Here is a 69,977-nt window from a genome sequence, read left to right as displayed (position 1 = left end):
TCAGTGCCCAGGGCACCCCACTGCACGCACACACACACCTGGTGTGTGTGCACTGCTCACATGTTCGCTGGCTGAATGATACAATAACCAAGTCTTGCAAGTCTAACAGCTATTACCTCCTGTATTAATCTGTCCAGGCTGCCGTTAACAAAATATCACAGACTGGGTGACTTAAATAACAGGAATTTATTGTCTCACTATTATGGGAGGCTGGAAGTACAAGATCAAGGTGTTGGCAGGGTTGGTGTCTCCTGAGGCCTCTCTCCTTGGCTTGTAGATGGCTGTCCTCTCCCTGTGTCCTCATGTGGCCTTTCCTCTGAGGGCATGCATGTCCCTGCCTCTTCTTATAAAGATACCAGTCCTATCGGATTAAGGGTGCACTCTTATGCCCTCATTTAACCTGAATCACCTCTGTTTTATTTTTAATATTTATTTATGTGGCTGTGCCGGGTCTTAGTTGCAGCATGTGGGATCTTTGTTGCCGTGGGCAGGATCTTTAGTTGCAGCATGTGGGATCCAGTTCCCTGACCAGAGACCGAACCCGGGCCCCCTGCATCGGGAGCGCAGAGTCTTAGCCTCTGGACCACCAGGGAAGTCCCCTGAATCACCTCTTTAAAGACCCTGTCTCCACATAGTCACATTAGGGGTTAGGGCTTCAACATATGAAATTTGGGGAGACACAATGCAGTGCAGACACCTCTCCTCACCTGCAGGTCCCTCACCCTCCTTCTCCTTACATACGTAATTCCTTCTCTTCTCTCTCCATGGACCCACTTTCTCTTTTTCTGTGGTTTTGCTTGATTCGCTCTTTTAAGCGTTCACTCAAGAGAGTGGAATGTGCTGAGTTCACAGTCCTGGGGCCCGTGGTTTCGCCTCAGACCTGTTTTGCTTGGCTTGACGATCAGGGCCCTCCTGCGGGTCACCCCCTTCTGGGTTTGCTACAGTCCACACTACCTCTGTGCCCTTGCCCCGACCCCCTTGGCTCCTCCTCAGGCTGGTCTGGCCCCCATGGGCATTCATGAGTGGAACCCCCAAACTAGACCCTCTCAGTCCCAAATTGTAAGAAGAATCTGACCTGCACAGTTGGGCTCACTTGGTGGCTGCTGACCCCCCCCAGCCAGAGAAGTTCAGAGAAGAGGCCAAGGACAGGAGTCCCTGTAAGAAGGAGCTTTGGGGGTTCAGAGGCAAAGACTGGCAAAGAAATAATTGGCATCCCTGGTCCACATCTTAAAGGAGATTCCCAGCCTTTCTCTCTCTGCGTCTGTCTCTCTCACCCAGGAATGTTTTAACCCGGTAAAGGAACCATTTCTTTCTCACGTTGTTCTTATTCGGTCACCACACACACAGTGTTAACACTACAGCACGACACACACACACACCCCATTAGTCATACCCCACACCACCTACGCACCCCACTACACACAAGCCCACTACACAGATACCCCACTAGGCAAACGCATACTCACTACTCACACCCCCACCTGCAACCTCTCTCCTCACACAACCCCAAAACATACACACCCCAGCACTCACATGATTCCACCAAGCACCTCCCACTACACGTACCTCACTACTCACACACCCCACTGATAAGCACTCCACTGCACGTACGACTCACACACATATACTGCAGTACTTAGCACACACAGTACTCACACACACTCCTACCCCAGTTACCAATGCTTACACACAGCCTACTACATACACACACAAAACCCCCTGCACACACACCCCACTACTCACATATACACATGAACACAGCCCACTGCACCCATACACCTCAGACACACACCCATGCACACTCACCCACACAACACTCTGTATTCACTCCCCACCACTCACACACCCCCCACTACACACAGACCTCACTATGCACACGTATCTACACCCCTTCTACATATATGTATACACTATATATATGCAACCCACTTCACGTGTATGCACCTCTACACACAGACACGTACACTTTCACTCCACTAGTCATACCCCCATATCCACACACACTCATCTGTCCCATTACACACATGCACACAAACCCATAAGCTCATACACACAACTTTTACCCCTCCTTTTCTAAAATGTTGGTGACAATGCTCTCCCCACCCCTGAGCCTCATAGCCAGGACTGTCCTTCCTACCTGTCCAAATTTCATTTGTAACCATTCCCTGCCGAGATCCCTTTCTTCAGCCAGGCTGATCACTTCCCTTCTTTGGAGACTGTGAACTCCTCCTGATTGCTTAGCGTTCAGTGCCTGGCACTCAGGAGGGGTCCAATAACTTTGTGTTGAACTGAATTCTCTCTGTAAATGTTCTCTCCTTTCTTTGCCCCAATCAAATATTTACATCCTTCAAGGGGACTTCCCTGGCGGTCCAGTGGTTAAGACTCCATGCTTCCAATGCAGGGGGTGCGGGTTCGATCCTTGGTCAGGGAACTAAGATCCCACATGCTGCGCAGCACGGCCAAATATTTTACATCTGTCAATACCCAGCTCACATCTCAATGAAGCCACCTTACGGTAGCTCCCTTATTTGATATTCTGTTAGGAAGTGCTCATCTGGGAATTCCCTGGTGGTTAGGATGCTGCGCTTTCACTGCTGAGGGCCCGGGTTCAATTCCTGGTCAGGGAAATAAGATCCCGCAAGCTGCTCGGCCAAAAATATAAAAAACAAAGGAAGTGTTCGTCTATTTTGCACTATACTCCTTCTTCCTTATGTACCAGGATATTAAAATTGAAACTGTGATCTAAGTCAGTAGATATTAGACACCAAAGTGAGTGTGAGACTCTCTTAAGAGTTTTCAAGGTAATTAGTCAAGAACTTGTTTCCTGATTTTTGGGCTCCCTCACCCATTTCACAAACATAAGAGTTGAGAAAGTAGAGATGGAGGTGGAAGGGAATTTATGGGGTTTCTTTGGAGAGAGCTACTGCAGCCCGTCCCATCACCTTGGGGAGTGGCAGAGGAACTATCTCCTTGACCTCAAACTTAAAGAGTGGGATCCAACGATAAAACTCAGAGAGGCAGGTTGACATACATGCACTTGCTGCAGAAAGCATGCAAGTTCAAGGGTCCTAGCAGGGTCGTCAGCACAGTGGAGGGATGTGGGTGGGAGTATAACTCCATTCTCATGAATGGTGGGGCAAGGACATAGGAAAGAGGCTGATCTGGACCCACGCAGAGTCCTTCTCATCCCAGGAGGGCTGCCTGAGAGAGAAAGGGGATCCCACTGGTGAGGGTCAGTGGTGAAAAGGCCTACCAGATAACCAGGGCCGGGGGGGGCAGCCCGCTGGAGAAGGGGCCCAGGAGCAGCAGCTGGAGACCAGCGGGGGCCTCCAGAGGCCCTGGCAGTGCCCACAAGGTAGTCACGTGAGAAAATCTGTTGGGCCTGCAGGCCTCGGAGCCAACTCAGGACGGTGGCAGGCTCCAGCTAAGCGACAACCACGCTGTCCACACACCATCCTCCCCCCCAACCCCGCAGCCCCCAGCCTGCTCTTGACCAAATACGGCAGTGTGGACTAATCTGTGAGGCTGGACATTCTTCATGTCTGAGTTTCCATCTGGTCTTTGTCCACTGGCAGGGAGAAAGCTTCGCCCCTGAGTCCATGTTAAAGGAACGATAGGTGACAGGGAAGTTTCATTTTGATTATATCCCAATGTCATCCTTGCTCAGCATGCTGGTTACATGCATGTTTCTTTTTTTTTTTTTAAATACTTGTGAGGTGCTGCATTTTAATTAATTTATTATTTATTTATTTTTGGCTGTGTTGGGTCTTCGTTTCTGTGCGAGGGCTTTCTCTAGTTGTGGCGAGCGGGGGCCACTCTTCGTCGCGGTGCGCGAGCCTCTCGCTATCGCGGCCTCTCTTGTTGCAGAGCACAGGCTCCAGACGCGCAGGCTCAGTAGTTGTGGCTCACGGGCCTAGTTGCTCCGCGGCATGTGGGATCTTCCCAGACCAGGGCTCGAACCCGTGTCCCCTGCATTGGCAGGCAGACTCTCAACCACTGCGCCACCAGGGAAGCCCTACATGCATGTTTCTTAAGTTCTTTAGTTTTTATGTCTGACTACCTGGTGTTTCAAACGTGGCGCCTGCATTTTCTTTCATCTGCCACACTATCTGACACTTGACTGGGGAGTTAGCACTGGGCAAGCAGGGACTCTGGCAGAGCTGGGGGAGGGGGACTGGATGTGGCCCCCCTCTCATGCTGTGGTAGACGGGCTGTCTCACCAGCTGCGGTGTGTACCCAGTGTACCGACTGTTCTTACTTTGGCTCCATGTTGTTTATCATTCTTTAAGGGAGGAGTCAACCCACTGAATTTCCACAAACTTTGCTCATTCCAAGGAGTTAAATGTAACAACAGCGCTGTTTTCAGAGGAGCACTGTAAATATCTTATTTCAATGACATCTGCTGGACACTCAGTGAAGCACCATATGTGTGATTTTCAAAGTGTATTTTGCCAACTATTATTTTATTTACTTTATTATGTTTTCAAGCACAGATTTCAAACTTGGGAGATGTACAAAAAGATAAAACACACATCTCTAATTATTAGGAACTCAGCAAGTATAATATGGGTGATATAAATGAACAAATAAACCGTCATAAAATTTAACTTTTAAGTCATTTAAAATTGTACAATTTAGGGGCATTAGTACATTCACAATGCTGTGAAACCATCACCACTATCTAGTTCTAGAAAATTTTCATCACCCCAGAAAGAAACTCTGTATCCATAATGCCGTTGCTCTTCATTCCCGTTTCAGTAAATTAAGTCATTTATCATCTGTCACTTTAAAAAAGCTTGGGTTGAGGATCTTTTCCATAGGTCAGGCGGAGGCCCAGAAAAAAAAAATCATGACATCTTCCAAGAAATCCATGGAAATAACTGTATTGTCAATGTCGCATGTGTGAAGACTGGTTAAAAAAATATGCTTTGACCCATCAAGGTCACGTGACTTTTCTGTACTTTTTTTTTTTTGGCCACATTGCGAGGCTTGCAGGATCTTTGTTCCCTGACCAGGGACTGAACCCAGGCCCCAGCACTGAAAGCACCAAGTCCTAACCACAGGACCGCCAGGGAATCCCCTGTACTCTTAAACTTCATGGTAAAAGTATAAATTGAATGTACTGCACTCAGAAGGATTTTATTATAAAGAAATCTGAGTTTACGTCTTAGAAGTGATCATAGGAACAGAGTTGCCAATCAAAATAAATACCTATGTACAAGCAATGTTGAAAATTCAGAAACACAGAACATAAGGAGACCCACCATCATGATGAAAGTCAGAGAAGGAATGCTGTATACAAGAATATAGAGAATAAGGAAGTTGGGGAAAAGATCTTAAGAAATAAGCTGCATATATAATTTTTAAAAAAAAGCTGTGGGCATGCTGTAAATCTCCACTTCAAATGAGCAGCCTTTCTCCAGCTGTGGGTAGTGACCATGAGGCACAGGCACTTGACCTACATTGAACACAGACTAGCAAAGAACAGCTTCCACAATAAAGGCGAAAGAAGGAAGTACCCATCTAATATTGCTTCTACCCCAAACCCAATGGAAACTATCATAAGGGAATTTAAACACACACACCAGGCAAACAGGCACTGACAACAAAACTGTGGAAGGCAGAAAGCATGTGGACAAGTGGCAAAGGAGTTAGTAGATTCAAGAAAGCTGAGTCTAGACCAGGTTTTCTAAACGCTGAGAAATCATGAGGTGCACAGTGACTCCTCCAAAGATTCAGGCACTGATACCACCAGATACCTCAGTCCTGAAGGAGAAGAGGGAGCTGAGTTAAGGAGGATGGGGTAAAAGGTGTTCCAAATACAAATGGAGGGAATTCCCTGGCAGTCCAGCGGTTAGGACTCGGCACTCTCACTGCCGGGGCCCCGGGTTCGATCCCTGGTTGGGGAACTAAGATCCCGAAAGCCGCACGGCGTGGCCAAAAGAAAAAAGAAAGAAAGAAAGAAAACATGCAAATACAAATAGATCCCTAGACCCCTGCCCCCTCCAACCTGAAGTCCTCATTCAACAGAAGTCACAATGCTTCTATGGAAAGAGTAAAACAGAGGGTCTCTAGACCGGGAGAGAGCACACACAACTGGGCTCAGGTACAACCAGGAACAGGGATTAAGTGACCATATGCCTCTACCCCCACCACACACCTCCTTCCCACTCAGCTCCCAGGTGCTGACATCACACCTCTACCCTCAGTCAGGAGTCAGAGATTCTGTGCTAGGGAGCCAGACCAAGAGGAAAGACCTTCAGACACTGACCCCAGGGGTTCTTCATATAACTGCCTACCCAGATACCCTATAGAAAAGGAACCTCTGAGTTTACAAGACCCAGCCACTCGTGCAGAGCTTCCAATCAGCATTTCCATCCTTTCTCTTGTGATAAACACGGTTCACTGGGCATTTAAGGAAAGCCTCTAAGGTGAACAAATAGACCCAAATAAACAGATCAGAGCAACACGGAAGATACAGTGGATTCCGTGGATTCTTCAAAAACTTTAAAAAAATTTTTGAGAGGTAATATTCCACTCAAAACAAAAATGTCAATCAGGGCCTGCATGCCACAGCTACTGAGCCCACGTGCTGCAACTACTGAAGCCCTTGCGCCTAGAGCCCGTGCTCCGCAACAAGAAGCTGCCGCAATGAGAAGCCTGCGCACTGCAATGAAGAGTAGCCCCCGCTCACCACAACTAGAGAAAGCCCATGCGCAACGAAGACCCAACACAGCCAAAAAAAAAAAAAAAAAAAAATTAAGAAGGAACATTTATGTAAATCAACTATACTACTCCAATAAAAATTTTTTTTAAAAAAGGGAAGGAACATTTAGAAAATCGAAGAAACTTGGATATTGAAATACATGATGCCAGGCAGGAAAAAAAATTCAATAGGATTGAAAGGTAAAGTTGAAGAAACTTTCCAAAAAGCATTATAGAACAAAATAAGAAATGGAAAAATAGGAGAGAAAAGAAAAGAAAGTGGAAGGTCAGTAGAAGAGGTCCAACATCCGAATAGTAGGAGTTCCAGGAAAAGGAAGCGGGAAACACAGTGGCGAAGCAATTATCAATTAAGTAATTACATTTTTCCAGGACTAAGAACATAAGGTTTTGTTTGGAAAGGTTCAAGAGTGCCAAGAGCAGAGGATGAAAGCATAACAAGATACATCATTATGGACCACAGGGGAAAAACCAAAGTTCTAAGAGCTTCAAGAGAAAAAGAAAATTGTCACTTAAAGTGGCTGCTAGGCCACAGAGCAATGCCTTTGAAATTCTGAATGATATCCAACTACATGCTGTTAAACTATCAATGATGGGAGAAGAGAATAAAGGCATTTTCAGACACTTAAGATCTGAATATTTTTACCTCTCACATTTATAGGGAAACTACTCAAGGATGCATGCCATCAAAGGGGGAACAAATCAAAAAAGGGAATACACAGGGCACAGGACATCCAACCTAAGAGGCAAAGGGAATCTCCAGGATGGTGATAGGTACCAGAAGAGGGCAATTAGACTGGGGCAGGAGCAAGGGTTTCACAGCTGTACTGACCTCAAAGTGAACAACTGGCCCAGTAAAAGCCAATGGAACCATCACCTTTATCAACAACAGTGGATGGCTGAGATCAAAGATGTATGCTCCTAACATGAACGACTCACAGAAGCTTCATGACTTTTTAAATCAGTTTCTTAGCAAGATCATTGCCTCCTAAAACTGAAAAGCAGGAATAAAAACCTGCCTGAATCAGAGGAATTCTATATACTCATACCTACCTATATACGCAGATACACAGGAAACTGCTGACAGCAGAGGCCTTTAGGGCAGGCGGGTTGCTGGAAAAGAGATGAGACGGACTTTTTGCTATTCACGTTTTCACTCTTTGACTTGTGTACCACAAATACTTGTACTTGTACAAGTACCACAAGTACTTGTTCAAAAATGAAAAAAATACATTCCCCAATTTAAAAAATGATGGAATGAAAAAAACCTGAGCATCGTGCACAGCAAGGAAGTAGTTTTGTTTGTTAAATATATATTTAACATACACACACTGATAATAACTATATGTTCACTATAAATGTGTTTAATGGGTTGTGACAGAAAATGTTTCCTATTGTGGGTTGCAAAGAAATCTGAAAGTGCTAAACCAAGTACCTCTGTAACTACGAAACCTGTCTTTCCCACAGTATTCACACTTGCTGGGTCCTGGGCACCACCATACCTAAGATGTTCATGCACCAGTGGGTGGACATGTGTATGGAACCAGAAAACATCCATCATTGTGTCAGTGTTCCAGGGGCAGTGTCCACTCGTGTCTACTCTAGGCCTTCCTCTGTAATGAGTGTTTGGGAAAGCCTCTGGACAACTGAGAATTTATGGCTTTCTAGGAATATGGGAAACTATGAAAAACAAAATATTATTCTAAAACAAAAACATTATTAATAAAATAGATCTATTCCAAGATTTCTTAATATCTTCTGTAACATTCCACTCAGAAGGCAGAAAACCACAAAGTTCTTCCCTAAGGAAAAGTGCAAATGGAATGTAATATTACATTACAAAAAACTCAATTATTTCATTCCCCGCCAGATCACTTTTGCTGACGAACTGCTCACATAACATCCTAGGAGATCTGCTGCCATGATCTGGGAGCAATGAGCCTTCTCAGTGAGCACAGTGAACGCGCTGTGTCTAGACCCATCCTGTGGGTGAGCTGAAAGGACAAGCTCTCAGCATCACGCTCAGCCCACTGGAGAAATCATGCACGCAACTATTTTTCCTGTCAACATCCTCCAACTTAACAATTTTCAAATAGCTACAATATAATTGAGGTCACGTGGACACCGTACCTGGAAGAGCTATACACAAACATTCCCTGTCCACAAATGTTCAGCTTCAGAGCGAACAGTCAAGGGCACAATCACATTTTTAAAAATTAAGAGTGAGAAGTGCAACAGGCACATGCACAACGGCAGAGAATCCTGTTCTTCGTAGAATACTTGAAGGAGCCCTAGCTAAATACACCCCAACTACCGAACATCTTACACTAGTAGTTTCCTATACAAAAGTTAAAAAAAAACACCCTACCAAAAAACAACCCTAATCATTATTTCTTTTTTCCTTAATTAACCATTTTACTCTAAGTTTGGCTGGTGAAATCATGAGACTTTCTGGCCTAATGGTCTTGAGAAATTTTTCTAGTTGTAAGATGCCTCCCTATGGAGTTTTAATTACTAAGCTCAAAGCAAACTCTGAAATGGATATAGAAATTTGTGAAACAATGACATAGTTCCCAAAATTTGAAAAACAGGAGACTTAAGGCAGATGGTAACACCAAAAAGAGCCAGTCAACTATTAAAATGGCACTCCGGAAATGGTTCATAGCAAAACCTAATTTTCTATTAGTTTTCATCATATGGGTGAAACTATCCAGTCAGCAGACAACAGATGGGGGGCAGCATGATTAGGCCACACCAAGGCAACTCCCAGGAAAGTGACTTCTGGGGCCATGTGGCTTGCACTCATCCACAGCAAGACAGACTGGTCCCTCAACCTCACTGCGTACCTGGGAAAAGATTAGTAAAAGTACTTCCATAAGAGGCAAAGACTAACAGGAACCTATAAGCTCACCCTGGAAAGATGTGAAAATGTAATGGAAAAGGAGCACCATATGCTGATTTTAACAGCTTTTTTACTGGAGGAATTTATTGGTCATGTACACACCATAGGAAAATTATCCCCCCCACGCCCCAAAGGTAATGCAGAAAAATTAGATTCATAAGAGAAGTATACATTCAAAGTAGGCAAAAATATGGTGCATGTTTTTGAAACAGAAAATATGAAAATAATTTCACTGTGAAATGCCTTGATTTGCAAGTGAGTTGGTACTTATAATAACCAGATCCAACTGCTCTAACAAATCTCTAGTATATATGTTTTAGAACATCTATTTTTTAAAAAATACCTATTTTTAAGCCAAAACATAAAATCTGTATTTGTGCATCAATGTATAAGTTATCCTCCTTGGTATCTTCATAGATCCAAGATGCTAAGAGATTAACAAAATAATTTTTTTAAAAAATCTCAAGCCACAGATTAACAAATATACTTCCTCAAGTCTTCTGGGTTACACGACTAAAAATAACTTGTAATAATGTAATCTGGATTTTCAGATATAAATACCAGTCAACGGTTGGTTGGCCATTACATGACAAGTATAATTATCCTTAGAACTGGGTCATAGTATATAGAATGCCTTAACTTTTCTTAGTTCAAACCCTGTAATTTGACCCTAAAACTCGTAAGCATACCCTTTTTTGTGCTTTAAGCAGACACACTGACTTTGCAGTCTATACTTTGTAAGACAGCAGGTAACTCTAGCACAGAAGAAACTATATAATGCGGCCTGGGGGATGACTTCAATGGCACCATTCCATTTTTATTTATCCAGACTGTTGCCTTCAGCCCTGCATTGAGGCCTCCTTGTATATCGGTTTCTAGTGTGTCACCAACCATCACACAGTCCCCAGGCTGTACTCCAAGGAGATCACAGGAGTAATAAAATATGGAAGGTGCCGGTTTCTCCTCTTTCTGCTCTCCACCTACAACAATAGCGTCAAAATAGGACTGACAGGCACAAGCCTTGATCTTCTCCCTCTGGGTCTGTTGTTCTCCATTTGTTAATAAAAGTAGGCGGACCTCCTTTCGAAGTTCAGTGAGCATGGCTTTGACATCTTCTGCTAGTGTCATATGCTGTAAACGTGTAGATTTCCATAGGAAATAACATTCTTCAGCTAATTTCCTATTGGCCACACCACCTTTTGTTTCCTGGATTGCTTCTTCCCAGTGTGAAGTCCTGAGGTCAGTAATGCAGCTTTTAGAAGGATGAAAACATTCCTTGCTGAGTTTAACTTGAACTTTGTTACAGATGATTTCAGCCTCTTCTTTGTAATGGTATTTTGATTGTAAGAGCTTTATCACCTAAATAAAGGAAAATAACTCCATCAACATACTTCATGTCTTTAATACTCATGCTGTGAGCCTATAAACCCAGAGCACAGAAAGATTCTAACTCCACTCCTCTGTCTTAGGGAAGCTCTATTACCACACCATTCCTGTTGGGAATTGGTCTTATTTTTAAAGAACACAAGAGTGAAGGTTTCCCAACCTTTCTAGACAACTCATTCATATTTTTTTACCAATTTTTTCTAAGAAGATTCTTTATATATATGTATAGCTAATAAAAATCCCTCATTTGTCAGTTTAAGTCTACCACCTTTCATTCTGGTCAGGAAGACATGAAAATAAAACTGTGCTTATATTTAGTAAAACATAAAATTTCTAACAACCGATATTTAGACTCTTCCCAGAAATAACGCTAGTTCACCTAACCTTTCCTCATCTATATCCATTTTACGTTCTGAAGGCCTAAATTAACCAACATATAAAAGGGGACCTAATTCTATACTTTTAAAAACAGGTATATGTAGCTCTAATGGAATCAAGCATGTTCTGTGACCTCAGCAGTTTAATGACAGTGCTTCTTCCAAACTTAGGATTCCAGATAAAAAACTTCAAGTAGCTCTGAGTCTCCCTCTTTGTCACACTGGTTCTGAATCCCTTATCATAATCCTTCTTATGTTCCCACAGCTCTTTATCTTGACTTTTTATTAGATTAGGTTCTTATCCCTTTGGCCTATCTTCTAACACCAAGACGCTAATGCGGCAAAGCATTGTGCCCAGTACTCACATACATTATTTCTAATCTTTCCTACAACTCTGCAAGGGAATTTCCTTTCTGAGATGAGGGAATGGAAGTTTAGAACTGATAAATAACTTGCCCCAGCTGAGATTTAAGCCCATACTTGCCTAACTCCACAGGCCACATGCTTGCCTTTATACTATGTATTTGGCACTGGAGACTGGACCCTTTGTCCTCATGAACTTATCTGGTGGGGAAAATAACCACCACAAATGCTAGGTTGAGTGCCTTGACAGTCACACAAAAAACTGGAAATAAAATGTAAGGAGCAGCCCCAGAGTTGTTGGGTAAGGAGGGCAGAGGAAGGAACATTTAAACCAAGGCGTTACCAAGCCCAAAGGTGGGGATGGGAGGAGGATAAAATCATTCTAGACAGAAGGAACAGCACAAAGACACAGTACTTGGAATTCTGTGAACTGGGAAAGGCAAGAAGCTGAGTTCAGCCACAATGGAAGGCAAATGAGGGCGAGTGCTAGAGATGAGGCTGGGTAGGCTGAAGCTACCGAAATTCCCTTGGCACACCTTATGCCCATACATGCCAAAGGCTCCATACTGCAAGTGCTTGGGCTTCTCTGCCTGGGAGCTTTATCTCGCCATAGGGGCACCCATGCACACAGGCTGGAGCCAGAGTATAGCCCAAGGAGCAGGTCTCAACCAATAAGAAGCAGATATTGGTGGGTTTCCCCTTGGAAGGGACAAGTAAAGTATGTCTACATGTGTCTCCCAGAGTCCCCAACCGTTCACACAGTTTCCTGCTCATGAACACAGCCTGTATTAGATTCCTCCCCTTCCCTGTCTGACTCCACCACCCGCTACAGTGCTTCCTAGGGTCACCTTCCAAGTGAACTGCTTGCACTTGAAGCCGCCTGTCCCAGGGACATCTGGGAAAGTCGATCATGCCAAGGCAATTTTGGATCTTTGAGGAAGAGGGCAATGCACACAGCTGGGGCTAAAGATTTTCTGTTGTTGAAGTGAACCAGTCAAAGTCAAGTTAAATTGTGTTACCCTAAACTCTATAGGGAATAAATGATCTGCTACTCACACCAGACACTCAATTCACCTACTGAAAAGGGGAAACAGCTGAATAGACACATTCTTCCTCCAGAGTATAAAAACCACACCAAAGGTAAAGGAAATATTTTTCAGGCTATTTGTGTTAATCACAAAACATAATAGTTAAGAAAAGTCTTACTAGTCGGAGAAAAATAAACCAGCCCTAAGAATTTTAGGTGAAGGGAAAACTTTTAAATTTCTTGCTTTATAAAGTTAAATTTCAATGAACAAATCAAGCCTTTTCAATCTCCATAGTTATGTCACCATCTTTTCTAGCAATGTCAACTGAATTACTCCTGAGCTATGATTGAAGGTCACTATACAGTTTTAGCAACGCTACTGCTACACAATAAAAGGACACAGGCCTCTAGGACTCCACAGTACTTGCGATTCAACAGGAACTGGCTCACAGTTCATAAATGAAAGCTTCCAATAAAGATCCAGTTTCCTATAAACTGCAATTGGCAGTTTGTTAAGCACATTCTTGGGATCTGAAAAAGCAGATTAGCTCACCTTAAAGGGGAGATTCTTGTAGAGGTATGTTGCTCCCAAGTTTCAAAACTGCTTCCCATTACATTCCCTGAATTAACTTTGCCATTTTGTCACACAGAAACTAATTACATATTCATTTGGAACAACAAGTGGCATTTTAATAATATAAACAGCTTTGGGAAAGATGTTTATCAGTCATTCACATATTAATATTAGTTCAAACAGAAATAATACCTAAGGTGAATTAGTCCACATTACTGGTGCAAACTCTCCTAACACCTGCACTGAGAGAATGGGAGTCTAAATTTAATTGGGGATGGAAGGAAAAGATCTCTAATTTAGAGGTGTGATGACATTTTGCGTAAGGGTAAGTCAGGCCTGAAAAGGCTTCTGAGTAGAATGAGCCCACTAGGCACGTACAGGCCTGAAGAAGGGAGAGCTAAGATAGTGAGAGAGGGGAGATCAATTTCTAGACACAATATAAACTCAAATTCCATCTACTTCAAAACTCTATTTAAGGCTCTATCTCAACACATACAAAAAGGAAACTCTGTTCTACCTCCTACTTTCTGGACCCAGACTTAAAATACCGTTAGTACTAGTGTTTAGCTGTGATTTAAAAAGACTTTTTGAGGGCCAGTGTGGGAACCATATAACACATACGATAAAGATATGAAGTGGCTGAATTCTAAATAAAACTGTTTTAAAAAATACATGCTCACAAAACATGATGGCTGCATACAGACTAACAATTCAAGCAGCCCTCCTGTTATTTTTAGTTCAAGTCTTTGTTCAAACATCATCTACTCTATGTGGCCTAATCTGACCAACCTATTTTAAAAATGCAATTCTTTCTCCCCTCCAGTTTTTCTGACACACTTATAAATAAAAGCACATTTATTATGTTCACCGTCATACCCATTAGAAAGCAAACTCAAAAATGCAGAAATCTTTTTGCTTTGTTCTCTGAGAAACCCCAATTTTCTGGAGAAGGCTTCCTCTTGAGTAGTGACACTGAAAGGCCTGAAGAGGGTGGAAATAGCTTTCCCAGATGATTTAAAAATAAATTAAAGCTGATAGCCAATATTTTGTAATAACTGTAAATGGAAAGTAACCTTTAAAAATTGTATATAAAAAAAAAGAGGCTGAAAAAAGAAAAAATAATTAAAGCTGATATATAGTCAGTATATGACTCCTTCTCCTCAAGCCCAAGGCAATGGCTGGACCTTTCCCCCTTCCTCCTTTCACAAATCATTCAGAGTGATTCAGAAAGCTGGCATGTTAGTTCTGAATAGGCTAACATTTGTGGGTGTTGTATTATTATGTGATAAAGCGATACTAGATCCTCGTATAGTTAATTCTGCACATTTCATAGAATATTTATAAAGCAAATGGTAAGAACCAAGTCTGGAGAACTGGACTTTTATCCATCCATTCAACACTCACCCTGTGTCAAACACAGGGTGATGAATAAGACAGTTTGTTCTCTCTTAAGAAGCTCACTATTTAGCTGTGGGCATGTGAGTTGGAATGTGGAGGATGAACTGGACATGGTAAGCCTGGCATCAAGACCATAGTAACAGTCTAGATGAGAGACAAGTCCAGCTTTAACTAAGACAAGGGCAGGGGGGATGTGCAGGAGAGGACAGACTTGGTGACAGAGTGGACGGTGGTATAATTCTGGAACACTGGACTGTAGGTACTTCCCATGCATTACATTAAACCTAGCTGATAGGGTTTTTGAGAACTAATTTCACTATTCAAATATCACTATTTAAAGATTTGAGGCTTAGAGCAGTTAACTAACTTGTTCGGGTGCTTTCAGCTAGGTATTGGGAGAGCTGTGATTCAAACTCAACTGTCTTAATTTTAAAGCCTAAACTCTTGGCCTATAGCAAGGATTGGAATAAAACAAGAACTTAATGACAACACACTGGACTTGGCCTGCCAAAAACACACAGGTAAATATGTACAGTTTTCAGCTAGAGATACTGGAGACAGTATAGCAGGGGATGGTGCCCCTGAGGTCAAGATCAAAGGCATGAAGATGGAAGGGACAGTCAACAGTGTATAATGCTTCGGTAAAGTCATTAAGACAGACTTAAAATGTCCAGGATTCTGGCAATTTGGGAGGTGCCTATAGATGGTAAGTTTACTTCATTCTAGTGGCAAAAAAAAAAACAAAACCACTACAGTGGTTTTGGGAATACACAGGAAGTAGAAACATGGAGATAATGATATAGATTTCTCTTGAAAAACATGGCTGTCAAGAGAGGTAATATCTTGTGGAGAAAGAAGGGTCCAAGGGAAGCGTTCTTTTTAAAGTACTGGACATTTTAAAAGATTCTGCATGAATTATTCACATTTGCTTATTTTTTTTTAAGCTGAAAAATGGACATAGGTTTGTTGCCCTTTTTTTATTTTTTGCAATAATTGTATAAAATAATCGTTAACATTTTTCCAATGCATATTTTGGAGAATTATTCTGCTAAATTGTTATACACATTATCTCAATTAATTCCCCAAAACAGTCTTTTAAAGTTGGCCCTAGTGTCGTACTATAATACAGATGAGAAACTGAGGCACTGAGTTGAATTATTTGCCCGAGATCTCAGAGAAAACTGTGGAGCCAAGATTCAAACCCAAGAAATGTGCAAGCTGACTATATAGAATTAAACATTATTATATTGCTTATGGAGTATCATAAGAGAGTGGAAAGACATCTTTATCAAATAAACAAATAAAAATAGAGCATTGGACAGATCCGAAAACGCAGCAGGAGTGGAATGCACCAAGAAAGAGGATGAAGAGGCTGAAGATCCAGGGAGACACAACCTAACTAATGAAGCATGAAGAGGACGGGGCACTCAGGGCTGTAAGAATTAGCTTCTGAAAGTGGGTTTTTCAGATATGGCAATCCTTAGTTTTCTCTTTAAAGCTGAATGCAGACGAAAAAAAGCAGGGGTGGCTTCGGGTCTTGAACAGCACGGGAAAGGTCTGAAAGAGCATCAGTAGGTACAGAAAGGGGAGGATGCGGCGGAGCAAGGCCTCGTGAAAGTAAACCTACTGAGGATCACACCCACAGCAGGAACACCTGCGGAGAAAACTCCCTCGAGTCGATAAAGTCCAGGATCAAAGGTCCAATGAAGAGCACGCGGTGGGAGACCATCCTCCCGCGGTCAGTCCCGGAGAGCCGGGTGCCCGCTCGTCCCGGCAGGTCCAAACCTGTCCCGGCAGAAAGCCAGGCGCCTGGCGCGCGGCCGCCTTTCTGTGCGGAGGCGACTCTGCCCTCGTGGCAGTTTGGCGACATCCTTCCGGGAGCCCGAGCGCTGGGAGCGCCCTCAGGTCGCAGCCTCCCCGCTCTCTGAGCGGGGCCGCCGCCGCGGGCCGGCACGAGGGGCCTCCGGGACCAGGAGCGCCGGCGCGGAGGGAGCCGACAGGGCAGTGGGCCGGTGGCCCAAGGGGGCGAGAGAGCGCGCGGGGCGGAGCGCCGGGCTCGCCGGAGGGAAGCGGTAGCCGGAACGTTACCTCCAACATGCCCTTCCGACTCGCCCCGGCCGTGTCGATGAGCGTGTTGTCCAAGTCGAAGAAGACTGCCCGCACCCGGCTCAGCCCCATGCCGCCGCCGCCTGCGCGACGCGCCAACTCGCAGCCGCGCGGGCGGCTGCGCGAAACGGGCCGGCGGACGGGAAATACCGGGGCGGAGCCGCGAGGCCACCGGACCCTTGCGCACCGACGGGGAACTCCCGCGAGATGTCCCCATACCTGAGCGCCGCGGAATAGCGAGGTCCCGCGAGACTCCGGAATCGTGGTCCTAGGGAGGGCTTGGGACTCGTCCCCGTCACGGTGCGAGGGGTTGTCTGAGTCGCTGACGTGTAGGGGGTGGTCGGAAGCGCGGCTTCCTTCTTGGTGCCTCTCTGTGCTTACTTCTTTTCTCATTTTGCCCTCCTTGCGTGAGGAGAACGTCGTGACTGTCCGCGGGAGGTTTTCTGCGCCTTGTGGCGACCGGGAGGAGACGGAACAAGGGGCTTTAACGGTCGGACCGGGTGTCCTGGCCCGCGCAGCGCCGGCGGCTTCCGAGCGTGGCCGGGTCGGGGGTGTGTGTGTGGGGTTACGAGTCTGCGGCCCCGCTGGATGGCAGGAGACGACTCAGAGCTGGGGGACGTGTTGGAAAGGTGTAACCTGGATTTTGAAGCCGTTGTTTGACGGCTCTGCCTGAAGACCGAGGGCTCCGTAGTGTTTGCCCGATGTTTTGTCCACCTTGATTTGATGGCTTTTCCTGAAGCCTTGCATTTTCCGGTCGCTGGGTGTCTTTTTTACCTGGATGATTTTCAGGTATAGCCAGAGGCTGAGGTACCTAGAGAGTCTGTTAAACCTGCAGAAGGTCAGGAACAATTCTGTGTTTGCTTTCTGCTGTTAGCAGAATAAGGATCGTGGAACTAATCTCTAATCTTCTGTCTAAATTGTCTCTGTTGGGTAACGTTACTGAAATTTGGACATGTAGTCATCATCAGTGACCAGAAATTGTCTATCAGGTAGAACAGGGCCACCGGTCGAATCTGGCCTGCCACCAGATTTTGTTGGATCTGTGAGCAGGGTGGTTGTTACATTTTTTAAAATAATTGAGAAAATAATCAAAAGAAGTGTATTCATGACACGTGAACATTATATGAAATTCAAATTTTAGTGTACATAAATAGTATTCATGTATTGTCTTTTGCTGCTTTTGCCATACAATAGCAGAGTTGCATGGTTATAAGTGAGACCATATGGCCTGCAAAGCCTAAAATATTTACTATCTGGCACTTCATAGAAAAAAATCTGCCCACCCCTGAGATACATGATTAACAGTTGGGCTGCTGATGTTCAGTACCATCAGATCAGTTGTCTTTTTGTTAATAGGTTTTTCTTCTGCAGTGGCAGACTACAGTTTCCATGTTTTGGAGCAGAATCACTGGTGACCTCTCTTTGCTACTGTAGAAAATAAATGAATAGCCATTCCTCAAAAACATGACTCTGTTGATGTGCAGGGCTAGTCTATCAATTTTGGTCATTTAGATTAGCAATCGGCCGAAATTATGAGTGCATTAATTAGAGTTACTTTTTTTAATTGCCTGAATTGTAAGAATAAATTTAGCATAAAACTGCATATGGGCACATGAAGTCTATAGGTTTGGTGTTTTTTTTTTTTTTTTTTTTTTTGACCACACCGTGAGGCATGTGGGATCTTACTTCCCCGACCAGGGACTGAACCTGTGCCCCCTGCATTGGGAGCGTGGAGTCTTAACCGGTGGACCGCCAGGGAAGTCCGTATCCTTTTTCTGATGTGCATTTAGTTTATTGACTTAGGCACAAATCCAAAGTCAGAGAAGGTGCAGCAGTCTGCATGTATAATCAATCCTCTTGACTTAATGGGTTGGGTGTTTGACAGGTTTCTTTTTGTGACAAGTACTCTAATGGCATTCCATGACCTGTCCAACTTGGCTGCTTGAAGGGAGGTGGTGGCCAGGTACAGTACACTGACAACTTTAGTTCCTTCTAATTAAATGTCTCCAGGCTTTAGGTTGTTGCAGTTGATGTTTGTGAACCAGTGAATTTTCCTGTATGCTTTTAAGGTGGTGAAATGTATAGGCTCCTCATTATAAATGAGCCTCAGGTTATTAGTACATTACTTAACTGGTCAGCTTGACAGATTTAACACTACTACCTAGATGTTTTCCTATTTCCAGGAAGCAAGGTCTAAATAAAAGATTGGTAATTGTGAGACTTGATCAAGGAACACAAAGTGAAAACTAAACTGTAACACTTGTCTCTCCTGCATCCTGCAGCATGGCACCATTGCTGTGCAACTGCTGCTACCCAACATTGATCCTGTCTTGTCCTACCCTAGGAAAGTCTTTCCCAGACCCTTCTTCCCAGCCACCTCTCCTGTACAAGTTCGTTACAACTCCATGACCTCAAAAGAGAGGCTTGCCCTGTGGCTTAAACTTTAAAGGTTTTCTCAGAATGGGGCATTGCTCAGTTGAGGGGCAAGATAGAAACAACCAGAAGAGAATCTCACAGGCTCCCACTACATCTACCCAGCTATCATCAGCTATACCCACCTACGCTGCCTGATGACCTTAAATGAGCCACCTCTGCTGCCTTCTGTGGCTAGCCCTTTCAGCTGTTTACTAGATTCCTGCCGCTACTTAAGGACATCTTTTCAGCAATTCTTTCCTCCTCTCTTTCACATCAAAATTTTCCCGGGCTTCCCTGGTGGTGCAGTGGTTGAGAATCTGCCTGCCAATGCAGGGGACACGGGTTCGAGCCCTGGTCTGGGAAGATCCCACATGCCGCGGAGCAACTGGGCCCGTGAGCCACAACTACTGAGCCTGCGCTTCTGGAGCCTGTGCTCCGCAACAAGAGAGGCCGCGACAGTGAGAGGCCCGCGCGCCGCGATGAAGAGTGGCTCCCGCTCGCCACAACTAGAGAAAGCCCTCGCACAGAAACGAAGACCCAACACAGCCAAAAAAAAAAAAAAAAAAGGCAGATGCTTGCTTTAAAAAAAAACAAAACTAGATTTGTCTTCAATATTCTGTGCATCTCCACAGAAAATATTAGAAATATATTTGTGTTGTGTTAAAAAAAAAAAGTTAATGTCTAAGTTATACCTCAATATTATTAAAACAAAACAAAAACCAAAAACAGCTTGCTGTACAACCTGGTCCATCTGATCCCATATATGTTACATAAAGTAAAAATTATTCTAGGAATTCCCTGGTGGCACAATGGTTAAGAATCCGCCTGCCAATGCTGGGGACATGGGTTCAATCCCTGGTCTAGGAAGATCCCACGTGCTGTGGAACAACTAAGCCCGTGCGCCACAACTACTGAGCCCACATGCCACAACTACTGAAGCCCACGCGCCTAGAGCCTCGTGCTCTGCAACAAGAGAAGCCAATGCAATGAGAAGCCCGCGCACCACAATGAAGAGTAGCCCCTCCTCACCCCAACTAGAGAAAGCCTGCACACAGCAACAAAGACCCAACGCAGCCAAAAATAAATAAATAAATTTATTTTAAAAAATTATTCTAACTCATTAACACACGATTTTTTCCTCTGCAAAATGGAGATTCCAATCCTAACTTGCAGGTTGGTTGAGAGGGTAAAATATGGCAATGATTACCTGGACAGGACAGTTGCTCCGTAAATGCTAACTGAATCATTTTCCACAAGACCCTGTCTATACCAGGAGTGCATCAGCCTGAATAAAGTGCTGAGAGAAGGAGTGCTGGGACAATGTTGGAAGTGTCCTGAATGAGAGCATAAGATCTGGGGAATATTCCTTGTGAAGAGGCCTGGTTGACTGAGAACCAGCTGAGGCTCTGAGCCCCAGATGGGACAGTGCAGGTCATGAGATGTCAGATATGAGCAAAGGACACCCACCATTGTTTTGAGCAGAGAAGGCACTGCTGGAAGGCAACAGGTTAGGAGTACCCACCGGAGGTTGGGCTGTCCTCCCTTTCCCTAGCAGAGAGTCCTCTCTTGGGTGGGCAAGGCATTGGAGGAAGTAGAGCTAGAGGCTAAAAAAGGGTGTGATCCTGAGAATGTCCTTGGAAATTCCCAAGCCTGGGGAATGGCCTCCTCTTGTTTAAAAAAAAAAGTATTAGTCCTGTCAGAGAAGAATAGAACTATGGGCAGCTTCCTAAGAATAGACCCAGGGTGTAGGTATCAGAACACAGCCTATCCTGACATGATACTGACTCTGAGCAGAAAGTTTGTCCTCTTTGTGCCTCTGGAATAATGAGGTTTTACTATTAGTAATATTTAACACTTATTGAGCATTTAATATACACCATAGATGGTTCCCAGTGTTGTACAAGATTTCCTCATTCAATCCTCACAACGATCCTATTAAGTGGTTATTTTTTTACCCATCTTTTTCAGATGAGGAAACTGAGAGTTTAAATACGTTTCTCAAAGTGATGGAGCCTAGATCTGAAGTCTCACTGTAAAGGCCATGCTCTTAACCAGTTGGGCCAGAGTTTCTGCTCAGCCCAATCTTTGAACTTTGGCAACTTGCCTCCCAGACTGGGGGCTTGAGAGCAGTTCTCGCTTCCACCTGTTGGGAAGGTGTTTCCAGCCTGGCACCTGTCGACTTAAAAAATATTCACAACATAAAAGTTGAGAGTTATGTTTTATTCGGCAGGAATTTTTAGGACTTCAAGCCTGGAGGCAGCATCTCAAATAACCCTGAGAGAACTGCTCTGAGGAGGTGAGGTGGTGGTGGGGGAGCCAGGTTATACAGAAATTTGCAACAAAGGGCAGATAGTCCAGACGTCAAAAGATTATTGTTGGGACTTCCCTGTTGCCGCAGTGGTTAAGACTCTGCGCTCCCACATGCATGCTGCAACTAAGAGTTCACATGCCACAATAAGGAGCCGGCGAGCCGCAACTAAGGAGCCTGCCTGCCGCAACTAAGACCCGGCACAGCCAAATAAATAAATTAAATAAAATAAAAAATAAAATTTCTAAAAATAAAAAAGATTATTGTTAATTAAAGAAAACCAGGTATCCCAAGTTAAGGAATTTAGTGCTTTTCTATATATGGGAAGATGCAAGAATCTGGGCTCACTGAAATCATTCCTTTGATGTGCACCTCAGCTATCTGGGTATCCTGTGTTTTCACATCCTGAGTTTCCTCAGGGCTCACAGCAGGGAGTGATGAGTCTGATGGCTGCTAGATGGCAGGTATTCTTTCCTTCCTGAGTTTCCTCAGGGCTCACTGACTAACGTTGGAGGGCTGCAATCTCTGATGACTGACTGATATGGCAGGAAATATTCCATTTCTCAGATCCTCCTCTTGGTCAGGAATTCAACCAATATTTGGGAAACATTTCATGACCAAATTTTGTCCCATGGCGCTGGGAGGCTCATCCTAGATCAGGCGAAAATTCCTGTTGATATGCTACTCCAGGAGCTAATTTCCGGATTAGGCCCTGTTGATAATTAAAGATTCTCTGGATCCTCTGTCTTCCTAGTCTATTATGATCCAGGAAATGTTTTCCCTTATTGCTTCTTCCCATATCTAGAATCACACTATTACAATTATTCTATAAGAGTCATAAATGTGATCTATTTTCTCAAGATGTTTAGCCATCATCAGTTTTGTTGGAGGCCACATTGAGTACTATAAAAGACAACAATCTTATAAAATAGACAGGATATAAGTAATGTAGGTAGTAACATTACAAAGTCATAGTACAGCAGGAAGACAAATCATAAGCAATTTGGAAACAAAGAACAAATTAAAACAATCATTAGTTTAACTAGTTGTAATCCAGTTGCATCAAATCCACAGGAGAGCCAGCTGGAGAAACCAAATTCTGGAAGGATCAGGTGGAGAGAAAAAGATAAATGTTTCCTCTTTGTTTACAAAGGTATACTTTATCAACTTGTTGTAGGTCATAGCATAAGAGAAAAGGTTTTTCTGGAAAACAAAGCTTTAGCTAGTGTATTTTCAAAAAGTCATAAACTTATAAATCATACTCATCAGTTCATTCAGTCTCATGTAATTAATTCCTGTTGATCTGGATGAAGTCATCAGGTTTTCCGTTAGAGTTCTGTCGTTTGTTACCCAGTTCAGTGGTATTATCTAAAGCTATCAGAAACTTATATTTGTTTAAAAAGTTCTTTTTTTGAGTCTTCTTGAAAATCTTCATTTTGTAAAAGCATCAGTGTAAAATAATGATTGTCTATAAAAGCTAAAACTTAAAATAGCATGGTAAAGATTTGAGTACAATGCAATTAGCAGGAAACTTGGCTATTTCTGTGACATATAACATTTTTGGATAATAACTAGAATTATGACTGATAACATTATATCAGGACATATCAGATGTTAGGGATTCCATATAAATTTTGGAATATCTGTATTAATAACATTTATCCATAAACTATAATCTGAGGTTCATCTCCAATCACTTGACAATGTTTCTGAAGTAATTAAACATACCAAATAAACTTAGTTTAACATTCCTCTCTGAGATGTCTCAGAGATGTTCCTTTGAAGCATCCCAGAGTCAGCTGGAGGCTAAAAGAGCTTTAGTTTGATTTTGATATTTGGGAAGTTTGTTAAAAAATATCAAAAAGGTTTTTAAAACACAACAGGATCATAGGTCTCTATGAAACAATATGTATTCATTTAACCAAACTCACAAATAGATTACCTAAGGGCACAGAAACTCACACAATCTGTTATCAAAAAGGAGCACTCTAAGAAACTTTGTTCAAATTCCAGTCATGTACTACCTTACTTAACAACAAAATCCATTTACTTAATTAACTTCAATCTAAATTTAGTTAATCCTGACCATGTATACAATTTTTTCCTCAATAAAATGTAATTCCATTCATCATACCTTCTCTACTGAAAACACACATTCTACTTTTGTACTGTATACTGAAATGCTTCCTATTAGCTTTAATTACATGTTTAAATTAGAATCCTCAAGTCTTAAAGACCTTAATTTCTAGTGAAAACTAAGAAGTAAGCCATAATGAATTTTCTTTTACATTAGCATTCTGTAGATTGGTGAACATAAATACCAGTGGTAATTTCTAAATACATTCATTTTCTTATAGAGGACATCTCAAGGTGGCACCAAACATTTTCATTAATAGTCCTAAATACCTTTAGTTTCTCTATTTAGTAATTGACGTATCAGTATCTTATTTTTTTTGAAATTATATAGCTATTCAATAAACCTCCATCACTTAAATTAGCACAACTCTAGAACTTTAAGTTACCAAATATCTGTAAAGATCAGTTTAAGTAGACATTTCTAAAATATAGTTTTAAAGAGTTTACCCAAAAGTTCTTACCTCATTTACATATAAAGTCTCATCATATCAAGTTATTTTCCTTGCAACAGATATAATAAGGTCTTATTTGACATCTGTTAAACCTAGGTACAATAAAGTATTATACTTAATGACTCTAAAGACATGTCTATAATAAATAGATCAACAAACAAACTTTAATACCAAGTATCAAATTAATATTGAATATTTCCCAGTTCATGTGAACCTGAAAGTCATTTTGGCTGGTTTCTTTAATTTGTAAGCGCTTTCTTTTAAATTAAATAGACCTCTTTATAAATTCAATTTTGATAATAACTTCCAGAGGTAGAGATATCTCGTATGTATAATGTGCACACAGACATATAAACAGACAAAACTAGAGATCTCATGGCTTCACTTAAAAAAAAAAAACTTAGTTATGAATCAGGTATTAAAATATAAACTTACTAGTTTACAAAGAACAGTTGGAATACATTAAAGTTGCTTGCTCAGATGACCAAGGCTTTACTATTTGTAAAGTTTGGCTGAGGTAGCATTCCCAGCGGTTTGAATTTTAAAACTACCACTTTGTCATTTTTTTTTCTCTTGGTTTCAGGTCTTGCCTGACTGAGCTAATGAGGCTCAGTCTCAGGTCCTCGGGCCTGTATTTACATTTCTGGTTTGTAGAGATTTGCAAGAGAAAGACAGTTGCTTTTAGTTCCCCAAAGAACAGGTCTGTCACCGAAAGGATACTAAAAGATTGATTTGTCCAACTATATATTATATCAGTGAGAAGATTTCTAACTAAACTGAAGTTTACAATGTCAACTACAAATTGGCACTTGCCACCTACTTCTACAAGGATTAAATCATGTGCTGCTGCAGCTGCTGACTTTCAACACCCCCTGAAAGGAGTTCAGGGTGGAGAGCAGAAATGAGGCCCTCTGTGCTCTGGGAAAAACTGGCAGAACAGGTCTTCAGATAGTTAGATACTTTAAGGAGCTGATTTTATGAGTCCAATTCTTATATCTCCTCATATGTAGAAAAGCACTAAAATCTTTCTTGGTGACGTCTGCTCCTCGTGACTAGCAGTAACCCTCAAGAGACTAGCAGAAACCTTCGGCAAAAAATAATGTGCTTGATTGCATGTACTCCCCCTTCACCAAAATCACATATATACTGACCTTTCCCCCACCTCTTTGGAGCAGTTTCTCAGAGCTATCTGAGATACTGTCTCCTGAGCTATAGTCCTCATTTTGCCCCAAATAAAACTTAACTCACAACTCTCACGTTGTGCATTTTTTTAAGACCACAACGAGTTCTATGTTCTAGAACTTCAGAGTTTAATTTATCATGCCTTCAAAGGCTTGTATAAGGCAATCAGGAAAGACCTTCTTTCTGAGTTTACAAGTTAAACCCAGAGCAAAATCACTATTTTTTTTTATTAGCCCTTGAATGTTAGTTCCCGGTTTTTACTTATTTGTGTGGCTCAGGTAACCCAATTCGTTAGGGGAAACACTGACTGAAACCGCCCACCCTGGCCAGGCCCAATAGTAACCACTTGCATGAGTTATCTTAAGCAGGAGGTCCTGGTAAGAAATGCAGAACTAACAAGATACCATCAACCGGAAGAATTCGGGAAAGGTCAAAAGGAGAGGAGACGCCAGTCCATATGTCCTCCCAACCTCCCAGAATCCTTCTGGCTGGAATCCATCTTGGCTGAACCATGCATGAGCCACCAGGAAGGACCCTGAGTCAGAATGATTGGCCAGAGACAACCTGGAAACTAATCCCATCACCATAAAACCCGAGACTGTGAGCCACGTGGCAGAGCAATCCTTCTGGGTTCCCTTACCCTCCTGCTCTCTGCCCGGGCGCCCCTTCCCAATAAAGTCTCTTGCTTTGTCAGCACGTGTGTCTCCTCGGACAATTCATTTCCGAGTGTTAGACAAGAGCCCACTCTCGGGCCCTGGAAGGGGTCCCCCTTCCTGCAACAGTTGGAAGAATGTTTCTAGTTCACTATCCACTCATTCATCTCCATCACTGTTTGGCTGCTTCCTCCTTGTCCTCTCATCACCCACCATCTCTCTCCAGTTCCTTTTTCCTGCTCAGATCGGCCCAGGGAAGAGCAGCAGATCTGAAGCACGTCCAAACAAATAATGGGGAAAAAAAGATCAATGAGGCAACAGAGTGGGGGAATGTAACAGCATTCTCCATGTAGGCTGAGAACCCCCTACTCTAGCTATTTTTCCTCCACCAATTCCTGTAGACCAATGCTGTCCAATAGAACTTTACATGATGCTGGAAATAATTCTACGTCTATGCTGTCCAATGCAATAGTGCTAACTCCATGTGGCTATTGAGTACACGCAATATAGTTAGTGCAACTGAGGAGCTGATATTTTTTAATTGTATTTAATTTTAATTAATTTACATTTAAGTAGCTGCATGTGGCTGGTAGCTACCAGATTGTATAGCACAGTCGCCCGGTAGGGGTGGGATGACCACTATCACATCAAGCTGGTTTAGCCACCTCTTATGTTCCTTTGAGGTGTTTCTGGTGGCCCTTGTTAAATGGTCTTCAGACTTAGGGTTTGCATTTGTTTTATTTCATTTTTTTTTTGGCGGCCCCAAGCAGCTTGAAGGGTCTTAGTTCCCTTACCAGGGATCAAACCCGGGCCCTCGGCAGCAAAATTGTGGAGTCCCAACCACTGGACAGCCAAGGAATTTCCTGTTTTATTTCAGAGACAAGGAAAAAAAACTTCCAGTTACCATTCTGATATTTAACAGATGAACTGTCTATTCTTCAATCTCGGGCAATTCTCAACTTGCATACTGGTCTCCTTCCGCCTTTCAATGAATAAATACTCCTGAACTTCCCTCTTCCAATTATGCCCTCTTTTGTTCCTTCTTTGCTGAGTTACCTTTAGCATGCCAATGCTGCATTATCTTTCATCCTTTAAAACATCTTCTGGACTTCCTTGGCGGTCCAGGGGTTAACACTCCATGCTTCCAATGCAGGGGGTGTGGGATCAAACCCGCACACCCTTCATTCGAAGGCGAAGTCTTAACCACTGGACTGCCAGGGAAGTCCCAAATCACCTTTTTCAAAAAAAAATTAATTTTTATTGGAGTATAGTTACTTTACAATGTTGTGTTAATTTCTACTGTACAGCAAAGTGAATCAGCTATACCTCTACATATATCCCCTCTTTTATGGATTTCCTTCCCATAGAAAACACTTTTTAAAAATTCATGAAAAAACTATTTGAGCTAATAAATGAGTTTGGCAAGGTTGCAGGATACAAGATCAATATACAAAATCAACTGTATTTTTACTTATTTGCAATGAGCAAACCAAAATAAAATTATGAGAATAATTCCATTTATAATAACATCAAAAAGAACAAGATACTTAGGAATAAATTTAACCAAGGAATTGCAGGACTTTTACACTGAAATTACAAAATATTGTCTAAAGAAATTAAAGAAAAACTACATAAATGGGAAAAACTCATGGTCACAAATTGGAAAATTTAATATTCTTAAATGGCAATTCTCCCAAAACTGATCTATAGATTCAATTTAATTCCTATCAAAATTCCAACTGCTTTTTTTTTGCAAAAATAGACAAGCTAATCCTAAATTTTATATGAAATTGTAAGGCAACCCAAATAGCTAAAATAATCTTGAAAAAAGAAGAACAAAATTGGAGGATTCACACTTCCTGATTTAAAAATTCACTGTAAAGACACTAATCAAAACTGTGTTACTGGCATAAATGTAGACATACAGATCAATGGAATAAAATAGGGAGTTCAGAAGTAAAACTCATACATCTATGGCCAATTGATTTCCAACAAAGGTGCCAAGATTATTCAATGGGGAAGGAATATTATTTTCAACAAATATTCCCGGGGCAACTGAATACCCACATGCAAAAGAATGCATTTGGGCTCCTACCTCACACTAAAACTTGTGGAAGGAAATTGTGTTGGGGAGCCCATAGCTGGTGTATTAAATTCAGAATACACAGATCGGGACTCCCCTGGCAGTCCAGGGGTTAAGACTTGCCTTCCAGTGCAGGGGGTGAGGGTTCGATCCCTGGTCGGGGGGCTAAGATCCCACATGCTTTGCAGTGGAAAAAACCAAAACATAAAACAGAAGCAATATTGTAACAAATTCAGTAAAGACTTAAAAAAAAAAAAAAGAAAAGAATACACAGATCATGACCTGCTGAATGAGGAGGCACAAGCCACCCATGGGGGTTGGCAAGTAGCTCCCTCAGCATCCAGGCTCCCACTTTGGGGCAATGAAACCCCAGGGTCATTTTCATTGAAGGCACAGTTTCAATACACTCACATAAAGGAAGTAAAGTTACAAGATTTATTACTTACAAATCCCAGAAATGGGGGTCGGGGGTGGGGAGGACACAATGAGCTGGGGGAAGGGCCGTCCTCCACTTCAGGTTACAAGTGAGGCGGAGATAGAGAGCAGGGTAGTAAGCATTTGTTGGTTGGGGCAGACTTTTCTTGGGTTCAACTCTAAGTGGTCATTTTTAGTTTTTCCTGGGAAAAGCAAAGTGGGAAATTGGGGTGGGTATCCTAAGCTCAGATTTTTATCTAAATGTCCAGGCTCTGGGTGTGAGCAGGATTGTCATACTGTAAAACACCTCAAAATATCTGTTTTCTCATCACAGAAAAATGGGTATAGTGCTTCCCTGGTGGCGCAGTGGTTGAGAATCCGCCTGCCAATGCAGGGGACACGGGTTCGAGCCCTGGTCCGGGAAGATCCCACATGCTGCGGAGCAACTAAGCCTGTGCACCACAGCTACTGAGCCTGTACGAGTCACAACTACTGAAGCCCGCGCACCTAGAGCCTGTGCTCCGCAACAAGAGAAGCCACCACAATGAGAAGCCTGTGCACCGCAACAAAGAGTAGTCCCCGCTTGCCACAGCTAGAAAAAGCCACGCACAGCAACGAAGACCTAACGCAGACAAAAATAAATACATAAATAATAAATTTTTTAAAAAAAGGGTATAAATCTTCATGACCTTGGATGAGGCCACGGTTTCTCAAGTATGACACCAAAGCACAAGCAGTAACAAAGAAAAGAGATAAATTTGACTCATTAAAATTGAAAACTTTTGTGCATCAAAAGACACTCCTACAACATTTTAAAGACATCGCACGTAATGGGAGGAAATATTTGCAAATCATATATCTGATTAGAGTCCAGAAACCAGAATATAGAAAGAACCCCTCCAAAAAGACAAACAATTCAATGAAAAACCAAGTACAGCACTTGAACAGTCATTTCTCAAAAAAGGATATACAAACGGCCAATAAGCACATGAAAAGATGCTAAATATTGTTAGTTATAAGGGAAATGCATATCAAAACTACAGTGAAGTATCACTTCATATACAAATACAAAAATAAAGTCACCAACAGGGAGACTAAACCCAGGACCACTAAAAGGCTGGCGCCAGCATTTCTGCCAATCATCCCCATAAGGAAAGATCTCGTGCTAGGTTGAGGCTTTGTTAAGACCCAGAACTTTGCCTTCATGCATCCACTTGGACCAGCTCATGCATTTGGTAGACGCTGTCTCTTCAGGTACATTCTCTGTCATGAATGCGATCTGAGCGACTCTTGCTAGCATTACACCCAGAGGCAGGGAAGGAGGGCTCGCTTTTGCTGTATAACAAACCACTCTTAAACTTAATGGTTCAAAACAACATTTTGTTGCCCATAAGCCTGCAGTTTGGGAAGTTCTTGGTGGGGACAGCACATCTCTGCTCCACATTGCTCCCCTGGAGCAGCTCAAAGGTTGGGGGTTGGAATCTTCTGAATCCTCACTCATCAACATGGTGGTTGCTGCTGCTGCTGATATTGATGATTGGTGGTCAAGGCTGACTGTCAGCTGGGCTTGTGGCCAGAACATCTACAGTGGCCTTTCCATGTGGCTGGTGACAGGATTCCCAGGTCAAGGATCCCAAAAGGGCCAGCAAAAGCAATGCAGCCCTTTATGACCTTGGAAGTCACATAGCATCACTTCCACCACCTGGATGCAAAGTGAAGGAGGAACAGAGACCCTCCTCTTGATGGAAGAGAGTCTATGCCCAATGAAAGAAGAGTATGGGGGAGGGTGGGACATGATGATGGGACCATCTTTAGAAAATACAGTCCTTCACTGAGGGCATGAGATTTAGATAGATTCCTACCGACTGCCCATATTGTGGTGTGTGTGTGTGTGTGTGTGTGTGTTGTGTTTCTCCTTTAACCTACTCATATCCATGGGCTCCCTGCTGCCTGGAGCCTGACCTTGGAAAAAGCCCCTTATCTCTCCATATCCCAGGCTATGGAACACCTTGGAAGATGTCAGGCTTTATTTAGCACTTTTTAATGAAATCTGCAGAGCTCTCAGGGTTATAAATCATGTGCCGAAAATTTTGGCTTTGTGCTTAATGACAAAGCTAAGACGAAATGCCTTCCTCTTGGGTTCCCAGCACATCGTTAATTTGCGCTAGAAATATTACCACTCAGCAGTTTCCAAAGTTTTCTCTTTAATAACCCTTTCATCCCATTAGTACACTTTATGGATCTCTTCTCTCTCTCTCTCTCTCTCTTTTTTTTCCAGAATGAAGAAATCCAAATTATCTTCCTCTGATTACCCTGAAGTACTTACTTATTCCAAGATTCTGCTTTTTATGGTTCTCTCCTCCAATCAGGCAGCCTGCTGAGTCTCCTTCCTTTAGCCCACATGCCAAAGATGTCACAAAGATCAAATGAGCTTGGATCACACACATGGCAGGGTCCTAGCAATAACAAGCTTATCAGTTAGGAATTCATTGGGCTGCAAGTAACCAAACTCTCAGTAGCTTATCAAATAGTGACTAATCTGTTTCACATAAAAAGTCCACAGATGGCTTTTGCTTCTAGTAGTGATAGACTAGCTTATTGCCCACCAACACTCTCACCAAGAACAACCAGAAAAGCTGGAGAAAACATATGAAATATGTTTGAATCATCAGAGAGCTACCGAGGCAATGAGGACTTGAAGAGCCAGATCCCGGAGAGAAAGGAAGTGCAGAGAGGGGAGTCCCACTAAATTAGTACAACTGAGGTTGTGTGGACACTAGCCTATCAGAATGGAACAGAGTCCTGAGGACAGGTGCGGTTCTGGGCATGAAACTTGGAACTGTTAGAGGTCTTGGTGATCCCAGGGGAGGAGTTGTGAGGCGGGGGTGGCAGTGAAAGGACATTTGAAGAGCTTAAGGACAGTGACTATTTACCAACCAGTAAAGCATTGTTTCAAAAATTTAACTAGTACCAGTGAATCTAGGAAAAGTTAATTACCTACCATAAATCTCTGAGAGGCACAACCATTTGTTAAATACAGGTGTATCAGAACGTCATTTTTATACCAGGGAACAAGTCCAACAAATTTCTGAGTGGCTTTGATTAAACCAGGTGAAGATGAGAAAAGGTACTGGAACTTCTTATGGGAGAGTGTGGCCAAAGGCTTAGGAAAGCACCAAAGAGCAACCCCGCCTCTTCATTCATTTGGTCGTGGGACAAATGTGCATTGCCTGGAGCCTGCTCCAAGTATTGGTGACCTATTACACTTGAGACTAGGAAAACTGAGGAGCTTCCCAAACCTGGGTATCGTCCCCAGCAACCTGCCAGCCTCTGCCACTCCTTCCTCTGGCAGAAAAGCACCTGTGCTAGTTGTACCTGTGAAACGTCAAGTTTCTGGACCATAACAGGTTAAAGAATGGCTGCTCTAGTCCCCAGTCCATCTGTCCCCTGGGGAAATGGGATCCAGGTCTGGCAATCTGGAACACGGGAGCAGGTGCCATGAAGGAGCAGGGCACTTAGCTGGGTTGTGCTAGGAAAGGGGTTGGTTGGGAGCTTTTCTCCTGTTTAAATTTGAGGTGGTGCTGAGGACCAACTTAACTGCACAAGGAGCAATTACACATTTGTCTTTGAGAATAATTGTATTTCTAAAACGGATGCATGGGACTTCCCTGGTGGCACAGTGGTTAAGAATCTGCCTGCCAATGCAGGGGACATGGGTTCGAGCCCTGGTCTGGGAAGATCCCACATGCTGCGGAGCAACTAAGCCCGTGTGCCACAACTACTGAAGCCACATGCCTAGAGCCCATACTCCGCAACAAGAGAAGCCACCGCAATGAGAAGCCTGCACACTGCAATGAAGAGTAGCCCCCGCTCACTGCAACTAGAGAAAGCCCGTGTGCAGCAACGAAGACCCAACACAGCCAAAAATAAATAAATAATTAATTAAAAAAAAATAAAATAAAACTGATGCATGAAGTTTTGAAACTTTGAAAGAATAAATCTCCACCTAGAACAAGTTTCCCCCCTTTTTTTTTCTTAAAAAAAATCCTATTTCAAACTGTTTTTATCTTTCCCATTATATTTTGGTTTGACCTTTAAGTAAAGACCTTTCTTAACCTAGCAGCTGTTTTATTCAGCTTCCTGACTTGAGAAAATATTCCCTGCCTGTTGAGTACTAAGGCATTAAACCAATGTTTGCCTAAACTTTGCTTCAAGCATAATCTTACCTTTTAATAAAACACACTCAAAAGACTGCAGTAGAAGTTTTTCATAGCTCAGAATCCTGTTCATACCAGGAAGGGGAGGAATTGAAGAACTATCTTGTTTGAATAGTAAGTCCCACTGCAATGAATCTGAAAGCGATAGGTGTCTGGAAGTCAAATATTATTCTATCCTCCTGCAGGGATAGGAGCTTGCAGGGGATTCTGACCATAGACAGCTTGGAATGTTTGCCACTCTGAAGTGGGAGTAGCCTGGGACAAACCTGAGCTGTTGGGAGGGGAATCTTTTTGTTTTGGCTTTTTTCTATTTTTGGAGGGTGGTCTGGGATGGGGGCCTGAGGGGAAAATCCCAACATTTCTACCATTCTGCCTTCCACCATCTCTTCCCTGACTGGAGAAGGAATTGCAAATCTTATTGGTCAGAAGCTGAGATGCTCACTAAGCCAAGTTCTACTAGTGCGTGGGGACCACTGGGCTTGGAAGACATACAGCTCTGCCCGACCTTCTTTTTCGCCTCCTGCATCTTTGCACACCAGGCCTTCTTCCTACGTTCAGTTTTGCTTCCAGTTTCTCTGGAGAGGGCCTGCCTGTTAAAGATGGAACCAGTCATCCTTTTTGTCTTGGTTTAGGTTTCCTGAGAAACAGACCCTGAAACAAGGATAGGAGCGGAAGTAATTTCTTTGGGATGGTGATTCCAGGGTTCAAGATAGGGAAGTGGGAAAGTGAGGCAGGGAGGAGAAGACAGTCACAAGGGGTGTGTTATCAAGGAAATCATCCCTATGGGCACTTGGACCTCAGTTTCACTTGGGACATCTAGTGTAGACTATACATCTAGGAGTTATCCCCTCCAAGGGTGGAGTGCTGATAAATGACACACCAACCCCCATCCATCACTTGTTAAGGTATCCTTCTAGGGGGTGTCAATCCTCTGGTACTTCCAGACCACCCTGAAAGTGTAGAGCAAACTCCAGTGACCAAAAAGGCCATCTGGCAGAGATGCAGTTGTCATGGGCCAGGTGTCAGGAGCATCTGCTCTGCTTCCTCTGTCTATTGCGTGACTTCTCCATTTGTCGTTGAGTGGGATCCGCCATTTGTCCACACGGTCAGTGTAATCCTGTGCCACAGACCCAGGTGACCGAGACTCAAGGAAGCAGGAATGCAGAAACCTTACTTCCCATCTGAGCCACACTCTTCAATCCAGCCTGTGCCTCAGAAGCCCTGTACCAGAGATGGGGGCATCTTTGGATGCTTGCCTAGTGGTTAATTAAGCTGATATTTTGCAACTCACTTGGTTCTTTCACCTTGTGGTTGCCCCTCCCTTGTCAGGAGTCTCGGGAGGGGAGAAGGCGTGGAGTGTAGGATTTGCAGGACCCAAACCCAAATTCCAGCCCGTAGTGTGTATGTTAGCCATCTTTTTCTGTCCTGTTTTTCAGATTGTCCATTTTGAAAATTATAGTATTCTGTTACATGAAGGCAGGAGATTTTACAGAGAAGGGCAGGAATGTTTTCTTTCTTTTAAACTTAAATTCAATAGCAGCTTCAAAAAACAAAAGAAAAATCACAGCAACCCCATTCAAGCTCGTGAGCCATGACAAGCAGAGGTTAAGTTTGGATTTCATTCAAAAGTCTACATTCATTTATGCTTCCTCTGTGAGATAAAGTAACCAATTTCAAATTCGGCTGTAGGTCTCCAATTACATATCTTTTTTAAACAAACCCACAATTCTAACAGATGAGAGCTGTGTGATATCTTTCTCCCCTTCTCAGAATTGAAGTGGGCACTGAAAAGTCCATCACACATTTAGCTATCAATGTTTAAGTAAATTCTTCCTCTATGGAATGAGAAATGTCAACCTTAGGCTAAATGTGCTGTGTTTAAATTTTAATTGTAGCCACAGATGTACAAAGACTCTATAACTGTGTGCCTAGGTAGCTCTCCCAACAAAGGTTAAACAGGATGACAATAGCAAAGGAGGAGAAGTAAAGGGGAAGAGAGATCTGCGTTAGGTAAAGGCAGCTGGTGCTATTGAAATTGACAATGCATGCATTACTGAAGGGTAAGAGAGCGCTATTTTTGCTTGAGAAATAATAGGGTATTATAATCATCTTCTGGAAGAAGCTGTAAAGCTAGGAGGACATGATAGCTGTTTGAAAAGCAATTAAGCAGTCTCCTAGTCCTCTAGGACTGAAACTAAATGCTGGAAGAAATGCAAATAGCTTGCAGCCCCCATCATGTGTCAGCCCTTCACCAGCCCTGAGCCCTCCCAGAGCTGATGAAGGGCATTTGGTGAAATGTTACATGGGGAGCAGGGGCATGCAGAGCTAGAGCATGAAGCAAAGAGACTGTGTTTAAGATCATGGAGAAAGGGATTTGCCAATGGTCATTTGTAACAGGCCGATTGCAAAATGGATGTTCTCTGTGCTGTGTCATAAGGTGTGGGGTATGCGTGTCAGGATAAGTTCACACAGACCCATTTTTCAGGTATCCAGCTCTACCTAATGGTTCCTTACAGAACAAATACAACCTAGATTGGACTCGGGAAACAAGCACAACCCAAGGTAATTGCTTAGGCCTTCCTAGGATTTGTTATTCTTTCAGACTTCATTTATCGATTAATATCACCCCTTACCGTAGACTTTCTTAACCTGGACGCTATTGCCATTTGGGTCTGGATAATTCTTGGTTGGGGGCTTTCTGGTACTTTATAGGATGTTTAACAGCATTACTGGCTTCTGCCCACTAGAGGCCAGTAGTGCCCTGCTCCAGTTGTGACAATCAAAAATGTCTCCAGGGCTTCCCTGGTGGCACAGTGGTTGAGAGTCTGCCTGCCAATGCAGGGGACACGGGTTCGAGCCCTGGTCTGGGAAGATCCCACATGCCGCAGAGCGGCTAGGCCCGTGAGCCACAATTGCTGAGCCTGCGCGTCTGGAGCCTGTGCTCCGCAACGGGAGAGGCCGCGACAGTGAGAGGCCCGCGCACCGCGATGAAGAGTGGACCCCGCTCGCTGGAACTGGAGAAAGCCCTCGCACAGAAACGAAGACCCAACAAACCCAAAAATAAATAAATTAATTAATTAAAAGGAAAGGAGGGGGGAAATTGATAAATGAAGATTAGTGTTAAAAACAAACAAACAAACAAACAAACAAAACCCTTAAAAAAAAAAAAATGTCTCCAGATACGAATGAACTTATTTACAAAACAGAAACAGACTCACGTAGGAAACAAACATGGTTACCAAAGGGAGAAGGGGGTGGGGGAGGGATAAATTAGGACTTTGGGATTAGCAGATACAAACTACTATATATAAAATAGACAAAAAACAAGGTCTTACTGTATAGCACAGGGAACTCTATTCAATATCTTGTAATGACCTATAATGGCAAAGAATCCGAAAAAGAATATATGTGTAACGAATCACTTTGCTGTACACCTGAAACTAACACAGCATTGTAAATCAACTATACTTCAATAAAAAGAAAAATGTCTCCAGACATTGCCAAATGTCTCCAAGATTGGGGGATGGGGTCAAAGTACCCTCAAGTAGAGAACCACCCTATTAGATCAAGTAGAAATCCAGACTTTCTTTCCTTTAAACTTATTCCAGCATGGTGCCGAGGGCAGCCTGTGATCTTGAAGCCAGGTTGTCTGGCTATAGATCCCTGCCCCTACACTTTACAAAAAAGTGATCTGGGATGCTGAGTCTTATGCCTTCAGCCCCTGGAGGGGGCTGTGGGTTGTATTAACTGTTTTCTAGAGAAGCTTCTACTCTGAGCTCAAGGTGCTATTGCTGCTTTCCTATAAATGAATTAAATCAACTAAAACAATATATAAACTCTGCAGGGCTCCATATCCAAGGCAAACATGCAAAATGAGTCTGAAAGTGAAACGTCAGTGTTCCCCTAATGTGTGAATTTTTAAATCAGTTGAATTTATTACAAGGTCAGCAGTAACGGTGTATTAATACCCCGATCTATGCCATGGGACAAGCAGACTTTTAGAGTGTGTGTGATGGAGGGGAGGGGTGGAGGCGCCCCGATACTGTTGATTCTGAATGCTGTGAAGGATGCTCACACCCTGACTTGCAGACTCAAGTTTAGAAACGTCTCTCTCTGTAAGCCAGATCCCAAGTTCACCACTAGATGTCACCCTGCTCCCACCAAGGTTTCTCAGTAACGCACACCAGAAAGTTTCGGGGTCCACGGAAGCAGGTTGAGGAGGAAATCAGAGACTAGATTAGCCTCTTCTTGCTCACAAAGGATAAAGTAGGGATAGGATGCTGTGAGGGTGAAGTGAAATGGAGCACCTTGTGCAGAGCTGGGGCTACAGCAGATAAAGTTGGTGCTCCCCCGAAACGCCCCTGAACGCCACTGTAGTGTTGTTCATGCATCTCAGCACCTATGGCCTCCTCCAGTCCGCTTTGCCCTAATGCAGAGAGAACCAGAACTGCCTGGCGATGATGTCCCACCACTGCAACCCTTAATCAATGACCGATGGGCCAGAAGAACGCTCAGCTTCCTTGACTCGGTCTGGATGGCCCCTGAAATGTCACTTCCTGCACCTGAGCCCTGGGTGGGTCGAGGCTGGAGCAATGGCTTCAAGGCCTTGCCTGGTTTGCTCCTTGTTGAACTGCACCCCTCCGCACCGTCCCCCCTGCCCCCCACCCCCACCCCCTGCCACCTTCCTGCTGCCCCTTTCTCCCTCACCTGCTTCCCCTGGAAGTCATTCTTCCATAAATCACTGTACATGAATCCTCATCTCAGGGTCTGCTTCTGGGGAACCTCATCTAAGACACTGGTTTACAGTTGATGCGCAAAAAAAGTTGGTTCCTTTCCCCCGTGATCATCTATCTGTCTGCTTCAGGTAACAGTGGGATTTGGGAACTCAATTACCCTGAGTGGCCCCAGCGCCCCCCTGCCTTTTCCTGAAGGAAGACCAGCATCGTGAGTCTATCCAGCTGACCTGTTCTCTGTCTGCTATCCCTCGGAGCCCGGCTGAGGCTGGTTCTGGGAACCAATGTGTCTCTTGCGGTCCTTGGGAGTCAAGATTCAAGCTTTTGTCTGCTGATCCATTTATGCTGGCATTGATACTAGTAACCTAAGGCTCAGGGAAAGATCTAGGAGCAGATTAAACGACTCTTCAGTCATTTTGGAGTCAGGAGAGCACTGACAAGGGCTGAGTAACAGTGGGTCCAGGGACCATGACTCAGGTTTTCTGCCTTGGGTTTGTAGAAATTGAAAAGCCGGCACGCGATTTTTTTTTTTTTTTTTTTAGCTTGACATAGGATGGCTCAAACAAATTAACATTCCCATCTCGACTGACTCATTTGGCCAGAATAAATTCACATGCTGCAGCAAATAGGAAAAAGGGAGAGAGAGGGTAAAAAGAGATGGGGGTGGGGCGGGGGGAGAAGGAGGGGGCGATGTTAACAACACAAGCTCATTTTTTACCTCCAAAACACACTGACTTTAGCGTAGCATACTCTTGAGAAAAATGATTAAAACAATTGCTCACATGTGACAGAATAGTCATTTCCATTTAGAAAAATATTTAAATCATGGGTTGGGGAGCCTTCCCTGTCTTTGTTAATAATGGGTTAGAGTGTAGGTTATGTAAAGCGTGTGGATCAATAGATCATTTTCCTAATTAAATTACCGCTACATCACGGTATTTGTAGGTGATACAGCTGAGAAGACGTTGTAGCATGGAAAGGCCTTTAAGTCACGAAAATTGTATTTCAAGGGTAGAACATGGAATAATATTAGTTTGTGTGATTTTCCTTTCTCTTTTTTTTTTTGTCAGCATTTCAGATAGATAAGTCTGCTTGTTGAAGAAATGAGATTTTTTTTCTTCCTAGTGCTGGCTCCTATGTCTTCTTTCCATTCAGAGCTGAAATACCCACTCCCTCCAGAGATTTGTTTAAATACTACATGAACTAGCTTCCTATTTCCCTGTATTGAACTGGATCCATGAGGGCACAGCCAATAAACACGAGAAGCAATAAATGCCCACACTTATCAAGGGTCAGGAGCGCGTGACACTAAAGGCACTGACACCTTCAATTTGCCTTTTTCTAAGCCTATGAAATATTCTAGGGTTTTCTAAAACTTGACTGCACAAAACCAGCTGCTGAATTTAACCACACTGTGAATGATGAACTAAGTCAACTGTGACTCGTAAGTATTTTTTGCACAAACTGTGTCTTCACAAAAGCCATTGGGGCAGGGAAGGGGGTGGGGACCCTAAAATATGGATGCTTTTGGTAGAAGTTGACTGGAGGCCTGACCATCCTGACAATCACCTCAGTTACTCCGTTTCACTTTGCCATTTCACATAGCAAGTTGGAAAAAACCCTTGTTAGGCCTGGTTAGGAAAGGGTCTTATGAATTCATGGCCAGGAATTGAAAAGATGGATCTCTAATCTTAATATCTGATGGGGATTCTGATTTACCTTTTGCAGGTTTGCAGAGAGCAAAAGCAGCTTGCCTGGGACTCTCCTGGCAGTCCAGTGGTAAAGAATCCGCCTTCCAACGCAGGGGACGCGGGTTCGATCGCTAGTTGGAGAACTAAGATCCCACATGCCGGGGGGGGGGGGGGCGGCGGGCAACTAAGCCCACGCGCCACAACTACTGAGATCGCGCGCCTCAACTAGAGAGCCCACGTGCCACAAACTACATAGCCCATGCGCCCTGGAGCCCACTCCACAGCTAGAGAGAAACCTGAGCAGGCCACATGCCCTAACGAAAAAGATCCCGCACGCCACAAAAAGATCCTGTGTGCTGCAACTAAGACCCAACGCAGCCAAAAAAATAAATAAATAAATAAGGAAAATAAATAAATAAAATAAATAAATATTTTTAAAAAAAGAGAGAGAGAGATATTTACTTAAAAAAAAAAAAAGCAGCTCCCCCAGCCACCAGCCCCTTGAACAAGAGGTATGACTTTTAACAGAAAGGAACGCTATTACATTAGAAATATGCTGCCCAGTGGTGGGGAGAGATGAGCTCAGGGTGCTTTCAGCAGGTAATCAAAGCCCTGCCTTAAATTGCCTTTTCTTGCCTTTTGCTGAATGTTTGTTCCAGGGAAATAGCCAAGAGAGGGAATTCTGAAGCCTGTACTCTGAAAATGAGGTGCCTTGCAGAACAATGGACTCGTTAATTAGGTCAACCTTAATAGTTTCTGCAGGACTGCAAGGGATTTACTCCAAAAGACCTCTAGCCACTAATTTATTAGTCATCCCAAGGATATGTCACAATTGCAGGCACTCAGAAGGAGCGGCCGAAATCAAGTGAAGTCGCTCTTGGCTGGGCATCAGATAGCAGGGAGAGTCTGATGGTCTCCTGCCATTTGCAACATCCTTTGAGGACGCAGGAGGGTGAGAGAGGGAAGAATTTGAAGAAAGAGAGCACTGAGGCTTATAAGGGGACAATATCTCCCTGGTGCCCAGGTGTTTTTAAATGTTTCTTTGACAGAGCACCAGAGACATTTCCCTGGTAATGAAGGCAGGGAAGAGGTACCAACCCAGACATTAAATATAACATTTGTCAAGCTTGTGTGTGTGTGTGTGTGTGTGTGTGTGTGTGTCCGCGTGCCTGTGTGTCTGCATCTTTGTGCTAAGTATTTGCAGAATGTCTTGCAAACAACTTCAAAAAACCTATGGAGAAAAACAGAAGTGTTCTGGAAGGAAAAGATGCTCAAGATATACTTTCGGTTCACTTAAAAAAAAATCTGTAGTTCTTCCAAGGTTTCAAAAATGTTTTAAAAGCCTCTTAAATTAAAAAAGTTAATTTTACTAGCATTTATTACATACCTACTGTGTACTGTGCACTGTGCTGTGTGATTTTACAAACACTATCTCATTTAATTTAATCCTCATAATTACCCTCAAAGTTAGTTATTATTATCCTCAAAGGCATTATTATTCCCACGTGTAGATGTGCAAATTGGGAAGCAAGAGGTTAAATGACACAAACATGGTGACACAAACAACAGAAGTCTGAGCCTTCATCCCACACGATATGGAAGAGTCACAAGGGGTCTGAAATCTACAATGATTCCCATTGCAGGAATTCCACTGGCTTTGACATAACATGAGGCATGAACCAAGTGCAGCCTGTTTGGATTACTTGTATTTATTATATTTGACATAACAAAAGTGCATCCAATATAACATCATGTACTCTAGTAATCTATACAGAATAACCTCCTCATTAGTATACATTCTGCTCATGCATACCTTTTTCAAGAAGGAGTGGAAACCACAGTACCTCAGTCTCCACCTGGGTCTCTGTTGTGATCCGAGGAGGCGTCCTCTCTTCCCAGTGGCTGCCTGCACTGTCATGTGCTTTGGGTCTTGTACAAGGCTCTCAACAGAGTGAGGGTCAAAATGTCTGGCCAGAGACCTGAACTTCCAGCATCCAGAGAGCAGAGAGACAGCATACGTCTCTGCAGATACAGCAAGTGCCATCAAGGTGCAGACCCGAAGTACTCACGCTCTGGTGGGGCACCCCCTTTCTGAGGTAGATTTCCCAAGAGGCATTGTTATTTACACCCCTGCTAGGATGGCGATATACAAATGAGACAACCCCGCTTGGCTGAGCCTAAATACGATTAGTTTACGGCTGAAACCCATCTGGCTCTAGGTTTCATGGGTGAGCAAATAATATATGTTGATCTTTATAAGGTGTGGTGACCCTCACATGCTGGTGTTGATGAAGGGCTGTGGCCAGAACTGGGATCTCAAATCTAAATTATACACGTATAATGTACACCATATCCCTGAATGGCTGGTGGAATGATTTGGGACTATGAGAATTTCAGGTGATTTTTTTTTTAAAAAAACGATACTACAAAAAAGTATGCAATCTGGAAAATGTTACAAATATCTTTGATGTAGACATTCCAGATGGTCCGATGGGGAACTGCAGTTTCTGATCAGTGAAGCATCTGGAGGGTTAGAGCACAACTCCAGGAGTGACGGCCATTCTCATGCAGCCCTCTTGGGTCAGATAATAGTGGCTGCCACGTAGGGGTCCTACCATGTGCAGACCCTGTGCACACATTGTATTTAAAACTTGCAACAACTCAGTCACGAAGTTGTCATTAACCCCTTTTATTTTTTGGCCGTGCTGCAGGGCATGCGGGATCTTAGTTCCCCAACCAGGGATAGAACCTGCGCCCCCTGCAGTGGAAGCGCGGAGTCTTAACTACTGGACTGCCAGGGAAGTCCCTAAGGCCTTTTATAGTCAAGAAAACAGAGGTCCTGAGAGGTTAGAACCATATTCAGGCAGGCACAGCTAGGAAACGGCGGCACTGACATGTACATCCCACATTCTTCCATGGTGCCCTGGGCTCTGTTCTCATCACCCAACTTTTCTGAGCCACCGATCCCACACATCCCTTAAACAAGATTTCAGGTTTTTGCCTGCCAGCGTCCACCATGCCCTGACTCTTCGCCTTCGATGCCTTTCCGTACTGGCCTCGTCCTGCGCTGGTACCCACTCTGAGTAGCCCTGCTCTAGGCAGTCTCCCACTTGCTCTAAGCGGGCTCCTGGAATCGACTTGTCTACGCTACTCATGTCCACTCCCCGTATTGTTTCCTTATTCTTCCATAAGCAGAAGTCTTACGGAATTAAATGTGTATGCTTTTCCCCTATTCATCTGTCCTACACCAGTTTTAACTCTTATGTCCAGCCACAGAGCCTAGAAGAATAGAAGGAAGTTTTTCTCTTCCTACATGTGTCCATGAATCCCTGAGGGTCTTGTTAAAATGCAGATCTTGATTCAGAAGGTCTGCAGTGGGCCCTGAGACTCTGCTTTCTAACCAGCTTCCAGGTGAGGCCATCCTGCTGCTGGTCCAGGGATGGCGTTTTGCTTTCCCAGAGCCTAAAGATGGTGTTTAAAGTTCCTGCAAGTGCTTTCATTCTTTTACTGCAGATAAGCCCCCAGGAGATTTAAATCAGTCAATGACCTCGAACTCCTACATGAGACGAGTCCTGGGGGTGGGAGGAGATTTGGGCCAGGAGGGAGCCTATAGCTGAAGCCCTGTGCCTGGGGCACTCCAGGCTGGATGCCTGAAGCCAGACAGATAGGGGCTTTGGGCAGACTGAGGGCACAATGGGGGTGCTGGGTGTCTCGAGGGGTGATGGGGTGTCTGGAATGGAGGGCCAGCAAGTAAGAGGTAGATAGAAACAGAGGTTGGATAAATGCCTCTTAGCCTAAAATTGTGTTGAGAGCTCTAGATGTTGCATGAAATCTTTTATGGAATAAAGTAAGACAGAAAAATAATAGTAGGTTTGGGTTTGGGTTTGGGGGGCTTTTTCTTGGGGGTGGGGTACCATTTTATTTGACTGACTTCCCTAAGAGTTTGGCAAAAACATATTCACCTAAAGTCGCAATGGGCACAGCTGGAAAATGACTCTGGAGTCCAAGCCTCCAACTTGTCCTAAATGCCCTTCTCTTCATGCTTGTGGAATGCTCAGACCCCAGAAAACTGAGGAACAAACCCTATTCCCAAACCCCACCTCCCAGACTTTCTATTCCTCAAGGTGAAAGTGTTTTTAAAAAAATTTTTTAAACTCAGAAATTGTGAAAAAATTTTTGAGTGTAGTACAGGCATTTTAACACGTTACATTACATGTAAACAAACAAAAGCTCATGACTACATCAAAAGGATTACATTAGTAATACACAATCAAAGCCGATTTCCAGTTAAATGTAGAAAAACTTGTGGGTCCATCAGGACCACCAAACCTGTATCCCCTCACCAGATTTCTTTTTTTTTTTTTTTAATTTATTTATTTTTGGCTGCATTGGATCTTCATTGCTGCACGTGGGCTTTCTGTAGCTGCTATGAGCGGGGGCTACTCTTCATTGCGGTACGCGGGCCTCTCATTGCGGTGGCCTCTCCCGTTGCGGAGCACGGGCTCTAGGCATGCAGACTTCAGTAGTTGTGGCTCGCGGGCTCTAGAGCGCAGGCTCAGCAGTTGTGGCGCACGGGCCTAGCCGCTCCGTGGCATGTGGGATCCTCCCGGACCAGGGCTCGAACCCGTGTCCCCTGCATTGGCAGGCAGACTCCCAACCACTGCACCACCAGGGAAGCCCTCACCAGATTTCTTAACACGTCATCCTTGACTGGGGGAATTTGCACAGGAAGAGGAAATTCGAAGTTGAAATAGAAGTGGAGAAAAGAACCCATAGACTTTATTTTCTGTATATTTTGACTTGAAGATTGAATAATATCCAGTAACAGCACATAATAAGGGGAAACTATTCCATTGCACATATTTCATAAAGCACCCCACCACCACTTACTAAAATTTAAAGTTTTTAATTTATTAAAATTAAAATTTAAAATTATTTAAAATTTGGGGAGAGGTAAATTGATCATTTAGAAGGTAAAATGATTCAACTGAAATAATTTGTGAGCCATTTTTTTAAAGAGAAATTTAGAGGCATAGTCCAAACATCTATGAGTCCAAACAGCTCTTTTTCTTCCCCAACAGCTTCACATCCCAAAGGCATCAAATATTAAAAGTAACAACAATCCTGGAATACTCCTTGATGACATAGCCCCTTTGGGTACATTATAATACTCCAACTGGCCAGAGAGACCAAATAAGTAGAAAACATCATGTCCAAAGAAAAGACCTATGACCTAAGTCTATATGGGGCTCCAAAGAGCTTGGAAGAATTACTATTTAGAAATAACTATAAATGAGCTATCTTCTATATGATCCCTGTGTAAGAGAAGATGCTCTAGGCTGAAAAATAATTCTCTACTTTCAATTCATCCACTTAGCCAAAGGTCACCCTGACCCAGTGGGTGGGAAGACCAGGCTAGGAGAACACCCCCTCCGCCCTGCCCTTTCCCCCTCCTTCCTCTCCCCTCCCGCCCTCCCCTCCCCTTTATCTGCCATCTCCAGCCCCAAGCCAAACCCTTGAAACAAAAGTCAGAAATTAGGGACATGTATTTTTTGGTTATTTTTGCTTTTTTCTTTGTTTTTGGTGTTTCCTGTCTATCTGCAAATTTGTCTAACTTCTTACTCGCAGAAGAAGTCAATATCCTGGACAAAAACAAAAGCAAAAAAAGATTGAGCTGAGCATGCAGGGCCAGAAAACAGATGTAGATTCTTTATTTCAAATCATATGTAATCAAAGGGTAATTTGGATTTAAAATAAGCAAAGTCTGAACCCCAAAGTGTATGACACAAGTATTACTCTAAGTCAAAAACTACTTAAAGTGAAGATTCTCAAATACACTTTTAATTTATGGTTATTTGACACATTCAAGCTCAATGCTAAGACATGGTGACAAGTGAGTCGCATTTATGTAGGTTGGGCAATGTTTTGAAGTTATTTTGCACAGCAGTTAGCTCCAGGAGAATCGTTTCAAAACAACCACCTTGCAAAGTAGCTCAAAGGGGATCTTTTATTTCTGTTCTGGGTATACAAGACCCCAGGGCATTAGGAAGAGTAAAATGTTTTTTTTCATGCATAAGTAGAGTCTATCTATCACAAAAGTAGGCATTCAAAAATTTTCCAGAATGTTTTGATTTTGTTAAATACAGGTGCTGATATTTTTCTCAGCCCAAGTCTTTAGTCAACAAGTGTACCCATCAGTAAGAGTCAGTTAATATTATGTTGGTTTCTTTCTTTGTGACATGGAGCCCTTTCCAGGATAACTTGCATTAAAACAAAGGGGGTTGGTAGAGAAATTTCACTAACCTTTCAACATTGATAGTAGGTATAAATACTCCCCCAAATCTCATTGTCTAGAGATGTCACCACTGAAAGTGTCGGGGGGCTTTGCTTGATGCATCTTGTAAGTTGCATGATGCATTATTCACACCTGCCCACATCTACATTACCTTGAGATCTGAGTCCTTCGCTGGCACCCCCAGAGACGCTTACCGTGGTGGGAACTTCCTTGGTGGCTTCTTGGTACACATGTTGCTCCTGGACCAAGTTGCTGGGGAAATAACCCACAGTTCCCATCTCGTCCTCAGGTTGATCGCCATAAACCTGAGTGCCCAGAAGTGTAACAGTGAGGGGAAAGCTGATGTGAGTCCTCTTTTAGAAACCCTCAGGCATCCTCTTCGCTATCCATGAGAATTACATAACTGCCAATGCCTTGCTTCTCAGCCTGGATTCTGGGGGGCTCAGACCCAAATTTGAAGTTTGCTCACAGCAACTAAGTCAACCCACAGAAATTGTGTGTGTGTTCTTTTGTGGCCTAATCTTACTGGTCTCCCTGCTTTAGCATTTCTCTATGCAATCTTGTGAGCTGCCTGAAATCTTTTTTGGAACCCATAAATAAAGTCTGTACCTTTTTAAAAAAGGTAAACAGACACTGTTATTTTAAAGGACTTTTAAAGGACTCTCTCTATTTTTAAAAATTCAAATGAACAGGTCTTGAGTGAATCTAAGATTTAATTCTTTATTACTTGAGAATTTATCTCTGGAGCTGGAGCTGCAGCTGCAGTGGAGGACAGTAAATCAATCCGGCTTCATCCCTCCCAAGGGCCCACGCCTGCATGTTTTAACTGAAGAAAGCAGATTCTTTGGAATTAAAGACGGTGCTAAAGTTTCCTTAAAAATATTGAAACGTAGCCTGATTGCCAGTACACATGCCTTTTACTTGGCAAATCCACTCAAATATTTTTGAATAAGTTTCAAACTCTTTGGGATGTTCAAGCCCCCATGTGTTTGACTAGATTTTCTTGCCAAACCATCAAATAAACCTACATTTGGTTTTGTTATGAAATTTTCTTTGTTTCTTCAAAATGCAATAAAAGCAAATATATATGAATTTTTGCACTTGTATCCACAGCATCTATATTGTTCTTAACAGCTAGTTTTAAATATTAAAAGGCATTGCAGATACGTAACAGAGGAAAAATTAAGAGCAACATATGTCAAGATGTGTATATATTTTAAATAATCTCGTCTTACACTGCCAGCCCAAAATTCTCCAGCTTCATTTTCTTTTACCAGCTTTGAGTAAACATAGATCCACTGCCCTTTTTTAACGTTAATGAATCTACAGTCTGGGGCACTGTAATCTTCTTGAGCTCGGGCCAGAGAAATAGTATCTGGAAGAAAAAAACACTGAAATGTTTATCTAGAAGAAAAAAACATTGGCTCCTGGATTTTATCACAGCAAAAAGGCAGAGCATATAAGAAAACTAGGAAATCAGAGTGACTAATACCTCCTAATTTACAGCTCATGTTCAGTTCCAGAAGATAACTAAGGTATTAAAGCAGCACCCAGCAGAATCTTAGCCAAGTGAATTCTTCATGGTAAGACACAAAAGGCACAGACCAGGAGAAACAATGCTAATCACATGCACATTAGAGAAAATTCACTTCCAAGTACAATTAGATTTTATGCTATTGTTGCATATTTCTTTTCTGATTATATAATAGAAAGGTAATGAAAGGCATAAAAAAGTCCTTACAGACACACTCGTCATCTGCACACAGCTTCCTGGAAGCAAGTCTGTCCATAAATATTCCATGCACGGCACATATGGCCACAAGACCTGCGAGGAAAAGTAACAATAGTCTTGCCATCTTCCTTTTTTGCTGTTTTTGCTTTTGCCCTTTGAGTGGAAGTGGAGACTGACTTCAGTGCTTCCTGTCTTTTATGTGAAAGCCAGACATCTGGGTAAGTCCCCCGGCCAATGGGGAGGTGGCTACCATTCCTCTGCTTTCATAACAGCTACTGGGCTCTAGGGGCTATTTAGCATCTGATTTCCCACAGAGACTCAAACTCTGTGTCTTTTTTACACACAAATGGTATCCAAAATGGTCCACCATTGTTAAAGTCACTTTCGCTGTGGTTTATTGTATCAGGAAGATACTGTTGAAAGAACTATGAGAATTTTAAGTCATTTAAAAAATGTTTTTAGTTCAAACCTCATATTCTTTCAATGCATGAGCAAAGATGTACTAACTGTAGGAAACTGTTGAAAATGTGAGATCTATACCCTTAATACAAATAATTTTGATTTAAACATTTAATAAACATCTGGATTTATATAATAGATAAGTTAAGGATGCTTACATTTACAAATCATTCACGACAGGATTCTTAGGAGTCACGTCTGTTGGGGCAAGCATGGGCTGTAACACATCAAGACCCTACTAACGGGGCGTGGGGGGATGGAGAAGGGGTAGGTGGGTTGGGAAAAATGGAACAGGTTTTTTTTCTACCTCTTCTCTCGGAGATTTTTGAAATTCAGTCTCAAAATGCTCATGGCTCATAGAGGAGGGAGTAAAGCTGGAGGTTTGTTTCTCCTCGAACCCCCATGCCTGCCTGGCCTGCTTCTGGGCATCTTTCCTATGGGAAGAGGGGCACGGTTACAAGTCATCAAAGTTGAAGCGCTGGGACTTCCCTGGTGGTCCAGTGGTTAAGACTCTGTGCTTCCAGTACAGGGGGTGAGGGTTCGATCCCTGGTTGGGGAACTAAGATCCCGCATGCCGCATGGTGTGGGCAAAAAAAAAAAAAAAAAAAAAAAGGACAAAGTTGAAGCGCTAATACCTGCCCCCATCTATTCAACAAATATTTCCTGAGCACCTGCTATGTGCCAGGCACTGTTGTAGGCACTAGAGACATAGCCGTGAATTAAAAAAGGTCTGGGCCCAAGGTTTACTTTCTATTGGGAGAAGGAGACAATAGGTTTCTGCTTGTCGTAGGGTGTTTGGGATTGTTTTTCTCTCATAAGGTGGCCCCCCGACCCCTCATTATTTCTAGACTAGAGGCCCTGTCAGGCTGCCCTGTCCAACTTGGTTGCTGTTAAGGTTTTAGAGCAGAACTCCCTTTTCTCTCCCCCGAAACACTGTCACCTGACAAAATGAGGGACGAGCATTCAACTTACAAAATAGGTACAAAACAATTTTCCAAGGGATAAACTGGTAAAGCAAAATATAGTACAATGAAAAAGTTTGATTGTTTTAAGGATGTGTGTGTATGTAACAAAGTTTTACTGTTTGGGTGTGTGTGGTATAGGGGTGGGAGCGGCGTGTTCTTTTCAAGGGAGGATCTCTTACACGGCTGGCCCTGATGTGGAAGCTCGTGAAATCCAGTATCTTCATTATAGAAGAGGAAGCTGAGGCCCAGCACCGGCCAGAGCTGCCTTTCTTAACCAGTCCAAGGGTCACCCAGCGGGACTGTGGTCCAGTGCTGTTTCCATGCATCCACTGTCAACTTAGAATTGGGGTTTTAAATTCTTTATTTCCTGTTTCACTTCAAGGAAGGGATGAATTAGAAATCATTTTTGAAAGCAGAATGCCAGTGCATTTTTTCTGCCTATAATCTAGGGGCCTAAGAGGATCTCTTGGAAAATGAAAGCATCGATCAAAATCCTCTTTATCCTGATCAGGGAGCTGTTTTACAGACTGCGACAGTCTCCAGCCAGCTCTCAACACAGGAGAGTCAAAAGACAATTGCCATTTAAGAGGCACTTTCAGAAATGAGGACTGGGTTTCCCTGGTGGCGCAGTGGTTGAGAATCTGCCTGCCAATGCAGGGGACACGGGTTCGAGCCCTGGTCTGGGAAGATCCCACATGCCGCGGAGCAACTAAGCCCGTGTGCCACAACTACTGAGCCTGCGCGTCTGGAGCCTGTGCTCCGCAACAAGAGAGGCCGCGATAGTGAGAGGCCCGCACACTGCGATGAAGAGTGGCCCCCGCTCGCCGCAACTAGAGAAAGCCCTCGCACAGAAACGAAGACCCAACACAGCCATAAATAAATACATAAATTTATAAAAAAAAAGAAATGAGGACTGCACAAACTCAGATGGCCACACCCTAGGCAGGCCCCCAGAGCAGAGTGAAATGTTGAATAAAGCCACATCCGAGCTGTCACAACAACTTAGCCACCTAAGCTGATGCTGACACGAAGCCATTATGGGCCATTTGAAGGTGGAGAACCAAGAAAAGAGATGCCAGGCCTTCTGAGTGCATCCTGGGCAGGCCTGGTACGTCCCAGCATTCTGCAGTGGGCAGAGACCGGGTGAAGACTAGAGGCCTCTTTGTAAAATTCTGCTCACAAATAGGAAGTTAAACTTAGAATAACTCAGCGAGCTGTTGTGGCTGGTAGCACACTCGAGTCACCACAGCACATTCGGAGGGTCCAGAGAAGGGCTCTGTCCTGAGCTTACTTCCCTCCTGCTTCTGGATTTTCAGATAGATTCTTTGAGCCTTTAATCCCCAAAAGGCCTTTTTTTTTCTTCTTTAGTTCCTAAATTAGCTTCTCAGTCTGGGGTTCTTAAAATGGAGGCTGTGGTTCCTTTAGGGTCTAAAAATGGGCTTTACAGGGACTTTCCTGGTGGCGCAGTGGTTAAGAATCCGCCTGTCAATGCAGGGGACATGGGTTCGAGCCCTGGTCTGGGAAGATCCCACATGTCACGGAGATACTAAGCCTGTGCGCCACAACTACTGAGCCTGTGCTCTAGAGCTGGCGAGCCACAACTAGGGAGCCTGCACTCTAGAGCCTGTGAGCTACAACTACTGAAGCCCGCATGCCTGGAGCCCATGCTCTGCGGCAAGAGAGGTCACCGCAACGAGGAGCCCACGCACAGCAATGAAGACACAACGCAGCCAAAAATAAATAAATAAATTTATTTAAAAAATTAATAAATAAAAATGAAATAAAAATAGGCTTGGACAAGTGGACGGGGTGGAAGCAGCCTCCTCGCCTTGACGTAGAAGGCCCTGCACGATCTGGTCCCTCCGCCCCTCTGAGGTCACCTTCTGTCACTCCCCCTCACTGGCTCTGTTCCTGGCACACCAGCCACTTGAAAATGTGAAGCTCATTTCTACTTTAGGCCCTCTAAGCTTATTGCCTGGGATACTTTTCCTCCGGATACTGGTCTTCTGGTCTCTGATAGTCAAAGATGTCTCCACCGACAGACCAGTTTAACAGAGCCAGTCCCGCACTCCCAAAACCCAATCCGTCCATCACTCGACCAGTGGAACCTGTTCTGATGCACGTTTCACTACCTGACATGCCTTGTTTACTTACTTGGTGATTTGTCCCCCTGACACCACAATGAAAACTCCACGAGGTGGGGACATTTTCCATCTTGTCCATTGCTCTATCTTTAGCACCCAGAAAAATACTCGGTACTCATAAATAGGTATTCATTGAATGAATGCATGATCCCCGAAATTGTATGCTTAGGTGTATACATGCATGTGTACTCTTTTTTTCCGGGGAAAGTCCCTAGGTTTTATCAGGCCTAAAGAGATGTTCATTACACCCCTCAAATTAAGACTCATTGACTAAATGGTTAGGGCAGAGACGCTGGGGTCCTGCCACCAAAGCATGGTCTCCAGACCAGCAACTTTAGCATCACTTCATAAAGTCTCTCAGACCCCACCCCAGTCCTGCTAAATCGGAATGGACTTTTTAACAAGACACAAGTGATTTGTATGAACATTAAAGTTTGAGAAGTGCTGCTTGAGGGCAAATCAAATACAGCACAAATATTTAGCAGGATTTCATACTTGTCATCAGGTCTTTGCTGGTTACAACATTTTCAAGGGACAAAATGCCTGTTAAGTACCCAAACAAAATACTTTAAGTCTTTAAGTTTAAAATGGAGATGTGAGACTCTCCCAATAGTTTCCATTTTGACATTATCTTCTATAGACTACCTTTGAAAAATATAATTTGAGCTAATAATCTAATCATATAACCCACTTCATAAAGGTAGAAACCTGCTTTTTTAGTTCTTAACTTTGACTCACGTTGGACTCAATCGGGGAGCTTAAGAAATATTGACGACTGGGTTTCACCCCTAGAGATTGGGATTTAATTGATCTGGGGTGTAGGTTAGGCATGGGTATTTGAAAATATCTCCCAGATGATTCTAATATGCAGTCAAAGTTGAAAGTTAAATTCAAGTTGAAAACTGCTATATTTAATGGATAACAACATTTGCTCCCTCTAGACCCCCTGTGCAACTCCCACGGATGAGTAAGTTAAAGATGGTCAGAAGATCCTAGTTTGATCGAATCTTCTTCAAAATATAGTTTGTAAATACATGGAGATTAATGGGTCTCGAGAAGAATAAGTTACAAGTAAGGAGAAGAGGAAGGCTAGAATGAACTCAGTGCTATTGGGTTGCAATCAGAGGTACTGTTGCAAATTCATTATTTTTAATATAATTGAATAGATATACCCATAGATATATAGACGTGATACCTCTATATTAAATTAAGATCCTGAAAGGTTAGGACAGGCTGAGGAACTGACGGGAGACTAAAGAGACATGACAACTACACTCAACCCATGATCCTGGATTGGATTCCCAGGTCATGATTGGGACATCAGTCAATGGGATGGGGACTTCCCTGGTGGCACAGTGGTTACGAATCCGCCTGCCAATGCAGGGGACACGGGTTCGATCCCTGGTCTGGGAAGATCCCACATGCCACGGAGCAACTAAGCCCGCGTGCCGCAACTACTGAGCCCACGTGCTGCAACTACTGATGACCAGGCGCCTAGAGCCCATGCTCCGCAACAAGAGAAGCCACTGCAATGAGAAGCCCACGCACCACAACGAAGAGTAGCCCCCGCTCGCCGCAACTAGAGAAAGCCCACGTGCAGCAGTGAAGAGCCAGCGCAGCCAAAAATAAAATAAAATACAAACAAATAAATTGGATGAATGTTATTCCTTGATGTTGCTGGTCATCTAGAAGTTATGTGGAAGAGTGGTCTTGTACTTAGGAAATCCACACTGAAGTTTTAAGGGGTTAACAAGCCATCAGGTCTTGACACTGTCAAATGGTTCTGCTAGGGCTCAGGGTGGGCCTCCCCAAAATAAGGCATATTGATTATTTTGAATTAGTTACTTAAGAAACCGCCAATGCAAGAGTGACACTCTGACCCTCCTGTCTTCCAGAAAGCAGGAAATAAATCTCTCATGTGAAAGATGCACCCCCTGCATCTAGAGGTAGGACACCCCTTTCACCAGAGATAGGGAATTCAGGTCAAGAAGCTTGTATAAACAAACCTTGTTACTCCTTTACTACCTCAGGGTCGAACTGTTTAGATTCTTCACTAATTGAGCACCCCAAACCTAAGTTTCTTTGCCGTGTCACTTCATCTCTAGTTTATTGTTTCTTTCTCTAGAAGGTATAAAAGCTGCCTGCTTTGGCCACTACTTAGGTCTCATTCCTATGAGACCTCTGTTTGCATGAATTAAAAATTTTTTTCCCCCTGTTAATCTGTTTTGTATCAATTTCATTATTAGTCCAGCCACAAGAACTCAGGAGGGGTAGAGGGGGAAATTTCTCCTCGACAGTTCAAAAATATGTATGGGACCTCTGCGTACTATTTCGGCTTTTATATAAATTGGAAATTTTTTCATAATAAAAAGCTTTCAAAAGTAATCAAATGTCACTCCTCTGCTTGAAATCTTCTAACAGAACATATGTCCAACACAGACTTGTATGTGAATGTTCAGAGCCACTTTATTCCTAATGGCCCCAAACTGGAAAGAACCCAAATGCCCATCCGCTGGTGGAACAAACTGCTGATCCACGCAATAGAGATGAGTCTCAAAAGCATCCCAGACAAGGCACAGTCGCAGTGACAGAAAGCAGATGGGTGGCTGCCTGGGGTCGGGATGGGGGGACAGACTGACTGCAAAGGGGCACAAGGCAGCTCTTGTCTTTGAGGGGTGACAGAATGCTCTGTATCTTGATTATGACTCTCACACAACTTATACAACTGCCAAAACTCATCAACTATTGATAGAGTACTAAGAGTAGCAGGGGCTGTGAGCTCTGTAGTTGTGGCTCGCAGGCTCTAGAGCGCAGGCTTAGTAGTTGTGGCTCCGTGGCATGTGGGATCTTCCCAGACCAGGGATCGAACCCGTGTCCCCTGCATTGGCAGGCGCGTTCTTAACCACTGCACCACCAGGGAAGTCCTGTGAAACATCTTCTGAGACAAGCTAAGGACAGTCACTGAGAGCAAGCAGTTAGCAAATGTACTAGCAATTGGCATTGCTGTTAACATGCAAGAGCATGGTCTTTTTTCTAGTAACTCAGTTAATATATTTTATGGACATACATGAACTTGACAACTAGGTTAAAAAGTTATTCATAAGAATCAGACTCTGCAGGTGGAAAGTTAAGGGATAAAAATTATTCTGCTTTTTCCTCCTTATGTATGCACAAGAGTGATGTGATAAAAATCTACGTAACTCTGAAAGTGGTTTTCCTATAAATATGTATTCCATATATATTCCATAAATACATAAAAAAACTAAGTGATAGGAAAAGTCTTGTTCCAGGAAATATTAAAACAGGAACACAAAAAGTGATTAATAGTCACTTTACCATGCACTATACATAAAAAATCGTCCACCTCTATAGACACCTGTGGTTTTACTAGCAGGGGACTTGTATCGATAGCCTCAGGTAGAACTCAAACACTACAGAAAATGAGCTTTGGAAAATCCTGAGCATCGGTGTTTAAGAAGCACAAAGAGGCAGCAAGATTAGGATTGGCAACCTTTGCAAGTCAGCCTACTAGTCTTCAAAAAGATGACAGACTCAAAATCTTTCCTTTGGAGGTCGTTCAATAACGAGGTTAATAACTGAGCAGGTATTCCTTAGGAAAGATCCTGCCTCAAAAGGGTAAGAGCATAAAATGTTAAGTCTAAAGACAATATTCCCTTTCCATCTGTTTTCCCAGAAAACAGTAAGTACAGTTACTCCTAAATGACCTTTATTCAATTAAAAACTGAATGAAAAGATTTGTGAAATGCCTACTACCAGCAAATACTATGCTCATTTATTTGAATATGAAGATGGAATTTAGATCCTGCCCAGGTCCCATCTTCTTCTCATATCCAGGATGATCATTTTTATCATTAGTAAAAGAATCATTAAAAAAAAACAAACAGGGAATTCCCTGGTGGTCTACTGGTTAGGACTCAGCACTTCCACTGCAGGGGGGCCTGGGTTTGATCCCTGGTCGGAGAACTAAGATCCCACAAGTGGTGTGGTGCGCCCAAATCAAACAAACAAAAAACCCCACAAACAAAAACAAACCAAAAAATGAATTCCAGGATGGCAGTTCATATGCATAAAACATTACAGAAAATATAATCAAGTGCTTGATCTAATTCTCCTTTACTTTTATTAAAGTGGTTCAATGTTTCTCTACCATTAGCTACTCCAAAATAACACTAGAAAAGCATCTACCATTAGCTACTCCAAAATAACACTAGAAAAGCATCTACCATTAGCTACTCCAAAATAACACTAGAAAAGCATCCTATTACAGATTTATATACCTTAAGATGTGTTCTAAACTAGCATAAGCATTTGGTGACAGGACAGTGGGCCAATAAATGAAATATTATGTACAGAATACAAATAAAAGTTTATTGTACAAAATTAAGGCCTTCACAGTTCATAGTTCACTAAGGCTAAACAAAGACTAGGTAATGTTTTAAATCCTTTACAAAAATTTCACATACACTTTCCCCTACCCCCAACTATTAAAATGGCCTGACCAAATGTTATCAAAACGAAAACTATACATAACACCAAGTCCTTTAAAGGCAGCTATCCCGAATCTTATTTCTTGGCATAGGTGATCTTCATGGCATGGGATGGTGTGATCTTAAATCCCTGTAAAGCATCCCTGGCAGCTCCAGCCTGTCCATCGTTTTCAAATTCAACAAAAGCAATGTCATGCCTCCCAGGTACCAAACGTACTTCCTTGAAACCAGGGAATCTATAAAGAATTAAAACAATTTTTACATATGTAAACAAGTTATATACATGTAAACACAGAAATGACATCAAATACATAAATGTGTGTGTTTAAATTTGTTAAGCAACTTCCTGATATGAGTCCAGGAAAAGTATCATATCCCAGCAAGAATCCTGAGTGGGATGAAAGAGCCTAAAATATAATTAATACCATGAAAAGAAATGCAGGAATCATGTAAGCTAATTCTGTTTTTTGTCATTTCATCAAAGCTTTGTTTCCTGTTTTACTCATCAACTAGAATTAATACTTCAAACATTAGAGGTAATTTAGCTTTTTATTTGCTAAATCTTTAGACTGGCTTCAGTTCATGATTAATCCTGGAGCAACTCAATGAAGCTGTAAGGAATTACTGTGTGATACACAAACGGATTCAACCCAGGGAAGTGCTATCTGTCCTGTCAGGAGACTCCCGGAACACAGACTTGTTTATGGAAACACTTACTGATTAAACAGCATGGATAACATCATCTCATTAGTCTCTTCTGGTAAATTATTAAGGAATAAAATATAGTTTGGAGGGTAATCAGGGACCTATTAAAAAGAAATGGCAAAGTTAGTTTGTAAATATAAAAAGTACAGTAAACCATTTGGCTCTTAAAATCTAAACTTCAGAAAACTACATTCCACCGTTTAAGGCCTGTGAAATCTTACTACATCAAACACTAAAGTGGAAAAACAGTGACACCAGAGAAATAAGCAAAAACCCAACAGTAACCAAACAAGGTAGACATTCAAGTCACTTAATAAATATCTGGAAGATTACAAATCTTATTAACAGTTTTTAAGTATTTAATTAACGGTATTTAAAACAATATTTAAGTTTTAAGCATCTGGAGGTCAGCTGAAACAGGAGGATTTTGTCGTCTGGATTATATAACTGATCCTAACAAACCAGAGAAGGCATCTGTGTCACCCATACTCAGCTGCTTAACCCTCAGATGTTCAATCCTCTGCACTATCACTTACTACCTCCCAGTGTGTGAGAAAATCTGGAAATAGAAAGATTTCCACTAAGAATCACTGCTTGGCGATTTTTAATGTTTTTTTTTTCTGAGTAAATGAGATATACATGGCATCTAGTTACATACAAGTAAGTGGAAACAGACACTGTTATGGGGAACTATAGGGAAAGGTCTTTACATGTAAGAGCCTCTGTCTTCAAGCTAATTTCGTGGAAGAAAAAAGATGAAATGTAAAGAACAACTTAGAGCTTAGAGAATTAAGTGCTGGCATTTGTGAACTGGACTATAATTGTTGAAAGACTTCAAAAGAGTAGACAATGCAAGAAAATGCAAATAACTTAAAATCAGAGGAGGAAAATCTCAGTGGTGCAAGGAATTCCCTGGATGTAAGGATCCTGTCAGACCCTAGCACCCAAGGGACTAATCGGGAAACCATCAGTACATAACTCAGGCTTTCTTTTTGAGGCCTTTACTGGGAAGCTTAGGTAAAGAGTTTCTAAAACTCTTTGGTAAAGAGTTTCCTGATAAGTCTATATCAGGAGACTTAAATATATATGTGCTGAGGAAATAAGAGCAAAGGCAACTGTAAAACAACTTTGCTCTATCAGAAAAGATGGGTTAGTGCTTCAGCCAATGGGAATGGATACCAAGCCACAAGCCTGGAAAGCTCTGGGCCATGTACTGTGTGGAAAACAACCATTTTGCTCCTTGCCCTCATAGAGCTTAGACTCTATCGTTTTGATTCTGTCATTGACTCACCATGGGAAGCAAGGAATAAAGTCAGGTTTTGTTTTCTCCCTCTTAAAGAAAATAAAATGTTTTGAGGAGTTTCCACATTATTGTGGCTTACAGATGGAATCATTTTCAGTTTTTGGAGACATGTAGGTTGTTGTAATTATTGTTATTGTTTTGTAATTTTATTTTAAAGTAAGTATCACATGGAAAAAAATATTACCTGAGGATTTGGTGCTGCATTTCCTTGGGTGTTAGCTGAATTTGGTGTTCCCTAACCCAAAGAAATAGAGAAACAGTTAAAATTTCCAACCCCTCTAAAAAAGCAGCAGGTATTTATATTTTAAATTACTTCATAAAAATAAGATTAACAAACAGATTTTTAAATCTATTTAACTTTACTTTCACTGAGAATTTACATCTTAAAACTCTGACTCAAACATTTATGTATTTAACTTGTCAAATGTCTTTGAAAGGTCTATATCATAAAATTCAACCTCTAAGCTTTAAAATTATGGAGACATATAAATATAAGAGAAAAACCAAGGACCAGTCTTTCTCTTTTTTTAAAACAACTAGAAAAAAGTCAAGCATTATACTTAGTAAAACTGATTTCTAATCACTTTCAATCCCAAAGTAACTACTTTTTGGATGATGATTTCACCTTTACCTGGTATTTTAAATTAGATTTTGAATTCCTGAACTGTTCAAAGAAAGCAGCTTTCAGTGGCATACTCATGATTAAAGATAACACCTACAGTATTATTTATACACAGAACTTGAAAAATAGATATTAACAAATTTTGGAGAATGATGGAACTAAATATCATGCAAATTCAAATAAAACTGTTCAATATAAATCTGCATATGTAAAGGTTTATATTTTAATCTGTTGCTTAAACACAAATATTGGAATTTTAGAATTCAACCATTCCAGCTTCTTAAAAATCTACCTTTAAACACACACATGTGTACATGCATGCCTCAAAGATACCCCTCAAATGGAAGACAGACATCTCTATCAAATTTTTAACACCAAAAAAAAAAAATGAACTTTTGCCCATCTTACCTGACCAGGTTTTTTGTTCATGGTTGTTGCAGTCTGTTCCACAGTTTTGGCTTTTTTCTTTTCTTTTTTCTTTTCTTTGTCAGCAAAAGTGCCACGCATTTTAGATATTATATCAGAATCTGTTTTTGCATACTGGATTCGCTGTTTTAATTATTTGAAAACAAGTTACTTTTCATCATGCTGAAGGCTGTTTTTACACTTGTCATTAATATTTCAAATTTCACTATGCAAATACGAGCTAATTTTAAACACATACTTAAGGAAATCTGTCAAATATACTGAGCACCAAATGAAAATAAATTGTGCCCCATGATTCACAACTGAGACAAAGTTAGATTCAACTGTGTTTATTACAAGAAAAAACCATAGATTTTCATATGAGAAAAACAGGACTTTGAAATATCTGCACCACTGCCCCTCTCCATTTAAAAGAACAGAGAAAACTGCATTGGAAAGCTGTCTATCCCTTACAGGGACACTCCATAGAGGGTCCATATATGCATGGAATTTGTTACTTCCAAAGTTAAAGTACCAAAGATTGAGAATGACTTTCCCTTGAATCTGGTCTATTATTTTTAAATGAAATGACTAACAGTGGCATCCACTTAAATTTAAAAAGTTCTGAAAGGAAACAAAAAGATGGCGTCACAGCTAGTGCAACCAGGTCACTTGCATGAGTAATACGCCACAGCCAGCAGGCACAGCACACACGACTGAACAAGCGCTGAGAAACACTGGTCTAGGACAGCATTTCATGAACTTTAATGTGCATTCCAATTACCCGGAGAGCCTGTAAGAGTGCAGACCCTGATGCAGGGGTCTGGTGAGGCCTGAGATTCTGCACTAACAAGCACAAAGGGGATGGTGGGGCCCACACTTTGAGCAGTATGGCCCTGGCCTAAAGCATTATCGCATAGCTGAATGTTCGGGGGAACCGAGGGGGGCAGGCCTCCCACGATTCCTCAGTCCCTGAGGCTTCCTCTGGCTGCTGGACCATGGCAGCTCCAAGTGGACTTACCCTGCGAGCAACTCTGCTAGTCTTGCATGTCATCATCTAACCAAAAGAAATAGTTCTGGACCAACTCTGCCTTGCTCCCAGGGATTCCCTCCCAACTCCCTTCTTCCTGACCTGAACAGATCTTGGGTGATCTTGTATTTGTCCCTGTGACCTGTGAAAATTTCTGACCTCAGCCCTTGCTCTTAGCTGGCTGGTCTAGAGCAGCAGTTCTCAACCAGAGGAGAATCTGCCCACCAGGAGACAGCTGGCACTGCTGACTGGAGACACTGTGTGTTGTCATGCTAAGAGGGCAGAGGCCAGAGATGCTGCTAAACACTCTTCCATGAACAATACAGCCCCAACAATAAAAAAGTATCCAGTTCAAAATGGCAAAAGTGCCAGTGTTGAAAACCCTGGTCTAGACTAATACTGGTGAGGGATAAAAGTCTACCCACAGCTTAGAGAAGGTGCAAGATTTACATTTATACCAAAGGCTTCATGACAGAAGTCCTTAGGAAGATGGTTCTACTTTACTGAGGTATTTTTGGAATTAAATAACCAAATGCCCTTGAATCACAGAGAATAATTTTGTTCTGAGTTCCAAGTTATAGAAAATTTTGTTCATTTCTGATCTGGTGTGTTGGCAACTGAAACCACCTAAGTAAGTATAAACAAGACAGCTCAAGGAACATTCTTTTCTTTCTTCCAGGATGCGGGAGATCTGGCAGTATCTACTACTTTCCTGAAGGCAGAGAACAGACCTCCTAAAATACCTTCAATATGAGATCAGTCTAATGGGCTTTTCCCATTGATTTTAAATAATTAGCTGGCAAGGTGAAGCCAGTGCCAAACGCAGCAAACAATTTCCAGCTTTCCTGGATCTCAGTCACAGGCACATGCAAACTTGTCATCCCAACTTAGCAAAACAGCCCTAAAACCCTCTACGAGAAGAAACTGTTCCTTCATACTAATGTAATTGTAGATTTAAACTAAAACCCAGTCTTATGCTACTGCCAACTGAGATCTCACTTATGCTAGTTCTTTACACTACTGAGAAAGATAAACTGGTCTCAGGAAATGCCAATTTACTGAAAAGTGGGGTATGCAGGTACTATCCCCCAGTTTTCTGGAATAGGACTTTCCACATATATGGTGCCCAGTCAGGTGGGAAATGATGGGAAAAGGAGAGCTGGATGGAGGACGGGAAGAAAATGTGCTCCAGTAACAGACAAAAAGCGCTCAGTCCTGAATTAAACAGCGTGGTACCAAGGTCCTTAGACTAGTGACCACAGCCAACACTGCCTGGTGTTGTACGTTAGGTCTTCTTGAGACACAGCACACTCATCGATCTGCACACCTTCTGTGGCTGCTTCTCTGGCCCTAAAGGCAAAGTTAAGTAGCTGCAAAAGAGATTATTTGGCTCATAAAGCCTAAAATATTTATTATCTGGCCCTTTTACAGATAGGGTGCTGAATCCCAGTTTAGCGGAAAAAAAAAATCACAATATTGGGTGTTCAGGAGATTAGCTTTCAAGTCCTGATGATGCCACTGGTTATAGTAACATAAGCTTTCTGTGCCTGATTCTTCATTTGTAAAAAAAAAAAAAAAAAGGGATCAGATGAGTGGTCTGCACTACAGATTATGGGCCAAATCCAGCCCATGGCTGTTTCTGTATGGCTTATGAGTTAAGTACTTTTTTCTTTTTTTAAACACAATTTTCAAAGGATTGCTTAAAAAACCACACACACACACACACACACACACACACACACACACACAAGAATATGCAATAGAAACCGTATGTGGCCCACAAAGCCTAAAATATTTATTATCTGGTCCTTTATAGCGTTTTTGCTCCCTTCTGAATTAGACCAAAGAATATCCAGTTTGCTTACATTTTTTTTTTTTTACAGGTCAAAGTGAACATGAGCACAGAACCAGTTAACGGCAGAACTAGAATGAGAACATGGGTCCTTCAGACTCTGGGCCTCGGCTCTTTCCCCAACATCCCTTCCCATCACATTCCAGTTCCGGAAGAAAAGCACTGAAATCCACACCCAAAGTACTACGTACCCATTCACACACCTAGAGCCCCTTGCTATATACACTGTCTCCACCCTGATTCAATCCTCTACCATCTCTGACTTATACCAATGTCTCCTGAGTTCCCTACTTCCCTTCTGCCCTTCCCACAATCCAATCTTCATCCAGCAGCTAAATGTGAAATCTCATGTCACTCCTGAGTTTAAAACTTTCCATGTGTGACTATTTCATTTCCATTCATTGTTATTCATTAATAAAACCTATGACTTTACATCTATGAACTGTCCTCAGATCAGTGCTTTGACTGCATAGCTTCTGACATGCAGTATTTCACTATGCTACTTTCTGAAACTTCAGACTGGATTCCCTCGTTGACCCACGATTTTTGTTTTGTGTTGTTTTACAAGTTTACAGAGGTTTCTTTTTAATCTTCTGAGTAATTATTAATTTCTAGTTCTTTTGAGATGAGAATATTGCCTATACTGCCATTGTTTTTAAAATATTCTACATCTCAATGTATTTTGTTTTTGCCTATTTGAACTATTATAAATAAAGAAGTGAATTATAAGCTCTACTACTAAAGTGTTTCTATAAAAATAAATACATAAACAAAATAAACCCAAATCCACTCTTAACTGAAGGCAAAAAGCAATAGCCATATTTTCAAGGGTATATTTACAAATGTATCATACCATTAATAGTGATTAATGCCAAAATAAGGTTGATTTACCATCGGTTTGCCATAAAATGGAAATCCTTGTAACTGTCTCAAGGCATTTGTGGATGAGCCCAGTTCCTTAAATATAACAAAAGCTTGCCCCCTCATCTTCATGGTCTTTAGAGCCACAATATCTACGACGTGGCCAAACTGAGAAAACAGGGCATAAAGGGATCTCTTCAATTCTGCACAAAATTAGAAGGGAAACCAGTTATTTGTGAATGAAACTATGACAAAATTCTTCATAAAATGACACGGCACTGAGTGCCCCCCCTCATTTATTTATACAAAGTTACATATTTTAATAAAAACATCTTACTATTCCCATTAGCAGTCTAATTTTAAGTTTTTGAAACCATTTATCTACAAGTGAAAACAGATTCAACACATTTTCAGCCCCTACCTATTTTTATCTTTAAAAAGCCTTAAAATCCTTAAACAATAAGGGATAAACCATTACTTCAGGCACTGAGAAAGATGACTAGATGAGAATTTTTGAAGCTGTATAATTTTTAAGATGGTAGTAAGCAAACACACTTTAGTGTTTTTAAAAAAAGCACTTACCTTCCTTTTTAATTTTGTCATTCATATTGTTGATATAAATTGTGTGATTTGGTCTGATATCCATGTTGTGGGTTAAACTGTTCAAATAGCCTAAAGAGACAGTAAATATTCTGCTATTAAACAGGGAGGATTCATTCATATGATAGCGTGGCATTAAGGACACAGCACAAGGGTACTAACTTTTCAATTCTTTCAACCCCCAATGTCAGAAAATACCAGTTTGGCAGTAGTCTTTAAAACCTCTCGAGGACTTGCTAGCTCTCTTTTTTAAACAAAAGGAGAATAGTTCTCAGGCTGAAAACTTGGTGGGGCACTATTATCTAGTCAGATTTTAATAACATTCTTTTATTCCATACATTTATTTTTATACTTATCTTTCACTTATGACAAGTAATACTGTTCTCCCATCTACCTAATGACTTTTCTAACAAAATTTAAAAATTGATATTTGAAAAAAAATGAAAAAAGAAACTAGCAAATGTATATCCAGTAAAAATCATAAAGATAGAACATTAATGGACTTCCCTGGTGGTGCAGTGGTTAAGAATCCGCCTGCCAATGCAGGGGACACGGGTTTGAGCCCTGGTCCGGGAAGATCCCACATGCCGCGGAGCAACTAAACCCTTGCGCCACAACTACTGAGCCTGTGCTCTAGAGCCCGCGAGCCACAACTACTGAGCCCACGTGCCACAGCTACTGAAGCCCGCGTGCCAAGAGCCTGGGCTCCGCAACAAGAGAAGCCACCACAATGAGAAGCCCACGCACCACAACAAAGAGTAGCCCCCGCTCGCCACAACTAGAGAAAGCCTGCGTGCAGCAAAGAAGACCCAACGCAGCCAAAAATAAATAAGTACACTTATTTAAAAAAAAAAAAAGAACATTAATGAAGTTTGCCAAAAACTCTTTCATGGGTACTCTTATTACAAAGCCCTTTCATATTATTACTTAATTTATCACCAACAGCTCCCACTCCAAAGTCACCTCTAATGGACTTGAGAGACTGGAGCGGTACCGCCTGATGGTTAAGAGCTCAGAGTCTAGAGCCAGCCGGATCTGAATTCAAATCTATGCTTCTTACTAGTTGCTTGACTGAGGGCAAGTTCTAATCTCCCAGGTCCACATCTGTAACACGGGGATGGTAACAGAATCTACCCAGTAGAGCTCAAAAGGCTAAATGAGACAAAGTTCTAGCAGCTCTGGAATCAGAAGTAAGCACTTCGAGCAGCTGTTATTAATGTCTTTTACAGATTAATGCAAGTCCTTGCCCACAGTTACATAGCTGATAAGCAGGAGACCTGAGAATTCGGCCCTTGTTTTCTGTCTCCTGCACTTTTCTTTCACACCCACCACACTATTTCATTTTTTCCCACTGTTTTAGTTGCAAATTGTGGCCTTGCTTTTATTTCCTTGATGCCCCGCATATTTCTTCGTTCCATGAACATTTACACCCACACTATGTGCACAGCATAGGATGACATACAAAGAAAGAGCCCACAGACAAGGACTGTACTTGTGCGGGTAACAGGTGAAAGTTAACGCTTCTCAGGGGCTTGCGACGCCCTAAACTGAAACCTGGGGGACTGGGGTCGCGAACGACGACGAGAGGGAAGTGACAGGGATCAAACTGAAGGCAGAGATATCAGAGGGGGAAGTTCTCGCTTTATCTCACGCGAGGTTTGATGATGGCCTGGACTAGTGCCGGGATACCGGGAGTCGCCTCCCGGATCCAAAAGGGAGCCTCTGGCAAGCACCTGAAGGCTCAGAGCGAGCTGTAAACGACTCGCACCAGCGAAGAAACACCAGTTATCCATAACTTCACATGCGCGAGGGTTCCCGCCTCTCCAGACCCAGGCATATTCGCCCACGGCCCCGGCCCGAAGCCCCAGGAAGCGGCCACACGATCGCCGGCTCCGACCCGTCCCGCCAGAGACAAGGTTCCTAAGTCCAGGGGCCTCGCCAGACCCGAGCGTCAGTTTCCATGCCTCCCTCGCCGACCCTCCGCGAATACGTTCCGGCCCCGGCGCCGCGCCCTGCCCACCCCCAGCTCCCGCAGGAGAGCGTCTGGCCGAGGGGCAACCCGCAGCCGGGAAAGCGGAGAGAAATAAGAAAAAAAGCGCTCCAACTCACCGGAGACGTCCGCCGCGTCGCGTACGAATCACAAGCCGGAAGCTGGAAGCCGGAAGCCGAGCCAGGCACCGGAAGTGACGCTACCAAGCGCCTCAATCGAGGGCCGACAAGTCAAGAAGCCGAGCCCGGAGTGGATCGATGCCCCGCTGTCTCCAAAGCAGCAGTTAAGAATCGCTCCGCGCCTGCGCATACATGGCGGGCGGAGAGAACAGGTGCAAAGGGGAACCGAGGAAAGGGAAGGAGGCTTGTGGGAATCCTGTGGGGTTAAACTGGAATTCTGGGGCCGCGGAGTAAGAGCATAGGGAAAGGTGGTGGTCATTTCCCTCACCATGAGTTTGCGCTGTTCTGTCCCATGCAACAGGTGCTTTCCATCTTTCCAAATCCTATATAGATCTTCCTAGACTTATGATGGATTTACGTCCTGATAAACCCATCTGTAAGTTGAAAACTATAAGAAGCAAATGCATGTAATACACCTAACCTACCCAGCATCACATCTTAGCCGGGCCTATCGTAAACGTGCTCAGAACACTCACATTGGCCTATAGTTGGGCAAAATCATCTATACAAAGCCAATTTTACAGTAAAGTGTTGAACATCTCATGTAATTTGTTGAATACTGCACAGAAAGTGAAAAACACAGTGGTAGTCTGGGTACAGAATGTAGTTCACCCTCATGATCACGTGGCTGCCCCGAGTTGCAGGAAAATGGGGCCAGAGAGGATGGTCATGTCCCAGGTCTTGGGCGAGTCCCTGGGATGGGTGCCAAGTGAGGGTCCTTGGCTTCGCTCAGGAAAGAATTCAAGAGCAGTGGCAGTAAAGTGAAAGCAGGGTTATTGAGAGGGATACACATTTCATAGGCAGAATGCAGTCCATCTCAGAAGGCGAGAGTGCCCCAGGGTGTGGGTGTGGTTAGTTTTTGTGGACTGGGTAATTTCATAGGCTAACCAGTAGGAGGATTATTTCGACTATTTTGGGGAAGGGGTGGGGGTTTCCAGGACTTGGAGTACTGCCCACTTTTTGGCCTTTTTTACTTCGCCTCAGAACCATCATGGCCCCTGTGGGCATGTCGTTTAGCATATGCTAATATATTACAATGAGCATATAATGAGGCCCAAGATCTACTGGAAGTCGAATCTTCCACCATCTTGGGCCTAGTAGGTTTTAACCGGTTTTGTTGTATCTTCGATGGCTGTGTCATTCTTTTAATGGTTGTGCCCTGTCCCTTACTTCCTGTCTCAGCTGGGAGCTGTGGCTTGCTGCCCAGCATAGGACACAGTGAGTATCTACTGCATATTGCTAGCCCAGGAAAAGCTCAAAATTCAAAATTTGAAGTCTGGTTTTTACTGAATGCATATCACTTTCACACCTTCATAAAGTCAAAGTATCATACGTTGAACCGTCATAAGTTGGGGCCCCTCTGAAAAGTTTTATAGGCGCAGCCCTTAATGCTGACTGTGGGGGCAGATGCCCTGGTTTCATCCTTCTCTGAGCTCAGGCTGCCCCCAGTTTACCATCACCTTCAGGATGGCCAGTATCCACCCCTCAAGTCTTCTCTAATTCTTGGGACTCTGAGGGAACTCTTCTCCAACACTTTACTGAAGAGCTTGAATCCCAGAGGCAGCTAATTTGAGGCCCCAAAGTGGAGGGAATTGATGTCTCTGTCCAGCTTCTCACCTGATAAGGCAACAACCTCCAGTAATAACCAAACACCGATAAAATCATCTGCCTAAACTCACTGAAAAAAAAAAATCAATTCCCTACCACCCTTCCCACCTTCTTCTCTCCCCACAGAATGGGTTGACTGTTCTAACGTCATCAAGTTGTTGGTGTTTAATGGCAAGCTGAACGGGAATTCCAAAACATACATGCATTCTTTCATCCACTTATGAAAGGTGTGTAAAGCATCATCTAGAATGTGAAATGGTTGTTGAGAGCTAAGAAAAATCAAATTTTATATCTTCCCCTTAACTAATCTCTCTGAGCCTCACTGTCCTCCTTTGTAAACTAGGGATCATAACAGTACCTCCTTCTGGAGTTATTGTGAGTATTAAGTGAGCAAGATGTGAAGTGATCAGCACATTGCCAGGCACCAAATAACTGGTTCGTAAGTGTTATTTCCAAATGCTAGCTATAACTTGGACATACAGATAAAGAGGCCAAATAGATTAGTTTTTTAACCTGGGGATTTTTATTTTAAAAGATCACCTAAAAGTGCAGCAACTTTAAAATAATGTAAGCTTCTTGAGGGTAGGGATATTTCTTTGCTTTGTTCACTGAAGTACCTTCAGTAACTAGAAAAGTGGCTGATAATAAATATGTATGGAATAAGCGAATGAAGCTTCATGGATAATTAGGCAACACTGAACAAATGTGATGTGTTAGGAAGATGCACATAAGTGTAAGAAATAATATTAAGCAATCACAGAAAAGCAGTATTTTATTATGTAGGTATAAAAATTTGAAGGAATGTAAATAGTCCTGCCTCAGTTAAGGAGTTATGAGAGAATACAAAGAGAATATCTTTAATGCATTAAAAGAGAATATAAACTAAATAAAAACATTTCTGAATAGCAAAAGACAAGCTGCCCTGCACATTAGTTGGGTAATCTGAGCAATTAATTAATTCTGTTTGATGATAATGAGGATGGCAATACTGTATTATGTAAGTGGATCTGGCTAAGAGCTCATTATAAAAAAAAAAGGGTAAGATAAGACTTTGCAAAGACACTACCTGGGCAGAAAATACCACAGGAAATGCAGAGACCTAAAGACAGAGGGCTTGTAGTGTTCTGTTAATCACTGAACAATGGCTACTATACATTACACCGTGAGAAGAAAATCTTCTAATGCCAGCTCAGTGGCAATGATCTGCAGGCTCTTTCCCAGGTTCTAAAAGAGCTGGTGCATTTTCCTGTCCTTGGGCAGTTGCTGTGGGCTTTCCAATAGCCTGTTAATGGTCCTCAATGGTTTCCTGAGTGATTTGGAGAAAACAGTCATTGAAAGTAGGACTGGGAAAGAAAAGAAGGGGAGAAAGGAGCTTTTCTGGTTTTGTGAGTAGCATTGCACAACCTGGTTACATAGCTATATTAAGAGCATTATAACACCCAAACTTTGGTTAGATGCACTGTGAAACAACCATCACTCCTTTATAACCAAATTCACCTCTTGAGGGTCAGATCAGAAGTCAGATGTCAAAAACTCATTTTTAAAAATTGAAGTATAGCTGATTTACAATGTTGTATTAGTTTCAGGTGTATAGCAAACTGAATCAGATATATATATATATATATATATATATATATATATATATATATATATTCTTTTTCAGATTCTTTTCCATTATAGGTTATTACAAGATATTGAATATAGTTCCCTGTGCTATACAGTAGGTCCTTGTTGTTTATCTTTTTATATATAGTAGTGTGTATCTATTAATCCCAAACTCCTAATTTATCCCTCCCCCTGCCTTTGATAACCATAAGTTAGTTTTCTATGTCTGTGAGTCTATTTCTGAAAAACTCACATATTTTAAAAAATACTAGAAGAGCAAACTGGTTTGCTCTGAGTTCTGCTGAGTCCAGTATCTCAAGTTTCAGTTAGGCAACATGATTTACTTTCCTGTGAAACAGGATTTTCATTGAACTAAACCCAGAGGCAGCACTATAACACTAGCCAAGCTTAATGTAGCTACTGATGAGGAAACTTGCTTATTTTAGGGGTAGCAGAAAAATTACTACCAACAGTTGGGAATAAAATGGTGTCAAGACGTCTAAATTATCAGGCTAACTGAGGCATCTCTTAGCGGCTCTGAATGCAGAAATATTTCTGTAGCTTATCTGCACGTGTTTTATGTTTCTCATTAATGTTTTCAGTATCTTGCTGCAGTAGTTTTGAGACAGAGCCATGTTTAAAGGAAAATACATCATAAAACTGGTGGATAAATTTTGGCTTATTTATGTAGATAGAACCGCAAAATATATGACAATATGACAATATATATGTTTGTATCTTCTTTCTCTCCCCAGGTGGTGATTACATTAAGAAATTTATGTAGAGTGACATTATTTTCACAGCAAGCGTTAAACAAATTGAAGCGTTATTGTTGAGCCTCACATCAGGTTTACCTTTCCTGGCTGGTTGGGATTACATTGGCTGAGACTTCATAAAAAGCACCCCCAGCCCCACAATTCAGGGAGGAAATCATTTTATGCAATTATTTCCTTTCATTTCACTTCAATCCTTCTGTTTTATTCTTTTTGGAAATACTCATATTTAGGGAAGAAAAAAAAACAGAAGTGATGACTATCACCTCTGATATGTACTACATTGTTAATGTTAATAATAGGAAGTCTTTCACATACATGAGAATAATACCCTGTCCCCAAAATAGGTGGAATCTGAGATAGGCTATAATAATATCTGCTTTCCATAAAGCTTGGGAGCAGTATTTTGCCTTTGAAGACTTGAGGACTAATTCAAAGAATTTTGGGGGAAAACCTAAACTTCTTACTATTCAGCATTATGTGTAAATTGTGCTCTGCATGGTACAATCTGACCTCTCCTTGAAGTCCACTAAAGTAACATCACACGACTGCCATTCCCTTCAAGACTGGAAAAATAAGATGCCAGTCCTGCGAGGCCCACCCAACAAGCAAAATATTAGGCAGATAAAATTCTTAAGTACAGCAGGTTTTGCTTCTGTGATTCAATGCTGTAAATTTTTTTGCATCTTGAGCCCATGACAATTTAAAAATCCAAATTTTAAAAAGGAGACCTTTTTAAAATTGGGACCTCAATTGTGTAATTTCAAGCATGTTATATCATTGATTTCACGGGCATACCCCAGGTATCCTAATCAATCCAGTGTTCCTCAAATATTAACGTGTACATAGATCACCTAACCATTTTGTTAAAATCAACTTTTGATTTGGTAGAGCTGGGATAGGGCCTGAGAATCTGCATTTAGAGCAAAGCGCCCACGAGATGCTGATGCTGCCAGGCCCACATTTTGGGTTGCAAGACCTTAAGCGTTTCCTTGTTAAGAGTGTTTGGTCTACTATCCAGTATCCCACAGTAGTTAGCTCTGGGGCCACTACCAGATACAGAATACTATGGTATGCAAACACAAATCGACTTTCTTTCAAAGGAGGTGCTATTTATCTGAAACGTTCCTTTATTTTAACTGCCTTCACCTGGGCATTTGGAAATAAATCTTAAGTGAGAGTGAGAACGTCTGGACTTTTT

At 42.4% G+C, this 69,977-nt stretch overlaps 3 protein-coding genes across 3 annotated transcripts; all 3 read right to left on the bottom strand.

Moving 5' to 3' along the window:
• Positions 1-9,681: 9,681 nt before the first annotated feature.
• Positions 9,682-17,049, bottom strand: LOC118881783 (N-acetylneuraminic acid phosphatase). Its single transcript, XM_036827004.1, has 2 exons — positions 16,839-17,049; positions 9,682-10,984 (listed from the first exon to the last, which is right to left on the bottom strand). The coding sequence occupies exons 1-2, from the start codon at positions 16,926-16,928 to the stop codon at positions 10,328-10,330; spliced, it is 747 nt and encodes a 248-aa protein (XP_036682899.1). The 5' UTR covers positions 16,929-17,049; the 3' UTR covers positions 9,682-10,327.
• A 27,639-nt stretch (positions 17,050-44,688) lies between these two features.
• On the bottom strand, positions 44,689-47,474 carry OTOR (otoraplin). Its single transcript, XM_036826675.1, has 4 exons — positions 47,177-47,474; positions 46,671-46,810; positions 45,630-45,740; positions 44,689-44,782 (listed from the first exon to the last, which is right to left on the bottom strand). Exons 1-4 carry the CDS (start codon positions 47,289-47,291, stop codon positions 44,759-44,761), a joined length of 390 nt encoding a protein of 129 aa, XP_036682570.1. The 5' UTR covers positions 47,292-47,474; the 3' UTR covers positions 44,689-44,758.
• Positions 47,475-54,853: 7,379 nt separating this feature from the next.
• On the bottom strand, positions 54,854-64,801 carry SNRPB2 (small nuclear ribonucleoprotein polypeptide B2). The gene is made up of 7 exons (XM_036827041.1): positions 64,731-64,801; positions 62,604-62,693; positions 62,052-62,224; positions 58,282-58,422; positions 57,436-57,486; positions 55,961-56,049; positions 54,854-55,479 (listed from the first exon to the last, which is right to left on the bottom strand). The coding sequence occupies exons 2-7, from the start codon at positions 62,665-62,667 to the stop codon at positions 55,320-55,322; spliced, it is 678 nt and encodes a 225-aa protein (XP_036682936.1). The 5' UTR covers positions 62,668-62,693; positions 64,731-64,801; the 3' UTR covers positions 54,854-55,319.
• Positions 64,802-69,977: the final 5,176 nt, after the last annotated feature.

Source organism: Balaenoptera musculus, chromosome 15 (assembly GCF_009873245.2).
Source record: "Balaenoptera musculus isolate JJ_BM4_2016_0621 chromosome 15, mBalMus1.pri.v3, whole genome shotgun sequence".
Lineage (NCBI taxonomy): Eukaryota > Metazoa > Chordata > Mammalia > Artiodactyla > Balaenopteridae > Balaenoptera > Balaenoptera musculus.
Note: the sequence above shows the minus strand (reverse complement) of the source record. Positions and strands in the feature narration are given on the sequence as shown.

Bases quoted from the DNA above. Each gene is read 5' to 3' on its own strand.
- LOC118881783 (XM_036827004.1), bottom strand. From the start codon at position 16,928: ATGGGGCTGAGCCGGGTGCGGGCAGTCTTCTTCGACTTGGACAACACG. The intron at 10,985-16,838 runs GTAACGTTCCGG...TCCTTTATTTAG, and splicing joins GTCGGAAGGGCATGTTGGAG to GTGATAAAGCTCTTACAATC.
- OTOR (XM_036826675.1), bottom strand. From the start codon at position 47,291: ATGGCAAGACTATTGTTACTTTTCCTCGCAGGTCTTGTGGCCATATGT. The intron at 45,741-46,670 runs GTAAGACGAGAT...CTGGGCACTCAG, and splicing joins GAGAATTTTGGGCTGGCAGT to GTTTATGGCGATCAACCTGA. The intron at 44,783-45,629 runs GTAAGCGTCTCT...GTTTTTGTCCAG, and splicing joins CCAAGGAAGTTCCCACCACG to GATATTGACTTCTTCTGCGA.
- SNRPB2 (XM_036827041.1), bottom strand. From the start codon at position 62,667: ATGGATATCAGACCAAATCACACAATTTATATCAACAATATGAATGAC. The intron at 62,225-62,603 runs GTAAGTGCTTTT...AATTTTGTGCAG, and splicing joins TGACAAAATTAAAAAGGAAG to AATTGAAGAGATCCCTTTAT. The intron at 56,050-57,435 runs GTAATATTTTTT...TCTTTTTAATAG, and splicing joins ATGCAGCACCAAATCCTCAG to GTCCCTGATTACCCTCCAAA.